This window comes from Haliotis cracherodii, unplaced genomic scaffold (genome assembly GCF_022045235.1).
Source record: "Haliotis cracherodii isolate W230 unplaced genomic scaffold, xgHalCrac1.p SCAF_10, whole genome shotgun sequence".
Lineage (NCBI taxonomy): Eukaryota > Metazoa > Mollusca > Gastropoda > Lepetellida > Haliotidae > Haliotis > Haliotis cracherodii.
This window is the reverse complement of record NW_027266265.1, coordinates 42,229,170-42,279,887: the sequence shown is the minus strand read 5'-3', so window position 1 is coordinate 42,279,887 and position 50,718 is coordinate 42,229,170. Positions and strand designations below refer to the sequence as shown.

Here is a 50,718-nt window from a genome sequence, read left to right as displayed (position 1 = left end):
AATTGGCTGATGTCGACTTCTTGTTAGTCATTTCAGTGAGAGACCAAGGTTCGCGAAAGGTTGTTCTGACGTGACCCTTATGTGATGTCCTCAGATCTTTGTTTAGCAATAGCGAGAACTTAGATCTGATTTTAATAAGATTGAAAGTAATTGGGTTTTGAACAGTTTTGGGGGTATTTTACGCAAGTATGCAGCTCATCTGTATCTCCGTAGTTACAGAAAGCAACCTCAGCTGCAGTTACCTTCCCCCTCATCCCTCCATCACTCATTAGCAGCTGTTCCTATACTGTCACTATGGGGGCTAGGGATCAATCACCCAGTGTGTGCTGTCAGACAGTATACCACTCCTTAAAACACATCTGTGACGTCATGCTATTGTTTGAACGCTCCATTATTTTTCAGGAATGGAGAGTTGCTTGTCAACTGTACATTATCTTGAAGCAGCATTTGAATTTTTCAAATATTTTCAACAACAGAATATTTTGTCAAAGTGTAAAAGTAGGGATGAGTTTTAAGTAGGGGAATATCCTCGTAACTCTCCATTCCTAAAAAAAAATGGGCCTCTGCTCCATTATTTTTAAGGAATGAAGAGTTACTCGGACATTCCCCTCTACTGAATAGCCTACTGGCTACAAATCACAAAATATTTTAAAATCTATACACCAATCTCTTCCGTAATGACTTCTCTCCAATTGTGTCCTTTTCCTTTTTCAAAGGAACTTTGAATAAGGATTCTAAATCGAAAAACAAAATATTCTTTAACATCATCACAACGTAACAGCATATTTATTCAATCTAATTAAAAGTGGATCTTAGTACGCAGAGCGGTAGGGAGCACTAAGATCTGATTTTAATGAGACGATTTTTACTGATCAACAATTGATTGTCGCCATGGTGACCACAAATGTCATAATCAGCCTGGGAAGACAGACAGGGGAGAGACGAGCAAAAGTAGCTGATTAATCACGTTAATAGAATTGTTACGACAGAATAACAACCAATAATTAGGATAAACAAACACATGACAAATATATTCCTGAGAACATTTATAGTATCATAACAAAGGTGTAAAAGCAAAACTTAACAGAGTCTGATTGCATTTTACAAATCACAAGAAAACATTAAGGTCAGAACCATGACTGCCATCAGGTAACTCAGAGTGCCAAAGGTCCAGAGGCTCACCGTTTACCATGTTTATTCATAATCTAAAATAGAATCTTTGAGCACTAAATGTTGTTCTCTTGTGATGATTTGAGCAAGTTGATGTGATGACTATTAACAACTTAAGGAAAGGCTACATAAGTCCTACTGTGGTCTGATACATCAAACTACACAGGGCCCCATTCCCCAAAGCAATCTTAGCGCTACGATGATCGTAAACCTATGTTAAAGTATGGGACTTACGATCACCTTAGTGCTAAGACTGTTTTGTGGAACGAGGCCAAGGGCAATACTCAGGATATTTCTTGTTGTTTTCCATGTGTGCGACAAAATCATGATGAGGCATTGAACACACATCTTGCAATATAATCCTGCATGGTAAAATTGATGATAATTTGAATACCTGCTTGGACAACAGATGACTTGTCAACCATGATTCGGTCCATCCAGAACAAATATTGCCAGTGTAAATGTATCGAGGAAAGATTTTCCCAGTAAAACTCATCTTCCCGAGGCAAGAGAGTTAACTGACTATAAAAGTCCAGTTTCCACCCTTGCCAAACTAGGCTGGAATTATGGAGTTATATTTTGGGATGACTAACAAAATAAATAGTCCAATCAAAATCGCGTAACGAAATCAACATCCGGGTCGTAAACTGCCGTGCAGATTTCAGTCAATGGCAGAATTTGCAAATTGCAATTGTACCATCAACTTAGCGTGAACAGATATTTTGCAAATCTTTTCATGTTTTTAATCAAGGTGCTCCAGAATTTGAGGCACTTCTCGATGTAAGACCCGTTTTGTTACAATATAGGCCTAGATATTGATTACTGATCCTATCGTCTTCACTGGGCGCCACCATTTTGTTTGAAGCAAATGCAAGTGATATGAGAAGTGGAATCTGACCGGTCAATAGGAAGGACATAGAAGGGACATAACTCTTAATGGCCACTGGTGGAAACTGGACTTTTAGAGTCAGTTAAATCCCTTTCGTCAGGAAGATGAGTAAAATTGTTCCATGGTAATAATTCTTCAGGAGAAATATAGTACAAGGGAATGCTTTCACTACAGGATACTCTTTGACACATTGACAGTCACAAGGAATGGTGTGAGTGACATGCCAATCAAAGACTACCACAAATTAACATTTTAAATGTCCACGTTTTAGAAGGATACCTATTACCGGTATGTAAAGGAAATATCTATGCTCCATCTTGACAATGAACACCCTTGGAGTAGAGTGCACTGTATGTTGAATATTGTAGACACTGCCATCACCCAGCTTGATTCCACAGTCTACTGAGTACTGTAAACAGCTTTATTTCTGCGCCGTTAAAATATTGCGAATACCACACCAAAGACAATACTGCGACGAGATATTTTTGCGAGTTGCCGTGTTGAGATGGCCCCTCGATTACCAAACAATAGACAGCTTCTCTCAGAAGCTAGTTAATCTGAGTTGGCCGGAAAGTTGACCGGAAGGGATTGCAAGGGGTAACAGTGACACTAATTGGTCTGTTTACACTGGCATTTGTGATGTATTGTGTGACCATTCTGCATTCATTTGTGTTTTTAACTTATTGAGTAACTTGTGGTTTTGGTTGATGATTTTAACATTTGATGACATGTTGCAATGAATAAAGTATGTATGTATTATTTATACTTATTTTTGCGTTTTTAATTTTTGCGATTGAGTCTCGTTCGCAAAACTCGCAATAATAAAACGGTCGCAAAAAATTCCCTGTTTACAGTATTTCTGAGTCGACTAAGGGGAGAGAACTCAGAAGGTACTTCCTACAGAAATACCACTTCCTGTCCCGATCTATATTGTGGTTTGGTAACTGGTATGTTGCTGTCTTGGAGGTCCCTGGCCAGGTGGTCCTGGTGGATAGGGTGCTCCTTGGCGGGGTGGTCCTTGTTGGTAGGATTGTGCTTGAGGGGGTGGTCCTCGTGGATAGGGCTGTCCTTGCTGATAGTGTTGGTAGTTTTGTCCTTGCTGGTACTGTTGTCCTTGATAGAATTGGCCTTGCTGGTACTGATGTCCCTGTGGGTAAGGTGGTACTCCTTGTTGATAGGGTGGTCCTTGTGAAGGGTACTGTCCTTGTTGAGAAGGTGGTCCTTGTTGAGAGGGTGGGCCTTGTTGATAGGGTGGGCCTTGTGAAGGGTACTGTCCTTGTTGAGAAGGTGGTCCTTGTTGAGAGGGTGGGCCTTGTGAAGGGTACTGTCCTTTTTGAGAAGGTGGGCCTTGTTGATAGGGTGGGCCTTGTGAAGGGTACTGTCCTTGTTGAGAAGGTGGGCCTTGTTGAGGGGGTGGGCCTTGTTGAGAGGGTGGGCTTTGATTATAAGGTGACCCTTGGGGATAGGTTGCCGGCATGCTCTGATGAGGGGGCGGGGCTGATTCTCTGTGAGTAGAGGGCGGGGCTGATCCCTTGTCCGACGGTTCTGTGTTGGCAGGTATTACAACAGGTCCCTTGACAGGAGGGGAAGGTTTGATCCCCCTCATCTTGTAGTACTGTGTCACTTGCAGGGGAACCTCGGCCAGGACATGTCTGGCAAGCTCCATCTTGGAACTCTGAAAGTTGACAAAATAAATTATTGTATGGCACATAAATCTCCTCATATCACAGATTTATGAAATTGAATAAAGATAAACAAAAATTCATTGGGCATAAAAGGCAAAATACCGTAATGGTGAAAATTACATCATCGGATCACTGAAAAGCACTAATGTTGATGATAATCTTGGTGACCTTGACCTTTCACAAAAGTCAACCAAAATCAGAGATCTTCTCTTGGAGATTATGTATGCCTAAAGTACTGTCAGAAATGCAAAAAAAATACTGATTCGGGTTTCATTTAATAAATAAGAATCATAGGGCTATGAAAATAGCATATGTCAAAATAGCGCAAATCTATCTAATCTAGCCTATCCTAACTGGCACTGTGATTAGCCTAAAAACATACAATTACAGGTAAAATGATGATAAACTTAGAAAATGTTCATGTGTTGTCATGCATGTATGAAACTGCATTCAGCCTGAGGTAATTTCCTAACACCTGTCCCGAGATGAAGACCTCACAGGTGCAAATTTCACCTCAGATGGGGGTGGTCTCAAAATATTGCTGTCATTGTACTTTACAAAGGTATGTGTTTGATGGAGTGGGTAGCAATTAGGATATGTACTGTATTATATTTGCTTCGAAAGATGATGGAATTGCCTAATCACACCTTTATCAAAGCTGTCTAATGTCATTTCATGTCCTGTTTTGTTATTGAGACGAACCCTACCTTCCTTGTGTTATTTGCCATACCGTAGACTTGGGAAGTTCTGTAATACACCCTATCTAAACTTATATCCCTCTATATCTCTCTCAAGTGTAAAGAACACTATCTGTCTCAAGTGTATACCGTACCTTTACTACATGGGAGCAGTGTTGACAAAACAAATTCAGCGTCATTTTGTTATTTTTTGAGATGCACATCTAGAATTTTCTCCAATTGACTTGTGTTTTTGTGGATTAGATGTTTTATGAAGACTGCATTATTATTATTATTGTTGTTATTCTTATTGTTATTCGTATTATTATAACAATTGAGTTGCATGTGCATATTTCTATAATCTGTTTCAGAATTCCCTCATCCAGGTCTTTAACCTTACTGTTTACGCTCTATTTTTACTCCTGTAAAATTGCCGATAGGACTCCTTGTGACTGAAATACTTCAAACCACAGGTAGGTAGATCGGTAGTTACACGATATTTCAAACGCAACAGTCTGCGGAACATACTATCTTGTTTTAATGCCCCAAAAGCATTTTTCTACCATTTCCAACAGTACTTTAGTTCAGTGACTTGACTTCAAAGTCAGCCAATCAAACGCCAGGTAGATCACTCATCATACACAGGGGCAGTTAAAGTATGAAGACTCTTACTTGTACATGTGGCTGACCAAAATTGGATGTCTACCTGATTTCTCACCTCCAGTTTCAGAAAACTTCCAAGGGGGTGATTTGGATGTTTTCAAACTTAAAGTATTACATCATTGTATTTAAAAGCAGCATCCAAACATTTGGGTATTGTGTATATTGTGCATATCTCCCACAACTGTGGGGACTCATTGGTAGAACATGCTTGTCGTAAAAGTCACTTGGTTCAACAAAGCAATTGGAGCAATATGAGTCCTATTTCAACTACTATTACATGTACTACTATTAATCAACCAACAGTTCGGTCATGTTACCTTACATATACAAGTCGACCCATGAAGATCCGGGGTAGAAGGTCTTCAGCAACCCATTCTTGCCGTAAAAGGCGACTATGCTTGTTGTAAGAGGCGACTAACAGGATAGGGTGGTCAGGCTCGCTGACTTGGTTGATGCATGTCATCGTATTCCAATTGCATGGATCAATGCTCATGATGTTAATCACTGAATTGTCAGGTTCAGACTCAATTATCTACAGACCGCCATCATATAGCTTGAATATTGCTGAGTGCGTCGTTAAACAAAAAAACATTAAAAAAAACAAAAAATCTTACTATACATGATCATTGTAATGAAATAGAATTTCAAATTACCAAACAAAGAAAATAATTCAGCTAGGGTAAGAGTATATCACTTGTCTGTGAACATAATGGTCAGTCGGTGGCGAGTTCAACTCTATGCATGGTTGTAGCCACCCATCACAGTGGGGAGCCATGACAGCTAAAGTATAGAGAGCTCCTCACATGGGCTATCGCTGTGAGGAGCCTGACAATATATACGCACTTACACATAATGTGAAAGTAGACAATAGTTTATTTCAAATATTAATAACATATAAAAAACAATTCATTAGGAGCATTAAGTGCCACAGAAAGACAAATTATGTAACAAAGACTTCACAAGTCAAATGAATCAATCTCATTAAAATCAGATCTTAGTTCTCGCTATCGCTAAACAAAGATCTGCGGACATCCCATTACGGGTCACGTCAGAACAATTTTTCATCCGACCAATCAAATCGTCGCTTACCAGATCATGAAGGTGACAGTAGGAATGTGTTTTCTATTTATTCAACCTCGAAAACATTAACACGGGCTATTCTGAACGACAGTTACATCCCGTACGACTGATTCCGTCAAAATTATCGTCTATCTCTCGCTTCCATGGGATAAACATTTGAACGGAGGAGTGTATACAAATACAATCGCAACCATAGAATTAGACATTCTGGAATGTTCGTTTGTTCAGTTTTCAAAATTCGAATTGAGAACTGTGTCAACATATTTTTCAAGCGTAGCCTGAAATGGAAGTTGCCAGGTTGAAACGAGTGCCGTAAAGCTCGAGAAAGCTGCTTTCTAATTGGCTGATGTCAACTTCTTGTTAGTCGTTTCATTCTGACCTGACCTGTAATGGGATGTCCTCAGATCTTTGTTTAGCAGGTGCGAGAAATTAGATCTGATTTTAATGAGATTGCAAATGAGTGAATACAGTTTTAAGCTGCACTTGTACATGTCAATGAACTATATGTATATATATACCGGTACACAAACTCATTACTGAAAAATATGTCAAACATGTATAATGAAGACAATAAGGACATAAATAAACTTATCCTACAACTACTAACACATTATCAAAGATACATTTGTCATGAATTAATATGTAATATCATGAAGGTTTAATCAAGATAGAAAAAATATCATGATACACTTTTTTAACATTTAATTGAATGAATATATTCCAATTTATATATTACTGGGGATACAAAAGTTCGTTTTCAGAAGCATGATATGGTGACCAGTGGAGTGGAATATATCAGTCAGAATCACGACCATCTGAAGACAGTGTATCCATGCAGAATAATTTGTTTGTTCGTTGTGCAATGTCACAATCGAGTCTGGACCACACAATCCAGTGATTGATATTATGAACAACGATCTACACTGTCGGGCTAAGAGGACACACAATCAACTAAGTCACGTCTTATGACCAGCATCGATTGCTGGCGACCAATTGTAATCCCCGCAGGGTCCCGCAGGGCCACACAGAATACAGTGTATCCAGTAGTGTGTATCTTTCATTGCAGTGTAACAATGAATCCTTTCAGCCTTACTGAAGATACATTTAATGTTAGCAGTTCCTGTGATGTGTTCTACAAGCCACAGTTCCTGAGCTTATCTCAAAATACATTTAATGTTAGCAGTTTCTGTGATGTGTCCTACAAGCCACGATTCCTGAGCTTATCTCAAAATACATTTAATGTTAGCAGTTTCTGTGATGTGTCCTACATCCCACGATTCCTGAGCTTATCTCAAGACACAGGTCATTTCCTCACGAACAAATCAACGAAGCAAATCCAGTTTATAAGAAAGCACAAAACTGCTGCATATATTCAGCTCTACAAAATATCTAGAACTGTCAAATCTACAAGCAAATCTAAGCAAAATCAGATCACTTACTGAGACCTTCAATGAAGGAAGGTCTGACTACAGACTCAGAGGACTTCACGTCCAGTGAGGGGCGGTCGGGTAGACTACTGGTTAAAGTGTTAGCTCGTCACGCCGAAGACCCGGGTTCGTTTCCCCAAATGGGTACAATATGTGAAGCCCATTTCTGGTGTCCCCTGCCATGATATTGCTGGAATATTGCTAAAAGCAGCGTAAAACCAAACTAACTCACTCACTCACTCACTCACGTCCAGTGAACTTTCTAAACAGCCAATGAATATCAAGGCTTTTGACTTCTCTGTCCGTGTAACAAAATATTCGACCATCGTCTCTGATTTCTACTTCTTGAAAACGAGCTGAAATGACTAGCTCCAATGGTAGACAGTTAAGACTGCATCATTCTATTGTGGATACGTTAAACACTCTGACATTTCTGAGTGCCATGGCATATCCATACGGGTGTACTATAAAGGACATATATGTATTCTGAGTAGTTTTGCTTTGGCTAAGATCGAAATTTCTGAATGAAGTTGGTCGGGAAATGAAGCTGAATTGTTTTAGAAAGCTGACATCTGATGTCACATCACACGACTTTCTCAGTCGTTCTATGGAGGTATTCCCAGGTCTTACCCAGACTCGAATCGTATCAGAGTAACACATATGACTTGAGTGAGATTGATCTTCCGGTAACATGGCTCTACACTGAACACCCAAGCATTTAATAAACATGACAATACCCGTGAATATCCAGGGTAGAATTGGTCTTCAGCAACCCATGCTTGCCGTAAAAGACGACTATGCTTGTCGTTTGAGATGACTTACGGGATCGAATGGTCAGGCTAGCTGACTTGGTTGATGTATGTCATCATATCCCAAATGTGTAGATTGTTGCGCATGATATCAATCACTGGATAATCTGGTCCGGAGTCATGTATCATTATACAGAAGAATGACAAGCTCATCATGAAAATTAAACATATACAAAAATGTATTTGGTCCATCGAGCCCAAAACATCCAAACAGTGTAACTGCTTTGATGCAATGAAAGATTAACTATAGTCTATCACTTAACTATCACTTTAAACATTCTGATGAAATCAACGGGCACAGGTTGGGTGCTAACAAATCACAGATCACAATCACGGGGAGTATCAAACCCCCCACCACCAGATCCTGGCCGAACCAAGCACTGAAGAAGCACCTAGCCCACATGGCCACCTCTGCTGAACACCAGCAGGGGGTGTTGAAGACGGACACATGAAGGATACATTATGGAAAGGCACATATATTTCACTGAACAACATTTAACAAGAATAAAGTATCAACAAGAACAGATCCTGACAAGAAACAATACTCCAATCACCATGATCAGTGGCCCACTGAAACCAGTCCCCACCATCAGGTCACAAGGTGTCACCGAAAAGGTCAAGGTGTCACCGTAAAGGTCAAGGTGTCACTGTAAAGGTCAAGGTGTCACCGTAAAGGTCAAGGTGTCACCAAAAAGGTCAAGGTGTCACCGTAAAGGTCAAGGTGTCACCGTAAAGGTCAAGGTGTCACCATAAAGGACACCAATGGTCCTACAACCTCAAACAATTGAGACACACATGGCCATTATCAGGGTTTGATATTCCTTGTATCAGTGTCAATGACATGGAACAAATGTATTTGTAAAAATGTAATGGTTAAAGTAAGTTCACAGCATGGTGCTTGAAGGGCATGGCACTCCCAGGAAATCAATTTCTTACCAAATATACTTTGGGATGCTATTTTAATCCACTGACAATCATATTTTTTCAAAAGAAAACTGGACAAGCACAAGGAAAATGACCACATGAACACATTCAATAAACAGTGTTATTTTGGAGATTCAGAAAAAAACAGTTTCCGTGAAAAGGACGTCAGCAAACTTTTTACCAACAGCTGCTTTCTACAGCTGTTCGTGACATGGCAATCACTGAATCATAATGACTGCCCTGTGGCACACTAGCAGTCTGTGATTTTAGCTCCTGGTCCGAAGCCCGAGTCTAGTAAAAATTTGTTCAGTCAAGAAAGCTCAGAATATGAGTCCTTAAATTAACACTAAAATTGAGTTAAAATTATGCAGAGAGATAGTAGCCTCAATGTTTTTTGGCGCAGACTGCACTTGGAGACATATTTGTCATTACCGAAAATCTAGCAATCTGCTCGTCATATTACAATTGACCTAGCTCCAACCCTGAGTAGCTGTACTGAGAGTCTGATGTTAGGCACAATGTAGATCTTAATGTCGAACAAACATATTTCACTGAACATTAGTATTTGGAAAGTGTGAACTTGTAAAGACAAAATCATTACATGTGTCAGAAATATATTTAACACAGGATCCTTAAGAGTGAGCGAGTACCGGTAAGGTTTTACGCTGCTTTTAGCAATATTCTAGCAATAACACGGCGGGGGACACCAGAAATGGGCTTAACACATTGTACCCATGTGGAGAATCGAACCTGGGTCTTCAGCATGACAAGCGAACGCTTTAACCACTAGGCTACCCAAGGATTGTTAAGACCAACCATATGATGGATGGTTAAATGATATGGTTGACTCTGTGCAGCAGTGTAACCCTGATACATGGCCGACGTTCTCTGTCTGGACTATCGATATGTGCAATAGTCCAATCATATTTAGCACAGGAAAGTGGGCTTGATGTGGCAAGGGTGGAACAAGACTTTGATGAAAAGGTAGTGGACACTCTTGCCTAGAGAAGATGTTATGACTGGGCAGTCAAAATTCTATGGAGGTGTTCTCAGATCTTGACGTCAACAAGTATCATACCAGACTAAAAGATCCGATCATAATGAGATTGCACTTCTATATGGGATAAGAAGGGACAGCCTAGCTTGGGCATATATTGCAGGCCTAAGCCTTGACTAGTTGCGTGTTATTTTGGTGTTGCCCAGTTTAGGATGAACATCTAGCTCTGTCACTGTATCAATGAAATGACTTTCTTGTCTTTTATTTGATCATAAAGAACAAGTCAGCTGCACAGAAATAATACAGTGCCCCTGATATATGTTGGGCCTAGAAACATACGTATTTATGAATGCCCCCCTTTCTTAACTATGCATGAAGAAATCTTAATTCTTCTTTAAATAATGATGGGACGCCATTAACATGATTAACACAGGGTCATCACAACTTCTGGAAAGCAGACGAAATGCTGACTATGCCATCTACAATCATATAAACTTATCCCAATATAAACTTTGAAAAACAAGGGGCACGGGTGGCCCAGTCATTTAAGTCACTGTGCAAAGTTGCGTCCCTTGGGCACGCCAGAAACCTATGATTGTGGGTTCAAATCCTGGTTCGCCCCGATTGTGTTTCTAGGTTTGTCAGCACAATACCAGTGCTTGTGGGTTTCACCGAAGTGGTAAATGTCTGAGACATGCATCACTTCAGGCTTTCCTCACACATTAAGCTGACACGCCGTGATATAACTGGAATACTGTTAAAAGCGGCGTTAAACGAGATGTCCATAAAGCATGTAAAGGGAAGTAACTGCGGGCTATTTTGGATCGCATTTTTTTTAAGTATTAGGATTTTTTTATATTGGGGGGAAAATGGAAATAAAAACGAAATGTGTGGCAGACTTTATGATGATGCGGGCGGTCCCTTAGAACCAAGCCTATTATCTTTTTAGCCAAGTATTTACCCATTATAAACACATAGACAAACTCGGCAGCACAGATACTTGCTTTAGTCATATATCACAAATCTCCACTCATGAGGACCGCCTCTGTGGTCTAGTGGTAGAGCGTCAGCCCAGAGAGCAGAAGGTTGGGGTCTAGATCCCTGGACGCGTCATACCAGAAGATGTTAAAAGATGGTACTTGTTGTTACCCTGTCTGGCGCTCGGCATTAAGGGGCTAAAAAAAGGACTGGGTGGCTCGAAGTCAGTATATTGTGTCTGAGTGGGGTATTCATGTTAAACTGCGGCATGGTATCTCAGTGGGCTAGCACTATAAATCGGCATCAGTCTGGACTGGTAAAAGCAGCCACACCCACATGTGCGTGCACGTCGCAAAATAAGTGCAATAATCTTTCATTACACTTCACCTTCTCCACCCATGGGGGTATATATCGTATTTGACGTAATAAGCGCCCATGGCGATATTTGCTAATATATTGGCTAGTGAACAATCCCGCTTACCACCCCTTCCAATTGATCAATGTACACAACAATTATTTATTCGTATATAATACGCACTCGTGTGTTATATGCACCCTTAATTATGGGCAATTAAATTCTGGAAAAATATATCTGTCGTGTATAATATGTACCGACTTTTCTTTTGTACCATTCCAGGCTGTCAGCATAAACAAGGAAATTCACGATCTTTCAACTCTGTTTTTTTTCATAATTTTTTTATTGTAAGAAGGGCCCCCTATTTCTAATTTTGAGAGCGCCATGGGCACTTATTAAGTCAAATACGGTAATAATGATAATGTAATGTATCATGTTTCTCCACCCACGGGACTATATAATCATGATAATGTAATGATAACCTTATTTACCCGTTATAAACACTGTGACAAGCTAGGTGGTAGCACAGCTACTGGCTTAAATCATATATCATGTTTCTCCACCCTTGGGGGGTATATAATCATGATAATTTAATGATAACCTTATTTACCCATCATAAACAGTGTAACAAACAAAGCAGCACAGCTACTGACTTAAATCATAAATCATGTTTCTCCACCCTTGGGGGTATATAATCATGATAATGTAACGATAACCTTATTTACCCATTTAAGGTCTTACATAATGAATCACAATAACATTCTAACCAAACATCATAAATTCTGAAGATATGAAATGTTTTTTGTTCAGACAGTTTGAGAAACAACTGTACAACATTTTTTAACAACATGACGTGATGATAAGTATTCATTTCTTTGACTCCAACTTGAAGGAAAAATGAACTTTACAGATGTAGCAGCATGAGTCACACCTTCCCATTTATAAATTAACATGTACGGTACTGTTGAGTTTATATCACAGTGTCAGTTGGTGAATACTTTCTGCCTTTACGTTCCCTAAATTTTTATCAGGGCTCCAGATATTTGTTTGTAGCCATTGAGTATTTACTCACATGTTATCATTCACATTGGGTGTTGAAATTTGTTTGGGGTGTTTCTTAGGTCTATGGGGTATATTCCACCGATGTGTAGACATTTTTTAAAAAATAATTCTGCACGAATTGCTGTTTGAGCATGTTGAGGTGACTTCTAATTTGTATGTTTGTGCGCTGCCTCTATGTGCAATAAGTCTCATGAACTCACGACAGCAATATACATGTCTAATTAACAATAAGTCAGTCCTGGGGCCCATTTTATGCATTATTCACTGAGTTAAACCTTCACTGTTATATATAAAAGTTAATATCCTAATGTTAATCACTTAACATTTACACAACAGGGCCCCGTTCCACAAAGCGATCTTAGCGCTACGATTGTCGTAAGTCAGTGTTAAAGAATGGGAGTTACGATCGACTTAGAGCTAAGATCACTTTGTGGAACGGGGCCCAGCTGGTCTGTGGATGCAACAAGTCCCAATGCACCTTCTTTGTTATATATTAGAGTTAATATCCCAGGTTTAATCAGGGAACATGTTCTGCCTCATCGCTTACACAACTGGTCTGTGAATGCAACAAATCCCAATGCATCTTCACTGTTATATATTAGAGTTGATATCCCAGGTTTAATCAGGGAACACAACTGGTCTGTTAATGTAACACAATGTGTGCATGGAACGCCAAAACTGGGCATCCTGTTCTGTGAAGCTGAGGTAGTGTCATCTCCAACACCTGTTTGACTAAGTTCACATATCCATAAGTCCATGGTACAAGGAATCAAGCAGTCATTTAGGAAGGAAATGGGTCCGTCTGCTGGCGTTTGATAGGGTGGATGCCTTGAAGCCGGTAGTACTCAACGACTTGTTTGGGCACTTCGGCTAACACATGACGAGCAAGTTCTTCTGGGGTACTCTGAAAAATGTCGAAGGGAACCTTTGAGTTATTCATATCTGTCTTACTGCATCAAGTATTGAAACATATTTTTAAATTGCAGGGTGACTCATTTGCTTAATATTCAGCCTTTTGAACTTTGACATTTTTTGCACATCACGCAAAAGTTTTATTAAAGTATATGTCTGAAGTCATTTCTAAATGTTCTTTGAGTGCTCAATGTACACGTACTAATGGTTCCCATCAACATTCTTCACATACCTGATCAGTAGACAAACTCTGCAACGATATTTCATCAGAAACTAGTTATCATGTAGGGCTGGGACCGGTAACTCGGGTACTCGGGTTGGGTGGGTACTGAGAACGACCCAGGTACCCACAGAACCCGAAGTTACTCATGTGATATATTGGTTAATGACAAAAATTATCTTAAACTCCATGTTTACACTACATGTCACTAATGTTCACATTTCTTTCTGACTGTCATATGTTTGAATAAAATATAACTTTCATCAACTTCAGTGTACGCATGACCAGATTGTGTTATAGTGTACCCGAATACTCTTTGCCCGGGCTAGTAGGGTAGGGTCGGGTAGTAGGGTGGGGTCGGGTAGTAGGGTAGGGTCGGGTAGTAGGGTGGGGTCGGGTAGTAGGGTCGGGTTGGGTAGTAGGGTCGGGTAGTAGGGTAGGGTTGGGTAGAAGGGGTGGGTGGGGTGGGGGTACCTGGGTAGTAAATTTGGACTCGTCCCAGACCTAGTATCATGGTCATATATGATATTCACTGGGGTGCAGAAAATGAATGCCGACCTATGATATCCATGTACCCTGACTGAGTGTAATAAAATTCTGTTCTGTTTTAAGTCATGGCAGGGAGAAATAGAAAATCGCAGGCAGTGAAAGACTGAGAATCTGAAAAGATAGTTGACTTTGTCTCCGGACAAGTGAATTTTTACTGTTAACTAGTTCACAATTCTTCAACTTCCACACCCTGCATTCGTACTGTTTGTGTACTGGTATATCATTAACGGTTAACATGTTGATTTCAGACTAATTTCCTATATAAAGGATTTTTTACGACAAAATAGGAAAAATGAAAAAAAGTACTGCTGTAAGGGTTCATTTATGATAATTTCCTGAAAAACAAACTTTGATTTAAAATTTCAACAAAAGCCGAAAAATGTCAAAAAGGCATAATTCAAAAAAGAAATCAATTATTGTCTTAATTATTATTTTTTCAGCACAAATTGGATACATTCATCTTTAAAACAAGGCAATAAATTGGTAGGGTCTGAAATATATACCAGCTCTACCATGGATAGATTATTATGTAGATAATGAACTGACCTGCTTGAATTCCCTGAAGGGCACAAACTGCACGATGTCCCGTTTGACAGGCTCCCCGCTCGGAGCTCTCAGTAGCCCATCATCCCCATCCAGCTCCTCCATCATAGTGAAATCAGCGCCACCTACACCCACGATGATCAACGACATGGGCAGCTTGGAGGCCTCCACGATGGCCTGCTTGGTGGCACTCATGTCACTCAGGACGCCATCAGTCAGCAGTAGCAGGATGTAATACGCCTGTATAATGGACAAACATCTCATTGTTATGGCTGTCTGTGTGAGGGACAGAGGGCATCATGCAATCATCTCACATGGGTATGGCACTGACAAAACCACAGGACTAGTCATGTGATATATTGTTTAATGACAATAATTATCAAGAATTCTATGGTTACACTACACTACAAGTCACTAATGTTTGCATTTCTTTCTGACTATGCACCCATTCCTTCTGACTTTTCATAAGGTTGAATAAAGATATAACTTAAGGTCTGTGGTAAAAAAATTCCCGATCAGACATTTTGTACGTTTCTCTTGAGACCTACAGTAGGTACCCAGGTAGGGTCAGGCAATAGGGGGGTGGGTACCAGGGAAGTAAATTTGGACTCGTCCGAGCCCTAGTTGATATGAGTGGAATTCAAAACCTACAATGAGGAGATCCTGACACAACAAAGGGAGACAACTCTGCAGACCACTAGGACACTCTTGCCCATCACATAAACATAGAACGTTATTGAGAGATATACATGTATAGCAACTGACATTTTTATAAATGTTTATTTTGATTCAAATTTTGGTGAAACAGTTCTTTAGTGTTTTTTCTGTACATAACAATCCATCTTTGAAGACTCACATGTGCCCCTTTAGCTCGCTCTTCTTGCTGAGCAGCAAACGCGAACCTAGCGACATGTCGAATGATGGGCGACACATTGGTAGGGCCGTACAGCTGGACTTGTCGGATACAGTTGGAGTAAGCTTGCAGCACACCATCAATTCCTGGACGTAACACACTTCATTATTAGGACAGACATTTCTGAGTGCTAGTTTTATGGATTTTATTATTTTATTCCTGGTCGGTTGGAAATAAAACAAAAAGACATTTCAGATTATTTTGTTTTAACGTAAAAATCACAATAAACATGATAAACACAAACCTTGTTGTGTACAAACATCTTGTATTGGACACAGGGATTTATCTAGCTCAGAAGAAAAAATTCAGCCCCAAATCTGCAGCAAATGTCACTAAAAATTCCCAATTTCTAATCATAAATTTCCCAATTCATGTAATAACTGATAACTAATTTTACTACATCTCACTACGGGTCACATCAGACCGACCTATTGCAAGCTTTGACCGATCAATGGAATGTCTGATATGAAGATTGGTCGACATTAGCCAATCAGAAGGCAGCTTTCTCGTGCTGTACAGCACTAGTTTCAAACTGGACACTACGATTCGAAACATATTTTGACAAATTCTCTATTAAAAATTTGAAAACTGAACAGAAGAACATTCTGGAATGGCTAAGAGATGGCCTTGAATGTATGGATTGAGTCATAAAGCGTGTAACTGTAGTTTGGAATACCTTGTATTAAATTTTCCAAGGTTGCATGATTAGAAAACACATTCCGACTGTCACTTTCTTGTTCTTGTAAGCGATGCTATGACTGGTTGGAAAAAGGTCGTTCTGACCGGACGTAATGATGTCCTCAGATCTTTGTTTAGCAGTAGCGAGATCTGAGATCTGATTTTGATGAATTTGAGTAATGTCAAAATTGCAAAGTGCGCTTTTCAAAAAATGTCCATTTTCTTAGTGATAAACATCATTATTGTATAATTATAATAATCATTATTCAGAAGTTAAAGTACACATGTTATCATATGACTAATGTTAACTATAGCCATATGAAAAATTGGTTTGTCCAATAACTTCTTTTATACATAGAACATAGAACCAAGTAATTGGTAATCAAAACCTGGAGTATGAAGCAGATGTTCTTCCTGATGAATGTTGTAAGTCCCGGTATCTGGGTTCAATGCAGAATACCACACAATGGCAACAATATTCTGTAAATTCAGCGAAGGTAAAACAGTCAAGAACTTTACACAAAACACCTCACCTGGACAGAAGGGATTCTGCATGTTGAAGTTGATGGCGAACTCGTGAGAGACGTCCATTGTCGGTGGAATCTTGGCTCCAAACCCAAGGGCAGGGAACATCTTGTCACTGAAAAAAATATATATAAAATTGAAAGTAAGAAAACTAAAACTTCAATTCTCTTTATTCAAGTGTATGTAGGCCACATTACACATTACATTGTTGCAGCAATTACAGCCATTTGTCTGCAAGAGTAAAGATGACTAGCATGAAAGATAAACATTGCAAAGTTTCTTATCACAACAGGATTGGTGATAGACATTAATGTGTTAAATTTATACAGGGATGGATATGTAAAATATTTATCAGGAGTATAAATTTTACGTAGGGTATCATAGGCGATGACAAGTAAACTATTTATCAGGAATATAAATTTTATGTAGGCTATCATAGGCCGTACATGTCAATAAGGAAATGGTATTTGTTTTCTATGTATCCACAGGAACAAAATTTCGCATACCGTAGATTGCTGTGTATGAGGCGAGTTTTTCGTACCTAGAATGAGGGGGTTAAGAAGGGGGGTCGTCTTATACACGGAGTCGAAGATCTCACGTTTTTTCCAGTTGTTTCACTTTCAGTTTTAGCTGGCGATGTCAACCGGCGTTCGATAGCCAGCCCAGCATTTGACATTAAAACTTCGCATTTCGTCCTAAATAACTGTTCCAATAACGATTTCCATACATAAACATGATTTGTATCTGTTTTCCTGGTCTGAGGCTTACATAAACAGTACAGATACAAAACATGGAGATGATAATCTTGGTTGTCAGGGGTACCCAGGGTAAGGAGATATTATACCTAAAGTTCTCTTTTCATGGGAAACAACTGAATTTTTGCCAGAATGTCATTTCAAATCTGTTTCAGTGACAACCAATTTGCGTCTTGTGCTGAACTGCTCAATCTCACGAACAATGCTCTTCTTCATCTCTCACGGTGGTCAACTAGCCATGAGAGAGTACAACAACTTGTTCAAACAATGGAGGCAAGTTGCAAAGTTGTCTCCCTTGGAGTAAGGCAAACTGCATGAAAATCATGAAAATAATCATCTTCATGGCACAGAGCTAGAGATAAGCTGCGTCTTGGCATGATTGGCGTAAAATACGCATTATATACACTGAAATAAGCCCACAAATCAAATCCTAGCAAATCATATACACAGCAAAATCTATAAATACGCCATTGAAATAAAATTAAAGCATATATTACCACTATTAGATAAAACGATCGCGAATATTACAACATGATTGTGTAGTAGCCGATCACGAAATTCACTTACCAACAGTTACATTTGGAACAAGCTTGTGTGACAACCATACTGATAGATGCCAATTAAAAAGCACATCGTGCCTAGTCATTGTACATGTTGTTTCTTTAACAGTCGCTGATTGCTGATTGGTGATTAAAAAATAGCACCTAAAAACAAAAAGGCTTCCCGGAGAGGGAGCCACAAGCAGACGCAGACGGGTATACTACTACCGGTATTCACATAGTTTTAAATGTTTTAAGGGGATTGTTAAAAATCAGGTTTTAAGTTGAAATACCCTAATGTCAAGAAACAGGTGGGTAAAAAACATTTGAATACCCTCTAAAAATTATGGATACCCAATCAAAATCAAACCCTTTGGTAAAATACCCAAATAACCAAAAGCTTATCTAGAGCTCTGTTGACAGTAGGTACTCAAAAGCAATTTCAATACTGGGAAGAAACAACTTTAAGCTTTCAAGTACTTAACTATAATTCAGACACCAGTGCACTAAGAATACTGCCATTGTTAGCACAATCGTGAACACAGACTTTTCAACAATATAAAAAATTTGTACCCACGTGGGGAATCGAACCTGGGTTTTTAGCGTGATGAACGATAGCTTTAAGCACTAGGCTACCCCACCCTCCCCCATATGTAACGGGAGATGTAACTACTGGTACCACTACTGGTGCTACAGGGATTACTAACTGTAAGTGTAACTTCAAAATAACAACATATGCAAGGCTTAAAGAAAAAAAGATTTGGTTCTCAGGCAATGACTTTTGGACTTATAGTGCTGTGTTTTTAGGTTTTTTTTGGCTTGTTCAAACTAGTATGGAACCAAATAAACAATTGTGTACCATCAACCTGGGAAAGAGCCTCAATACATTAAGAAGCACACAAACTCCTATTGCCGCCATGACCATAACACGAGATGTGCAATAAAGCAGTGTGCATGGAAAGGGAAGTAACTGCATGCTATATATCGCATTGTTTTTATTAGTTTTACGATTTTAATTATTTTTCTAAATGGAAATAAAGACGAAACGTGCGGCAGACTTTATGATGATGCGGGCGGAGCATGAGAACCAAGACTATTATTTTTTTAAGCCTAACTGGAGGTGTAACTGTAGGAACTACTCACGAGTCATAATCCTGGCACACATCGCCGACGGCTCGTGTTGCCTGCATATACTCGTTCGGCTGGTAGGGGTTGATGTAGTGCAGTGATGTGGGGTTACTGGGGTTACCATTGGAGGCTGTGAAATCTATACCCACCTGAAATCAAATTGTATGACATCAACATCAATAGCTGTCCAGTTTTTATAATGACATTTGTGATTTGAAAGCTGTACCAAGACCAATGCTACAAATCATATCAATTTAATAAAAAAGTACACAGTTGGCACAATGGTGTCCGGACAACAAGGTCTGGGCTTACATAGGGTGTCAGTCTCACTGTATACATCTGTAACCATGGTAACAGTATCTCATGATTAAAGTTTAGTATTGTACTCACTGTAAAATTGATCTGCATGCCCCCGAATATGAATTCTAAGAATGTGTGTTCCTTCATAATCTGGAATAGTAAATGAATGAGTAATGTCACAATAAGCAGTATTTCAGATGCATCAACAAGTCTCAGCTTGTTGGGGGAAGTGGTACAACCCACAAGCCGATCCATACTGCTGGAGGTCGTGACGAACAAACGCTATAACAACAAGGTTACCCTAACACCACTTCTGATTACCGTATTTTCTTGAGCATAGTGCGCACTTTAATCATGTAATTACACTGTCTGGCTATAAAAAGTGTTCTTTGTATATCTGGACTAATGTTTGTAACTTATTTCGTTAATTTTATTCAAAATTCCTTATAATATTGTTTTTATTAATTTCGGCGAAATCGTGTGTGAAGCATTCGGAAGATCGCACAACTCACCGTTATTAACAGCAACCACGGGCAGATTACCGCTATTGACGCCTTGAAACGAACTTTAGTTGACAGAGAATGGATACATATATCATAAATGACATACTTTGACTCGTTAAAAGTCATATTTGTTTTTGTTTGACGATTCTATTCTTTTTTCTGCGCATAATATTCAAATTTCTTTTTTTCCAAAATATTGAACCTACTAGAGGGGTGTGCGCATTATACATGGGTGCGCACTATACTCAAGAAAATACGGTAAAGTGGCCGCCTCCGTGGTCTAGTGGGGGAGTGCCCGCCTAGAGAGCGGAAGGTCTTGGGTTCTATCCCCAGCCACGTTGTATCAAAAGACGTTAAAAGATGGTACTTGTTGTTACCCTGTCTGGCGCTCGGCAGTAAGGGTCTAAAACAAGGACTGGTAGGCTCGGAGTCAGTATACTGTGTATGAGTGGGGTATTCATGTGAAACTGCAGCATGGTATTTCAGTGGGCTAGCACTATAACCGGACTAGTACAAGCAGCCACACAAACACACACACGTGCATGCACGTCGCTACATAAGTGCAATAATCTTGAAAGCGACGTTAAACCCAATTTCACCTCAACATCTGATTAAAGTAGACACACCACAGAAATCGCAGAATATCACAACAAAAGTAATAAAAACATTCAGTGCAAGACACATGAAACAGCCCTGTACATACCTTCACAGAAGTAAGCAGACATATGCCTGAATTGGTATAGTTTTTCTTCTTGGATTTTTTCTTTGGGTTGATGAGCGGCCAGGAATACTGAAACAAGATGCGATTGTGACATGTGAGTGAGCGAGCATTAGAGGTTGATGACTTCTATGTATTTGCAGCAGATGCTGTCACAACATTGTGCATTCTATTGACTCAAACCCATTATCGCCAGATTCTGGTATGGCAAAGGGACACAACTTTGTACACAGACAAGTAAGTCTGAACAGGAGGATGGCTTGTAGTATAGAGACAGACACTTTGAGTTAAATTTAACTAGTCCACAGCTCTATTTGGACAAGTGGTTTATGTGACTCAGTAGATCTGGGCAGAACACGCTAGTCTTCAACTAGTCGCTCGTGTGGGGGCAATTATTTTCACCTGCAGCACCTACCTCCTGGCTACTGGCTTTCATCATCTCATCGACGGTGGTGGTGAAGCCGCCGATGTAGTCGTGGCTACCGTCACTGTCCCAGTCGTACACATCAAACTGAAGGTACATAAACATGGATCAGGAAGAACTAATATTCGGGGCCCCATTTTACAACGTGATCTTAGCACTTCATTTGTCTTAGCCTGTGTTAAAAGTAAGGGCAGTATGACTATCTTAGCTCCACGATTGTCTTAGTCTATGTTAAAGTAAGGGAGGTACGACCAACTTAGCCTTACAATTGTCTTAGACTATGTTAAAAGTAAGGGAGGTACGACCAACTTAGCACTAGGATTGTCTTTGCCTATGTAAAAAGAGAGGGAGGTACGATCAACTTAGCACTACGATTGTCTTAGTCTATGTTAAAAGTAAGGGAGGTACGACCAACTTAGCACTACAACTGTCTTAGTCTATGTTAAAAGTAAGGGAGGTACGACCAACTTAGCACTACGATTGTCTGAGTCTATGTTAAAAGTAAGGGAGGTACGATCAACTTCGCACTACGATTGTCTTAAGTCTATGTTAAAAGTAAGGGAGGTACGACCAACTTAACACTAGGATTGTCTTAGTCTTTGTAAAAAGTAAGGGAGGTACGATCAACTTAGCACTAGGATTGTCTTTGCCTATGTAAAAAGTAAGGGAGGTACAATCAACTTAGCACTAGGATTGTCTTAGTCTATGTAAAAAGTAAGGGAGGTACGATCAACTTAGCACTACGATTGTCTTAGTCTATGTTAAAAGTAAGGGAGGTACGACCATCTTAGTGCTAAGATTCCTTTCTGAAGGACAATTGTGATGCATCAATACTTTCATCAATTATTACACCCCTAACACAGCAGATAATGCAGACTATGCAACTACATGATGTCATAGCACTGAGAGAGGGAGACAGGCCTCACCCGAATCTCCTGGGCCCTGTTGCCAGCACACAACGTCGACAGAGGAACCTGGAACGGCCGCCAGCTCGGGTTGAGAGTGTTCTTGATGACCTGGAACAGAATCAGTGTTATAACAACCACAGAGACAGGATCCAGACTGCAACCACTTGCAGACGTCTGACACTTGTTAGCCTCAAAACGGAAGGAATTATGTCTTAAAACTTAAGAAATTAAGTTTTTTATCCTACATTGAACTTTTTAACAAGTTAAGGCTAAAAAAATAATTGTCTTGGTTCTCAGGCACCGCATTCATCATCATAAAGTCTGCCGCACGTTTTGTTTTTATTTTCATTTCTAAAAAAAAAATACAAAATTATAAATCCTTAGATATTCCAAGTCCAACAGTAGTCAAATACTGTATTCCAGTATTTCACTCATTAAGGAATATATTTATGTAGGGAGGCCCTTTCCCAGGTTGATTGTACACAACTGTTTATTGGTTACACAACTGTTTATTTGGCTACATACTAGTTTGAACAAAAAAACGACACTACCCGAGCGCACTATATTTTCAAAAACGATTGCCTGAGAACCAATTCTTTTATTTTATTAAGCCTGACATATGTGAACCCTGTGACACAACAGTATCCTGGGTAACAAGCTTTTCAGTGACAAGCATCATTCTGGTGAGGGACATGTACAAGTTCCCCCCTCAAACCTGTAGACCTTCAGCCATCTTGCTATATTTAGAGGGGGATTCCACTCCACACAGATCGGGTTGTAATGAATTCTTTTGTAAGTTTGTTTGTTTGTTGTTTAACGCCGCACTCAGTAATATTCAAGCTATATGATGGCAGTCTGTAAGAAATCGAGTCTGGACCAGACAATCCACTGATTGACAGCATGAGCATCGATCCACACAATTGGGATATGATGACATGCATCAATCAAGTCAGCAAGCCTGACCAACCATTCTCGTTAGTCGCCTCTTACGACAAGCATAGTCGCCTTTTACAGGTAGCGGATGGGTTTAAGTAACAATGTCAAAATCAGAAGAAAATTGAGAAAAAAGATAAATGCAATAAGCATGATAAGTGGGAGTGGGATATCATTAATTATTTTATCAGGGAAATATATCAACAGACTTGTTTTCATAATAACGATAACATTTATTTGTTTCCTCATTCATAAAATTTAGCATCAGTGGATCTGTAAACCAAGTACTAATCATGTTAAAGTGGACTTGCCTCTGTTCTGTGGATCACTTGCCAGCTTCGGTCCAGGGTAGAGCGAAGAATCTCCAAATATGGATCAGACTTGCCAAAAAAGTCCTGCAAAATTAAAATCCCTTATTTAGTCTTATACATATTCAGCTCTGACAACGGCCAAGTCCAAGATTAATTAAGCTTTTCTAGATTCAACATATTTCTGTTTATTAAGAATGGGAAAATAACATCTGTATTTCTGCATAGATATAGAAAATTTAAGTAAGAATTAACAATTTCATTGAGAGTTAGTCAAGGAGGATCAACACATATCTAACTCAAGCAAACATAGAAAGGGACTAATGAAACTATTGTCTATAATTCAACTCAAAAGAAAGAAAGGACCACTGATTCTTTCATTTTACTATATTATTGATGGTTGTTTAATGCCACACTAAGCAATATTCCAGCTATATGACAGCGGTCTGTAAAATAATCGAGTCTGGACCAGATCATCAAGAGATTGACAGCATGAGCATCGATCCACGCAACTGGAATCGATGACAGTATCAACCAAGTCAGCGAGCCTGACCACCCGATCCCATTAGTCGCCTTTTACGACAAGCATAGTCGCCTTTTACGGCAAGTGTGGGTTGATGAAGACCTATTCTACCCCGGATCTTCATGGTTCTTTATTTTTCTTTTTTTTTTTACTATATTAAGCATGACAGATCAACTATCGCAATATTGAAATGATCTGGTGGTCCTTAACTTCTTTTGAATTGCATATATCTAAAATACTGAGGGACTTCAATTACGGTCGCTCCTGTCAAATATCTAATACCTGTCTGAAGTTGTCTTAATCCTTGCTAATCACAACATGGAAGGTTGGAAATTTGACTGTAAAAACTGAGTATTCTGAAGCATAATTTATGTTTTATCTATTACAAATTGTGACTATCAAACTGGCAATTGTTATGTATACTATCAACAATAGTATTGACATTTTTAAATTCCTAACGATATAGTACAATCGTAGGGTGGAAAATGGCAATACATCGACAGTTTGCTATATTGTTACCCTCCTACCTTTTTGTCCAGGTTTTTCCCCCTGAATGTCAGGTAAGCTATCTCGCCACCCTCCTTCACCTCCTCGGCTCGAACCTGTAGGCAAAACATGCATCGAGTTGACATCATTGACACATATACAAACAGTGTATTTCTTTATTTTATCAGGCTTATCATTCCAAGTGAAGCTGTAGGAAATCTTATTCAACATTTTGTTATTGAAATCTTCCAGTGAAAATAAGAATTGTCACTGTAGGTCCATAAATATTTATTTAAGTCATCTTTATTCCTTCAACAACCAATCGACATCATTAATGAAAAACATTTTTCCTCCAAGTAATCAGAATCTCTCAGAAACAATATACACAATGATGACTTTGTTACCTCTCCTGGTGCTTGGCATATAACCTCAATACTAACGAGCCATGCTATTGCGAAGTCTCCATTTACGACTACGAAGTAACTATTTGGACTCCATTTCCTGCTACAAACTTCCATTTTAGATTCAATTTCCCCGTCCAAACTTCCTATAAAGATTCAATTTCCCCCTACAAACTTACTACTATGACGCCATTTCAGGCAATCTTATTAAAATCAGATCTTAGTTCTCGCTTCCCATAAGCAAAGATCTGAGGACATCCCATTACAGGTCACTTCAGATTGACCTTTCGCGAAATTTGATCACCAAATGTTTTGACCAACGAGCAGTAGACACTAGCCAATCAGAAAGTAGATTTCTCGAGCGTTACGGCACTAGTTTCAAACTGGCAACTTGGAAAACTAAACAAAAATGTTTAATATATGGTCGAGATTGTATGGCAGTACTTCCCACGTATTATGCAACGTCTCTTCCATTCAAAAGTTTATCCCATTGAAGCGAGAGATAGATCATAAGTTTGACGGATTCAGTCGTTCAGGCTGTAATTGAGGTTCGGAATATCCCGTGTTATCCTTTCGAGGTTGCGTGATGAGAAAACACATTCAGGCTGTCACTTTGCTGATCTGGTAGGCGACCCTCTGAGTGGTCGGATAAAACGTTGTTCTGACATGATCCTTAATGGGATGTCCTCAGATCTTTGATAAGCGGTGGCAAGGTCGTTCTGACGTGATCCTTAATGGGATGTCCTCAGATCTTTGATAAGCGGTGGCAAGGTCGTTCTGACGTGATCCTTAATGGGATGTCCTCAGATCTTTGATAAGCAGTAGCAAGAACTAAGATCTGATTTTAATGCGATTGCCATTTCCATTGCCAAACTTACTATTATGACTCCATTTCCAGCCTTGCGTCGTCCATCAGGCATCATCAAGGGCTTTGTAAAGGGGTTGCTGGACACCAACTGAAAGAGGCAGCAGACAAAGGCTGAGACACATGTGGACATGATTAGAACATACAAGACTCAATGTTACAACTGTGATTATGTATGGCCATAAAACGATAAGATACTGACCTGTCCCAGAGTACAATCCAGCTGGCCAAGGAAGTCATCATCGGACAATTCTGGTGTTGTGTTGTCCAGATCGTACACACATACCCGGCATTTCTGTACTTCTTCAAAATAGTAGTTCACTTTAAAGCATCGAGAGAACTTGGGATCCAAGCAGTTTTTAATGTTTTCCGTTCTTCCAATCTGAAAAAGATTACGCAAGAATGAAATGAAAATGTTAGTAATCTTTACTCACGAGATTTATCCAGGATTTTAAACTTAGTTCCCCTATTATTTTGTTCTAAATTGGAATATTTCCTAAGTTCCTTTTTTCAAAAATTCAGCGATATTTTAACATTGTATTTTGAAATTGCATTCCATGCAAAAATATAAAACTAATGATAAAAACATCTTCCTCTTTATTGGTCTTGTTATCAGTGTAATACAGTTTAGTTCTACAAAACCATAAAAGTAATTAGTAGTATAGGTAATGGGTATTCTGGACCACTTCCACTGGAGCCAGATTTATATACCTATACCAGTACTACAGGGGTATATATTAGTCATATAGTAGTCATACATATTAACATTAATCTAATTTCACTTTGAAAATTTTTAATAACATGTGCTGAAGACTTGGGGTCGAATGTAGGCCTCTAAGCAGGTCGACACAAATCCATGGTTCATGTACATATGGTACAGATTATTCCTACTTCCTAAATGTGTCCCCCCACCGCCCCGCCCCCCCAGCTTAAACACAATGGGGATTATCCCTGGCCAGTAGCTGGACAAGTAGGAAGTCACAAACAACTGAGTACCATTCATTCAATGGGCTCTTTAATGCCTGACAAGTATGATTACTCACATTCCCTGCCAAAACACCTTGGTGAACATGGTAATAAATGAAAAAACAGGCAAAATAAATCCTATTCTATTTTTTAACATAACCATAACAGAGCAAAATTCCTGGTTTAATACCTTTACCATGTTTAATATTACTAGTATACAATCAGTCAGGTCATATGAAACTTTAAAACAGTTAAAAGACAACTATAAATTAAATATAAGATTTTGAACCAAGATTTCTGTCAAAAAGTGAGGCAGGAAGTATTTAATTTTTTTGGAATTTTTAAACAACTGTTCAACAATGTTCAAGGCATCAGCATGATCAAAGTGAACATGAACAGACATTTTTCACATTAGTGAGTTCGGTTTAACGTCGCTTTGAACAGTATTCAAGTCATATCACGGCATGTCAGCTTACCATGCTTGATATGTGAGGAAAGCTAAAAGCGTTGCAGGTCTCAAACGTTTTGGAGAAACCCACAAGCATAGATATGCTGATAAACCTAGAACTATAATTGGGGCAAACCGCGATTCGAACTCACGATCATAGGTTTTTGGCATGCATATGTGACACAACTCTGCACAGAGAAAAGCAGCACCTTAGACGACTAGGACACCTATGCCCCCATTATTCATGTGAAAAAATGAATAAATGCATAAATGTTTGGTTGGACTGAAACTATGCCCCTCTGCCCCTTCTGGTATTGAAGGGGGCACGGACAGAAACAAAATAATTACTTTATTATACCCTTAGACAAGCATACTACTACTTGATAGAAAGAAAATTTACAAGAGTTGAGCTTCGTACTAGGGAGTATGGTTTTACGCCACATTTAGCAATATTCCAGCAATATCACGACGGAGACACCAGAAATGGGCTTCACACATTGTACCCATGTTGGGAATCGAACCCGGGTCTTCAGCGTGACGAGCAAAAGCTTTAACCACTAGGGTAGCCGACCGTCCCCTTTGTACTAGGGACTAAAGTAGTGGACTGGAGTGACAGATGATAAGTCTGAAAAATTGACGAGACAGGATTAAGAATTGATTGAGTTGGGCTCTGAGAAATTCTTTAATGTTACCTCATCCCAGTGGCCACCTCGTCGACTCATATAGAGCACTGCACATGGATCTGACTTGGACATCACATCCAGGTCCAGTAGATTACGACACTCAATCCGGAGTTCCACTTTCGACACACACTGATCTCCTCCGGGTGGGGGGCGTGGAACATTTGGGTACATTTGTGGTTGTGCCATTCTTTAATCTAATAAGAAAATGAAAATATTGTACCCTTGTAACCATGGTGACAAATAACTCAGTGACCATGGTGACAGCCGCAAAGGTTCTTGAACATGTTGAAAAGTTTGAAAATCATTTTTGAATTTTTTTAATAATTAGCAGGACAATACAGACCAAATGTCTATCCTACTGTATAAAAGTAATCTTTGTCACATATTTGTACTATGTGACATTTGGGGAAGTCTGGAAGGCTGCTTGTCCTAGTTGCCATGGTTACGGAGTTACTCTGTACTCAGGAAGCTACGTACGGCAAGGTGATCACAATGTTTCTTTCGTGGCACCATAATTCATTCATGGTACCATATAATTGACACCTGGAATTCATGGTATAATTGGCTACAAGGATTCATACATTTTGCAGATCGGTGTTTTCATTCATACCTCAATGAACTGGAAAAAATACACACTCAAACCTTAGATGAAATATTTATCCCCTTAAATTAAACATATCTTGCAAAAATGGTTCTTTGTACACATCATTTTTGTGCTACCTAGAAAAATCTGTGGTCTATGTTCAGGAAGTCATGTGTACGAATGACCCCCTCTCAGGTTTGTTTATTTGTTGTTTAACGCCGCACTCAGTAATATTCAAGCTATATGATGGCGGTCTGTAAATAATCAAGTCTGAACCAGACAATGCAGTGATTGACATCGTGAGCATTGGTTCACACAATTGGCATTTGATGACATGCATCAACCAAGTCAGCGAGCCTGACCTTCGTTAGTCGCCTTTCACGACAAGCATAGTCACCTGTTACAGCAAGCATGGGTTGCTGAAGACCTATTCTACCAAGGATCTTCACGGGTTCCCTCTCATGTAGTCACTTGTACTCATAATAGGGGGCCTGTATCACGCACGTCTACTGATGGATATTTGAATTCTGACACATGACAATTGATTATCATAAGCTACCATGGTTACTGACTGCACTTGCACGGGGAACCCAGGTTCACATTGCTATATCTATGACAGATTGTCAACCGCCTTGTAGTAAAGCTGCTAATGAGCGAGCTAGCATTTGCCCAAACCTGTAGCCGAGAACTGAGGGTAACCAACCATCAGGACAAGACCCCGGCCCACTTGCACAAAACAAGGGCTCAGACTATTGCAGTCTGTGTTAAAGTATGGGAGTTATGGGTCATGGTGCTAAGGTGGCTTTGTGCAAGCGGGCCCTGGTCCTGGCAACAAAACCTGGTACCTGCAGCTGCCCTGATCCAACTCAGTGATCAACAATGACAAGAGTGGGAAGCATTATCTCTGAGCACATTAATATAATTGCCTATAACAGTCAGTGTCGCTTGGTATAGTTTGTTTGTTTGTTTGTTGTTTAACACCACACTCAGCAATATTCCAGCTTTATGACAGCGGTCTATAAATAATTGAGTCTGGACCAGAGAATCCAGTGATTGACATCATGAACATCGATCCACCAATGACTGTTATTTATTATTAATTATAAGTGTCAGCGTTGCTTGTAAAGTCATAAAAAGCACAAGATCTTATACCATGTTCAAAATACCTATAGGCCATACTCTGGCCATATTTTCCTTGACTTGTACTGTGATAGCCGAGAGCCTAGATGGAATCCTACGGTCAAGACAGGACCCTGTACGTGAGCCTACTCTTGACTGTAGGACCGCTACGAGGCTCTGGGGTGGTACTGTAAATAATGTGTCAGACCAAAGGTCATGTAACTAATATTCTGTACCAACAAAATGGCAGACGAGTCCGAAGTGGTCAGAGCCATGCAAGTTTGAGCATCAGATTTCATTTGCCATGTTAGATGAATATTTGACCATGGTTCGTACAGGTCATGACATATTCTTAGAACGTTAGGAGTAGGTTAGTGAGCGTTTTCTAAATTAAACATTTATAAAGAGAAAGCTTACTTTATGTGTCAGTCCGCTAGTCCGTCAGAGTAACTGGTGATGCTAGTGACTTCAGCTATTATATATACTTTCCTACGTCACTTGTTACATTGCGACACAAAACCTATTGTACAGCAGACGCTTGGTGCAAGTGCAAAAATTCTACTTCCTGCTTCCGTTTTTAATCACGTTAGAGTTGTCTGCCCATAGATCCTCCCCGGTCTGACGTCATTGCATTGCTTTGGGATGAGGTGTTAGCAGGACGCGTGTTTTATCGGACAAATGTTGGGAAATAAGACTGACAACTCTTATCTTGCATCATATCTATTGACGTCAATGGTACAACTAAAACATTGGTGAATACACAAACATACGCACTTGTTGATAATTCGGTGTAAATAGAAAGCACTTAACTTAAAATAGGTTTTGTCAGATAAAAATAAAGATCAACTAATAAATCAATCCAACAGCTCATGAAGGCCTGTGAATAATCTAACCCTTGGTAGTCCGGGTAAGAATATATGGGATTGGTTATTTTTTTATCCCATGTTCCTTTTTCACAATCGGTAAACTCAGCCTTCCCTTGGCAGATGATGTGGGGGTTCCTATGGCAAGCCGTTTTCACATATATTACGGAATTACAGATATCTTCAATTGTTTTAAAGATATCTGTATTTTATTTAAAGATATCAATAATGTTTATAAGATATCAATAAATGATTAAAGATATCTTAAATTCATTTCTGATATCCATAATACAATTACCGATATCTTGGGTTAGGGTGATATCAACAAAATAGTTTGTGATATCGCTTAGTGTATTGAAGATATCATTAAACAATTACCATCCTACGGTACATAAATATATTAGAAATAAATTCAAGATATCTTATATTCAATTCAAGATATCTTGAAATATCTACAAATGTATTACAGATATCTTTAATTCAATTTGATATATCTTTAATCCAATTTAAGATATCATTAATTCTGACCGTTACTGATATCAAAAATCCAATTAAAGATATTAATAATTTTGATGATATCTTTATATCAATTATTGATATCAGTTATCTAATTTAAGTAACATTATTAATGTAGCATCTTTAATAATTGCAACAATTGACGATATCAATAATTAATTATTGATATCTGTATTTAGTTTCAAGATATCAGGAATTGAATTAATGACATCATAACAAAACATGACATTTTGATATCTTTAAATCATATTTTGATATCAATAATCGAATTTAAGATATCAGCAATTCTTTTCAAGATATCAGTAATACGCTTCATCATATCCTTAATTCATTTCGTGATATCTTAAATTTTATTGCAGATATCTACAATTGTCTGCATTTGAGATATCTTTAATTCCATTCAAGGTATCTTCAATTCGATTCAAGATATCTGTGATTCCGTAATCAATGGTAATCATAGGTTCCTCAAAGTTTCAAGCCATACATCTTTCCAAGGGACAGAAGAGGCAAACATGATGATCGTCTCACAAGACCCTCTTGGTGCCACAGGACCATATATGGACCATCACTTTTCACATCCTCTTAGTTAGATCTAGGACATGCATAAGAAGTACCACCCATAAATAATGTTTCTTCTGCTTGCATCACGTTTAACATCTCATCTGAGGTGAAAACTAGAAGTCACCAGCACCGCCATTAATGGCCAGGAAGAGAGTGATGTCCTTGGTTGTTGTCCGCTGTCCTTTAAGGACTACTTTAGCCAGTTTTGTGGGTAATGTTGATTGTGTGTGTGCTCGTTTAGATTATCTATACTAGTTACCAGAACGCGAACACTGGAGATGTAGGGATGGGTGAAATTAATTGTCTAAGGACTATATCATATTTTGATATAGCGTTACAATCCTAGTCTGTTCAGTCTCTATCTTTATCATGTTTATAGCACAGATTTTCTCCTTCATATATACGAGTATTTTGATTGAACGACTTATCTCAGCACCATACTCGGATTTTAAACCATGCCATGGTAGTAATGGCTCCATGGTATTTATGATAAAATAACAGGGGATAGTCGATGACGATGAAATGTTTTTAACCGATCGATATAAGCAGCTACAATACATGCAGCTTCAAATGATTGTTTTCTTTGGGTCGGGTTTACCATAACAGTACATGGTACAGTCATGTTTTGGAGTTGTTTTTTGTTTCTTTCATTTTAAGAGGGTGAGATATTTATTTACTTCATAGCAGAAAGCTGAGATTTGTTTTATTTTAATGTCGCATTTCAAATTGAACATATGGACACAACGTTCAAACCTTCTCACTGTTCACTAAAACAGAACAGATGTAAGTGATTTTAAAACAGAACAATGAAAATATCAGTATTATAAAGCATTTTTATATAATAAGACCATGTTTTGCAACTCCATGTGTAGGAAAACCCAGTGTGTAGTTTTATTCATCTAACTACTCACAACCGTTGGAGGAATGTACTTTTCACTTACTAAGATTGTGGATTGGGGATATGAAGAGCATAACTTTGGACACGTTGTATCCAAACAAACAAGCAAAGAAACAAGCAGCACCAGGTTAAACTATCGATGACCATCCTCATCTCACCACACTGTCTTACATTATTCAGCATAAGCTCACACGTCTGTAATGTCAACGTTCAGGTAAAACGTTATTACGGGGCTAGTTCTGATAATTGTCTGATATACTATTATGTATTAACAATATCTACTTCTATGTGTAATTTTATTGAGTGAGTAAATTATTATAAGTATTTGTTTTATTACGTCTACCAATACCGTCGATACTGAAGGGTCGTAACGATATTAACTTTGGCTATTTCAGCTTGTCAAGGATGTATAACTATTGGCTCATGGACGGGTGTTCGGCATCAATACTTCAACCGATTTACACCCAGACGCGGATCCAGACGCACACGCACACACACATATACACAGGGGCGCGCGCGCGTCGTACGAGGCGACTTAATTAGGTTTGGTAGCGTGTAAACGCACCCTGTCTTATAATATCATTCACTGGATTGCCTGGTCCAGACTCGATTATGTACAGGGCGCAGTCATGTATCTGTTTTATGAGAGAGGCGTAAAACATTCAAAAACATCAGATGAAAAAAAATCTAAATAACGGGTCCGTTCAGCAAAGGGGCACAACTCTGCACACTATATCGAACAACACACCAACCGCCTTCTTGAAGTGCACAGCATCGGTATATTTATGGGGCTCTTCCATCAACATGCTCAGAACACAGCATTAACCATATTTACGTGCTGTTTCAATCTGGTCACACCATAAACCATACCTACACACGTGCTTAACGATTCTGACTTCACCATAAGCAGCACACACGTGCTCTTGAAACTAATCCACAATGATCAACATGCACGTGCCTTATGAATGTATGATGACAAAGTAGACACACATTTATGGATAACAACTTCTTTTTTGACTGAAAAGGCGACGTGTGGGTATAGATACTTATACCGTTGTCAAGCAAGGCTGAATAATGAACATGGCACAGAATATATATGGTAGGTGGAGGGTTAACTATAACAACAATTGCATACATGACAAACCTGAACATGAGTAGGTTAACAACAGAGGACAATACCGTGACATCATGATGAACAGAGAACACATGATGAGGAGTGAATGAGTTTGATTTTACGCCGCTTTTAGCAATATTCCAGCAATATCACGGCGGGGGACACCAGAAATGGGCTTCACACATGGTACCCATGTCGGGAATCGAACCCGGGTCTTCGGTGAGACGAGCGAACGCTTTAACCACTAGGCTACCCGACCGCCCCTCACATGATGAGGAAGCCGATAAATAGGAAGCCAGTTAAACAGGATTAAGTATACATGTATATGTAGGATGGCCCTTGCAAGGAATAGAGGATGTGGAAGATATGCAAAATATCGTTCAAATTGAAATATATTTTGAACCAAACTTTAAATGCACCTTAACAACTGCGAGTATGCACAGTTAGCATTTGCAATATGATCACGACATCAATTGATAAAACTGGTCCGTTGAAATAACAAATAGTGAGCATATATTGGGGTGCTAACAGCTCACAATATTTATGACATGATCCATACCATGAAAGACAGATGGTGTTCGGCCCAACGATACGCCCTGGTTAACTGGGAACTGAGGAGAGGCAAGCGGAGGTGAGATCATCTTCCTGAGTCAAGGGAGTTATTAGACTATTGACTAGATTTTATTGTGATAGTGACATGACGAATCATCCTTGGAAACTTTACACGGGGAGTAATTCAAGCTACATTCTCTCTCAAATTAGGACTTGGCGTCTCGACTAAATGTTTCCTGTAGATGCGGGCACGTGTGGCCCAGTCGTCGAAGGCGCCGCAATTAGCTGTGCACAGTTGCGTCTCTTGGGAATGCCAGAATCTTATGATCAAGGGTTCGAATAACGATTAGCCCTGATTATGTTTCTGGGTTTGTCAGCACCATACTCGAGCTCGTGGGCTTCACCTTAGTGGTAAACGTCTGAGACCTGCATCACATCGGGCTTTCCTCACACAATAAGCGACCTGTGAAGATCTGGGATAGAATAGGTCTTCAGGGATCCATGTAAAAGGCGACAGTGCTTGTCGTCAGAGGCGACTAACGGGATCGGGTGGTCAGGCTCACTGACATAATTGATGCATGTCATCGTATCCCAATTGTGTGGATCGATGCTCATGATGTCAATCACTGGATTGTCTGGTCCAGATTCGATTACTTACAGACCGCCGTCATGTAACTTGAATATTCCTGAGTGCGGCGTTCAACAACAAACAAACAAAATCACACATTAAGCTGGCACGCCGTGATATAACTGGAATACTGTTAAAGACGGCGTAAACCCAACTCACTCACTCTCTTGTAGATGATATCAGCTGCGATCTTCATTAAAGAGGCATGTTATTCACACCGAACCCGTGCGATGTAACTCAATCAGCCGAATGTATTACGCACTCAAAGACACAGAGCAATCGCGACCAGGAAAAGTGAATTATCTCTGGAAGGGTAATCTCAATAATGGCCTATCAATGCTCGGCGTCTTTGAATATTCAGCACCATCAGGGTTATAGGTGGATCATTAAATTGCCTTTATGAAATCAATAAATGTCAAAGTGGGGAAGAATGCCTGGATTCAATTCCACCACCGTCTGTGCGTAGTGATCTAATAACCCGCTATTGCCGTACATTGGTTGTCAATTTCACCCCTGGCTGGTACGGGAGATTGTGTCCTGAATGTGGCTACCAACCCCCTTTTGGTACGCGGGATTCGGAGTCTGTTTAGAGGGTATTTGGGACTCTTCAGTGGGGTAGGCGGGACGAAAAAATAATCGTATTTGGTACGCCGATTCAGCAATTAAATAATCTAATATAAATTATTTCTTATATATTTTTTACTAATTAACTTCAAATTCTGTAGATTGAATTTTGATATGCTTTTGAGATTTGTGTTAAGTAGTATTAGGGATTCAGGGGCGAACAAATGAGACTCTGGGTGAAAATTATTAAAAGGGTAACGCTATTTTTCAGGGAATTATCATTAATTTTGCAGAAGCCCAAGGTCTTCCATTATCTGCCCGACGAAGGCAAATGATAATGCCCTGAAAAATAGTGTTACCGTTATTAAAGCTAAAATTGATGGAATTTGTTATCAAATAAAAAGAAACAACAACATCGGTTTTGAAACATTTACTGCAATCGTCACCAATGTCACTGTCACCTTTACAAATATGGAAACGTCATAGAACAAACCAGATGACGTCACGATTGAACGTGACGTCACCTATCCCTATCCTATGATGTCACCTAACAACGGGCGTGATAATATAAGGGTAACGCTCTGTTTCAGGGCATTATCATTTGTAGAAGCCCGAGGTTTTCCATTAACTGCCTGACGAAGGAGGGCAGTTGAAAAGACCGAGGGCTTCTGCAAATGATAATGCCCTGAAAAAGGGCGTTACCGTTATTATAGCTAAAATGGATGGAATTTGTTATCAAATAAAAAGAAACAACAACATCGATTTTGAAACATTTACTGCAATCAACACGAATGTCACTGACCCACTTTTACAAATATGGAAACGTCATAGAACAAACCAGATGACGTCACTATTGAACGTGACGTCACCTAACAACGGGCGTGATAATGGCCCGTCGTCAAGTAATATGAGGGCATTATCAAGTTTCAGTGGCCCGCTCATTTCTGATAACATGCGGGCGTTTTTATGATAATTCTATCCATTTTAGCTATGATATAAGGGTAACGCTATTTTTCAGGGCATTATGATTTGCAGAAGCCCGATGTCTTTCATTAACTGCCCGATGAAGGAGGGCAGTTGAAAAGACCGAGGGCTTCTGCAAATGATAATGCCCTGAAAAATAGCGTTACCGTTATTATAGCTAAAATGGATGGAATTCGTTATCAAATAAAAAGAAACAACAATGTCGATTTTGAAACATTTACTGCAATCAATACGAATGTCACTGACCCACTTTTACAAATATGGAAACGTCATAGAACAAACCAGATGACGTCACTATTGAACGTGACGTCACCTATCCCTATCCTATGATGTCACCTAACAACGGGCGTGATAATGGCCCGTCGTCAAGCAATATGAGGGCATTATCAAGTTACAGTGGCCCGCCCATTTTTGATAACATGCGGGCGGTTTAATGATAATTCTATCCATTTTAGCTATAAATTCGCTTAGCTCCGGTTATTTGGCCACATCTTTCGCTTTTCAAAAGGACGCGTAAAATTCCTAAACCAATCTTGTTTAATTTAACGCCCTCCGTTTGTTAAATGGCGTGTCAATTGAATCCGGTTCAGACCGTGTCCCAATTAAACATGTGAATCGGCGATTGACAGGAGGACTGCTTTGTTTCGTATGTCACACGGAATACATCGATTCCCAACTTGATCAACCAGTCTTGATATAGATGGAAAAGCGGGCGAGACCTCGCTATCCAATGACGGGTCGCCGGGTTATTTTGTATGTTTACAGTGAAGTGTAACAGTTCATATGTATTGGAAACTGATTCATCCACCCATGTTGTGTGTACATGTTTCATACTTCATACTTCCACAATGTCGGTCGACATTCTGTGTGTATTAAACCACTCTTCAATACAGAAATAACTTTACGCCGTCAAAGGCCATTTCCAAACTCTGTATTGGCAAATAATGAGCGACACGTGGTCACAGATGTGTCTTACATTATTCTTTCATGCGCCTGTATGCCACGCACCAACACGTGCTACGGTGACGTCAATAGGCTTATATGCGGAAGCTAGAACTTGTTTTCCCACAAACGAGCATACAATGGTTCTGCAATCAAACTAGACAAGGCTGCAGAAAGATTAGTTCTGTTTCTGATTTACGGTTTCGAATAATACTACACTCCGTGCTTCTCCGCCCGCCCCAATCACGAGTAGACCGGCAACCCATGCTTGCCGTAAAAAGCGACTATGCTTGTCGTAAGAGGCGACTAACGGGATCGGGTGGTCAGGCTCGCTGACTTGATTGATGCATGTCATCGTATCCCAATTGCGTGGATCGATGCTCATGATTTCAATCACTGGATTGTCTGGTCCAGACTCGATTATTTACAAACTGCCGTCATATATATGTGGAATATTGCTGAGTGCGACATTAAACAACAAACAACAACAACGAATGGACCGAATTGGCTTCTATTTCCGGATGACACATCCGGGTAGACTGCATGGTCAGGCGGATTTCAGTGGTTTGCTCCCTTCCAGTCTGTGCGGATCCTGGTCCACGTCGCCCTTACCCCCAGAACACCTAATACCAGTGAGTGAGGAAAACTTTTAGCACTATTACAGCACTATTGTTTAGTGCCGCAGCAGCACTATTGCATATAAGCAAGAAAACGACGGGGAGAGGTTACGAATTGGTTTCACACAATGTATGATGGGAATCGAACCGTCCAATCAAATTACTCTCACCAGCGAAAACAAATCTGTGCTTACAGAGACAGGGCCGCTGGAGCCGGTGACCTAATTTCCGTAATGAAGAGGGGCGGTCGGGTAGCCTAGGGGATAAAGCGTTCGCTCGTCACGCCGAAGACCCGGGTTCAATTCCCGACATGGGTACAATGTGTGAAGCCCATTTCTGGTGTTTCCCGCAGTGATATTGCTGGAATATTGCTAAAAGCGGCGTAAACTCACTCACGACCAAACTCACTCGCTCACTCACTCACTTCGTGATGAAGACATACTTTCGAATGGTTCAAGGGTTTTTATCATGAGAGAATCGGGATAGAATACCCTGGATAATCGAGGATGTAATAAGGAGTATGAAACTGCGGAACGTTCAATCCACAGGGCATATCAGAGGGACCCGTGAAGATCCGGGGTAGAATAGGCCTTCAGCAACCCATGCTTGCTGTACAAGTCGACTATGCCTGTTGTAAGAGGCGACTTACAGAATCGGGTGGTCAGGATCGCTGACTTGATTGATGCATGTCATCGTATCCCATTTGCGTAGATCGATGCTCATGATGTCAATCACTCGAGTATCTGGTACAGACCGCCGTCATCTAGCTGAAATATTGTTGAGTGAGACGTTAAACAACAAACAAACAAACAAACAAAAGCATATGAGAGACCCGCGACATGTCAGAGACTCGGGACATGGATTAAGTCTTAATTAACTTGCAATGTACTTATTGCTGTTTCCTGGTGTTTTCGTTTAACCGCAGCATACTTCGTGCCGATCGTCGCGTTGTTACTGCGTAACTGGAACCCGTCAGCCTCTTAATGAAACCGAAAACTGAAAGTTTGCTAACTATTTCCGTCAAATACCACATATAATCGCTTCAATGGTATTCACTTAGTCGGTCATACAGACCCGGAACCAAATATATCTAGTGCAGCCCATGCAAGTGTGTAATGTTTGGCAATTCTAGATTACTGCAATATCAAGAAAATGAAGAAAGTCTCTGGGCTCCTTATTTTAATACATTTTGTAACAAGAATTTAACAACCGTTTTTTCTGAAAAATATTTTCATTTCATAGACTAGATGTTAGTCTAGTATTTACTCTATTGTACTTTTGTATTGTATTTTTTCTTTAAGTATTCTTTATTTTAATTGGTAAAGTCTGCACCTATTCCCTGACACAATGACTTACAACTGTCTTTTACATGTACTTACAAATGTTTAATCCAAATATTCATAATTTTATATTGCGAAATCCCGTTTGTCAGAAAAGCTCGGAGAGTTACTGTTAGGGATGTCGCTACATACTCATTATATACTCGGAAATAACTAACAATTTCTAAATAGTGGTCCACATACATTAATCGACCTTCCTTGAAAGTGTCAAAATCAGGAATGACCTTTCGCACGTGTGTGTGTGCTACTGCGTGAGGCACGTGCAAACTATTGGTGTGTTTTTGTGTGTTAACTTTTACAGACATACGATGTATGTCGTCAACACTTATCTTTTGCTCTTATACGTGGTATTAACATTTATATTTCATGATCCCCTACTTTTTTTAAAGAGTATATATTGGACGTACGTTAGTATTATCGATAATGTACCTGTGCCGAGTTAATCGCTCATTACCCAAGAGGTGAGGTGAGGTGAGGTGAGGTGAGGTGAAATGGGGTTTAACGTCGCACTTATTGCACTTATATAGCGACGTGCATGCACGTGTGTGTGTGTAGCTGCTTGTACTAGTCCGGACTGATGCCGATTCAGTGGGCTACACTGAGATACCATGCTGCAGTTTAACATGAATACCCCACTCAGACACAGTATACTGACTCCGAGCTCACCAGTCCTTGTTTTAGCCCCTTAATGCCGAGCGCCAGACAGGGTAACAAGAAGTACCATCTTTTAACGTCTTTTGGGATGACGCGACCGGGTATCGAACCTCGGATCTTCCGCTCTCTGGGCGGACGCTCTACCTCTAGGCCACGGAGGCGGTCACCCAAGAGGTACGCCATGACTTGGTGAGGGCGTAATAGTGGAGATTGTGGGGCCTAGTATTGAGGATTTAATTAGGAGCCACATGGATTCCATTGTTCTGAATCTGATGCATGTGCCCATTAATGTTTGTTTGTTGTTTAGCGTCCGAAAGCCCATAACACGGGGATATGCTCTCCCGGCCGTTTCAACAAATAACTGCTGCTTTTTTCATATGAAATGAGTAAGAGTCATGTTTGATTGCTCAAACTACCCGAACGCGTGAAGGAATTGCCCTAACCGTTTGACATTTTGTCGCAAAAGGTTATTTGGCAAGGACAGCTAACGTGAGTCGACGCCATATTGTTAACAAATTGTGTCAAGGTCAGTTTGACATGTGGTAGCTCGGCCCCTGTTTCTGTCGATGGTATACGCCATACAAATATAATACAACTATTGAAAACATCAACATAACTTCAGCAATACTTTTTTTTGCATTTGGATTAACTGTTTATGGATACGATGTGCTGTTAAGTTCGATTTCGACTTGTCTTTCCTTTCTTTGAAACTGTGATAATGGCGCTATGATTGGTTTACTGAAATAGTACTTTCCGAGTAATATTAGACTTACAAATTATTGATGTAGACTACTTTCGATTAACGTATGATAATCTATTCCGAGTCTTCAACTCTCATTTGATATATTATCTGAAATGTCAGACGGTAGACGGTCGGTGATTTCCCGCCGCTGTGAATTTGTCGTCTGGACAGGGTGCGCGTGATTTGACCTCGCTTGTTGTGACGTGCTTGGCGTCATGTTAAACAGCTGATCTAATGTTGTGGTAGTCTAATGGATACACGTGTTTTCAGTTTCAAAATAATAATATTTGACTGAAAAAGAAAGATCAATGTAACAAATGTTATATTTGGGATAAATCTTTCTTTGTAAAGTTCAGATTCTCGTACTTTTTGGGTTGAGGTGAGGTGAAATGGGGTTAACGTCGCGTCCAAGATTATTGCACTTATATAGCGACGTACATGCACGTGTATGTGTGTGTGTGTGGCTGCTTGTACTAGTCCGGTTATAGTGCTAGCTCACTCAAATACCATGCCGCAGTTTAACATGAATACCCCACTCAGACACAGTATACTGACTCCGAGCTCACCAGTCCTTGTTTCAGCCCCTTAATGCCGAGCGCCAGACAGGGTAACAAGAAGTACCATCTTTTAACGTCTTTTGGGATGACGCGTCCGGGTATCGAACCCCGGACCTTCCGCTCTCTGGGCGGACGCTCTACCACTAGACCACGGAGGCGGTCGTTCAGGGGTTGAGTCCCGTCGGGGATTCAAACCCACACTGCCAGAGTGAGGCACCTAATCTCAAGCACACAAAGTCAGTGATCTAACCAACTCAGCCACCGAGGCTACCACAAAGTGAAAGTTCGACAACTGATAGTCTAGATCACGTACTTTGTGTACCCCTCTGATAAGTGTTGAATCCTCGAAGGGACTCAACACCAAAAAGTGCGATAATCTGTACTTTACGAAGAAAGCGTTACATTTGACCACTTTCTAAATGGCATTGTGTATTCATAGCTTTCGGCAATGGGAGCCGTGCCAATTTATTTTTCAGAGCAGTTAATGGAATACCTCGGGCTTCTGCAAATGATGATGCCCAGAAAAATAGCGTTGCCCTTATAGTAAGTAGCAAGTTTTCATTTTGACATGACGTGTGCGACAAAGATGTAAACACATGATCTGCGTCAAATTTATCTTCACCAAAAATACTATGTACATCCCACTTTACAGAAATATAATATACTAGTGTCTGTTGACAACATTGAAATTATTAGACATTTGGCAATGTGTGTATTTCACGCAACGCTATTAAGAAACAATAGTTTGTGATTCAAAGACTAAGTTGACTTCAGTTGTAACTGAAGCAGTATGGGCCTCCATCCATGATGAATAAAGATGAAGGTTTCTGGCATGCCCAAGGGACGCAACTCTACACAGCGAATCGCGTCGCCTTAGACGACTGGGCCACTCGTATTCCCTACATTTATAAAGAACAGTAAGAGATTTGTGACTAATTAGGACTGTAATAGACACTCAACTAGTGTTGACATTTGTGTGTGCTAACATATGTGTTATATTTCAAAGGAAGAGGTGTTTAGATAGATAATTTATTGTGTGTTCGCAAATCCCTTTCATGTAATTATATTTTCCTGAATATCATTTTGTTTGGATGAAAATTAAAAGAAGTTTTTCACCTTAGTAGCAATATACTGGCTGAGTATTATAGATCCGTAGAAATACGATTGCATAAACGATTAATTAAGAATACAACAGGTGTATGCGATGAATAATTCCATCGCATGATTCGTTCGCAGGTAATAATCAATATGAAAAGTGACAAATGTACATAATAATGTGTAACGTGTAGGATTAACAACAGCTGAGTGGATTCTATTTTAACGAAAAAGTCGGGGACAGATGTTTGTGTTTGCAGTGAACGCCCATGGCGTCTGTGGATGAAACTACATTAGACGATGTTGTAAGTGATGTCTGGTTTTTTCTTCATTCCGGATTCCTCAGCCTGTATCTAGGAGCATTTTCAGAGTTATGTTAAATGCTAATTTGTACGGAAGCATTTTAGGTCCATTTGTTATTTTATTGAAATTTCAAGATAATATAAGTTGAAATTTCAAGATACATACTAAGTAGAAATTTCAAGATAATATGTTGAAATTTCAAGTTCATATCTTGAAATTTCAACAAATTATCTTGAAATGTCAACTTATCATCTTGAAATTTCTAGATCATTATCTTGAAATTTCAACTTAGCATCTTGAAATTTCAAGAAAAAACAAAAACAGAAGAAATGGCCCTTAAAGGCTTCCGGATTTAACCTTCTCCAAACCTCTAATGTGGCAAATGCCAACTTCGAGATAAAGGTACACAGTGTTAGTAAAGTCGAAGTTTGGACCGGGTTTAAGGTTCGAGATAGTTCTATGTATTGTTATCTCAAATTCGAGATTATAAAAGTGATCAGATTTATGTGTATGTACACGGTGAGGCGGTCGGGACCTGAGGATAGGTTCGAGATTTCGGTACATTCGAGATAAAGGGGTCCGACTGTATGTGTAACTGAAACATTAAGTAGTAGGCTGACAAAACAGACGGTTTATTCATCGATTCATGGAACAAACACTTTTGCAACAAATGCTATTTCATCTTTACCTGGGGGGAACGAGTGGCCCAGTCGTCTAAGGCGCCACGATTCGCTGTGCAGAGTTGCGTCCCTTGGACACGCCAGAAACCTATGATTGTGGGTTGGAATCCCGGTTCATCCTGGTTATGTTTCTAGGTTTGTCAGCACCAAACCCGTGCTCGTGGGTTTCACCTAAGTGGTAAACGTCTAAGACCTGCATCACTTCGGGCTTTCCTCCCACATTAAGCTGACACGCCGTGATATAACTGGAATAATGTAAAAAGCGGCGTTAAACCCAACTCATTCACTCACTCATCTTTACCTGGTACTATTAATGACATAAACTAGGTAAATGTAACAGAAAAATGGCACAAAACTTATTCCAATTCAAATTATCTATGTATGAGATGTCTTTGCTTTGCTAGTTTTGTATTCAATTATTTACAACTTCAGGATGTAAGAGACAATAATGGGCACAAAATATTTATTTTTTAAACCCAGTCGTAGTTGAAATCCCGACCAATTTCCTGCACACACGCATTCAAGGTAACTAAAGACACGCCATTTGTTTTATTGTTTAATGATTTAATGCTCCCAAGAAAGTGTCCCTTGATATTGAACAAACAGTGATGGAAAGTTGATGTGATGTAAACAAGAAACTCCGCCCTCCAACATAGCCATGTTACATGCTCAATAACACAGGATATTATTCAGTAGAGCGTCATAAACGTGGGTTTTCTTAATATTCAAATCACAAGTCCCTGTGAATGGGACATATTGGATAGAGGCGTCCATTTGTATAGCAGGTATCTATTCCAATTTAACACCTGGGGCATATCAGAATATTTGATATATGTTGATTACAAACTAACTATATATTCCATACCTGTACTATATTTAAAACCGCCACACCTAATAAGAAAACGTGCGGGCTATAAATACCCACTGTCCTCTCGTCCCGTTATAATCTGTTTTACCAAATCTCAAACGGCTCTGCAGTTGCGTCCCTAAGGGATGCCAGAAACCTATGATCGTGGGTTCGAATCACGGTTGGACCTGATTATGTTTCCAGATTTATCCGCACCATGCCCGTTATCCCGGTTTTTCACCAACAGGTAGACGTTCCAACCAGATCTTTTGTTTGTTTGTTTGTTTGTTGTTTAACGCCCCACTCTACAATATTCCAGCTATATGAAGGCGGTCTGTAAGTAATCGAGTCTGGATCAGACAATCCTGTGATTGACATCATGAGCATCGATCCACGCAATTGGGACACGATGACATGCATCAATCAAGTCAGCGAGCCTGACCACCCGCCTCTTACGACAAGCATAGTCGCTTTTTACGACAAGCATAGTCGCTTTTTACGGCAAGCATAGGTTGCCGGTCTACTCGTGATTGGGGCGAGCGGAGAAGCACGGAGTGGAGTGTTATTCGAAACCAGAAACCAGAAACAGAACTAATCTTTTTGCTGCCTTGTCTAGTTTGATTGCAGAACCATTGTATGCTCGTTAGCGGGAATATAAGTTCTAGCTTCCGCATATAATATATACGATGACATGCATCAACAAAGTCAGGAAGCCCGATCCCGTTAGTCGCCTCTTACGACAAGCATAGTCGCTTTTTACAGCAAGTAATCGACTCTCGACCAGACGACCCAGTGATTGACATCATGAGCATCGATCCATGCAATTGGTATACGATGACATGCATCAACCAAGTCAGCGAGCCTGACCACCCGACCCCGTTAGTCGCCTTTTACGGCAGGCATATGGGTTGCTGAAGACAGAACTATTCTCCCCGGACCTTCACGGGTTATCAAAATCAAAGCTATAGACTACAGGTGAACACAGTTCAAGACTATTAACTGTGAGCCATAGGATAACACAGTTCAGGATCAAACGATAACACACACACACACACACACACACACACACACACACACACACACACACACACACACACACTGCCTTAATTCCCTCATCCCTTAATCCGGGACCTATATTTCATTTTTGAGCTGAATGTGAGTACACTCCCTCAGACAGGTGGTGAGTGGCCACGCCTTCCATTCTCTGCCCGACTTATTGTTTACTTCTCGACTCAAGCTAACGTTGGTGGTCGGCGTATGTACAAAAAAGATATTTATATAGCATTAATATTTGACATATTACTGACCCATCGATATTGTGTGATGAATGCGTGGTACGTGGCAGTTTATACTACCCAAAATAAGTAGAAGAACATCCGATTCACGTGACAATAGTTAACATACTCTGCCACTCTATGTTAGATACATATCTACTATATAATATATATAATCAGCAGATGGTTATCGAATGTTAGCACGCATATTGATTGACCCAGGTCCTAAATGACATACATGGAACAGTACATTTTCAAGGTGAAGGTCATCTCTTCTCAATATCTTGTATGGCCACTATTAGAGTCCAAACCTGACTGGCATCGTCGTCCCATGGAAGCAATTAGATCCCGATTTGTGGCCTTGGGAAATGTTCACCCACTTTGTCTACAGTGCTTGTGCCAACTGTCGGAGGTTCTGTGGTTGTTGCTGGTCCAGTGCATCCCATAGATGTTCGATTGGAGAGACCTGGAGGCCGAGGGCCACGGCAAGACCTGGATGTTTGGATTCCTGAAAAGGGCTGTTATCAGTCTTGACGTGTGACGTCGGGCGTTGTCTTGTTGGAAAATAACGTTCGCTTGTTTCTTACATTGGGAAGGACGTGTCGCCGAAGAGTCTCATCCTGTAACGTTGTGTCGTTAAATCCCCAAGAACGTGACTAAGTCTGTTCTACCAGTGTAGGAGATGGCTGCCCACATCATCACACTACCACCACCAAATCTGTTCACTCCCTGTATGCAGTTTCGTGCATAACATTGCCCGCATCCGCACGGCGAAGCAAAAAACGTGACTCGTCACTAAACCAAAAATATCTCCATCGCACTACTACTACTACTACTACTACTACTACTACTATTGGAATAGTGCTAAAAGCGACCTAATACCACATTACTCACTTACTCCTTCGGGGGCACGGGTGGCCCAGTCGTTTAAGGCGCCGCGATTCGCTGTGTAGAGTTGCGTCCCTTGAGTAAGCCAGAAACCTATGATTGTGGGTTCGAATCCCGGTTCGCCCCGATTATGTCCACTCACTTACTCCATCAAACATCTGGTAGGACGATTGGGGCGGAGCCTGTTGATGTGGATTTAACAGTATGCGACATTTCTACGCGCATATAATATAGTCATTATTGATATTGTCAGGAGAAATCGACAATCGCCAGCTGGTAGAACGACACACATTGTGTTAGACGATATAGTCATTACAGTGTTATTTGGAGACATCTGTTCATGTTTGTACCAATTTGCAAAGAGCAAATCAAAGATTTCTTTGAAGCATGCATCCATTCAAGTAATATGGTCAGGCGTACAATGTCCACTCAGCTTGTATAATCAGAGAGTCTATATAGACTTACACGGTCTGTCGGGTATAAGCTGTCACAGGTTTCAAAAGAGGAAATCTTCACTTGTACCGTATGTTCCCGTGGTGAACACTTGATTTGCCTTTGCATGTGTTTGTGGCGGGTGTCACAAGTAGGGCAGGATACTAGATTTGTCAGCATCACACTCGTGCTCTTGGCCTTCATCAAAGTGGAAAACGTCTAAGACCTGCGTTATTTCAGGTTTTCCCCAATCAGGATATCACTGGAATACTGTTCAACGAAGCGTTAGGCTAAACTAAAAACTCACTAACTTATTCAATATTTGATGTATACTGTCATATATAGACCAAATAACAATAATAATAAAAATGTCTTTGTGTATTGTCCTGACCGACACGCAGTTTCGACAAATGTCTTTCTGTAGATGGTGGATGAATGTTGGTTAATGCCGCCGTTAATTCAGCTCACACTGGTATTTGAAACAAAGAAACCAGTGGTTGATAGCATGGGCATGATCCTCAGTCCGCCCACTCCTGATTGTCATTAAAGTCGGTTCTTGTGACTGGAGATCTATTCTACACCATGACCCTGCAGGGTTCTGCACGGATCATCACTTAACCACCAACTGACATGCACGGACTTGCAAACGTAGCATTTATGTAGATAACTCATGTAACTCATGATTTGTGACACCAACTCCATGGTCAGATGGATAGAGCGTCTTCGAGGAGAGAATAAAGCCGGGTTTCCGATTACCGTCTGTGTCATACCAAAAGAGGTTAAAAGACGCATGGTACCTGTTGTTACCCTGCCTGGCGCTCGGCATTGAGTAAGGGAGTGAGTGAGAGAGTCGGGTTTTTAACGCCGCTTTTAGCAGTATTCCAGTTATATCACGGCGTGTCAGCTTAATGTGGGAGGAAAGCCCGAAGTGGTCTCAGACGTTTACCACATCGGTGAAACCCACGAGCACGGGTATGGTGCTGACAAACCTAGAAACATAATAGAGGCGAATCGGGATTCCAACCCACAATCATAGGTTTCTGGCGTGCCCAAGGGGCCCAACTTTGCACAGCGAATCGCGGCGCCATAGACGACTGGGCAAACCCCAACATGTATGTATGTATGTATGTATGTATGTATGTATGTATGTATGTAATGTATGTATGTATGTATGTATGTATGTATGTATGTATGTAAGAACGATGATTTCCAATCATCAATGATGCCAACTAACAATCCAACATTCCTTTCCACATAAGAAGTCCCATGCATATGTAGATGAGCCAGATGTTCAGTTGGCTGATGGACGTTATCAATATTCAATACATGTTACATGTGGTCGTTTCTCTCTCTGTTAGTATTTTGCTTACATCCGCAATCCATCTGCTATGTATTTTACGTTTAGCCCCTAAATAACACGTCAATGCAGGTATGTTAACATGCCACACAGAACGGAAGTGATAGTGTAACCTACACTGTATTTAGAGTAGTGGCATTTGTTTGAACTCTTAATGGAAAGATTTCACTGAAAATCGTTTCCTCGGAATAGATTATATTTTCGGTCGTTATATATTTACATAAATAACGTGTTTAAAGACTTCACGTGTGTTGCGAGCATTCGAAAATAATTATTTTGGTAATGTCGATGTATGCCACAAGAATCGGATCTGAATAGATTATATTTCTGATTATATTCATTTCAAGTTGGATTTTTTTTTTTTAAATTTATAGATATTGATATCCTTACATATTACAATAGTGTGTGTTATCCTAAATGTCTCCTGAAGCATTATCGGATGTATCTTATACAGGGTAAAGAATAGTTCCACAAGCTCTCTGGTAAGTTTGTAATATCAGATTATAACGACCATGCTGTTTGGACGTTTAACAAGGCACAGTATCAGATGCCTGGGGATTCTGTTTCTGTGGTCATTTGTTTGGCTAGTCTGATATAGGAAATAATATATATGCTGGCCTCTGTTGCAAGGCCTGGCACATCCTTGATACTGATAAAGCTGTCTAGATTTTTGCCGATGCCTGAACGGTGAGGTGAGGTGAGGTGAGGTGAGATGGGGTTAACGTCGCGTCCAAGATTATTGCACTTATAACGCAGACGTGCATGTACGTGTGTGGCTGCTTGTACTAGTCCAGACTGCTGCCGATTCATAGTGCTAGCCATGCCGCAGTTTAACATGAATACCCCACTCAGACACAGTATACGGACTCCGATGCGACCAGTCCTTGTTTTAGCTCCTTAATTCCGAGCGCTTAACAGGGTAACAACAAGTGCCATCTTGTAACGTCTTTTGGTATGACGTGGCCTGGGATCGAAGCCCGGACCTTCCACTCTCCGGGCGGACGTTCTTCCACAAGACCACGGAGGCTGTCGATGCAGGAAGGACTGGGGATGTTTCTGATGAGACGTAATACTTTCAGTGATTATAAAATGTATTAATATTTCCTATCTCAGACTACCCAAATAACTGGCCATAGAAATAGAAGTCTGTTTTCCGTTTTTCTTTATGCTGCATGTAGAGCCAGTTCCCAAGTCCGATCTTTTCCAGTGTATGTTTGTTTAGCCGATTATGTTTGCTGGGAATGTCATCATGACTATAGTTGGATATCATCCTACAGTGTCTGGTACACAGTAGCAACTTTTAGCTTCTGTATCAATGAGGTTGGGTAGCCTAGTGGTTAAAGCGTTCGCTCGTCAAGCAGAAGACCCGGGTTCGATTCCCGACATTGGTACAATGTGTGAAGCCCATTTCTGGTGTCACCCGCTGTGATATTGATATGGAACAGTGCTAAAAGCAGCATAAAATCAAACTCACTCACTCACTCACTAGTATCTGTATCAAACATACTACTCAACTTTTGAAAGGGATAGTCAGATATGTCATTCTATTTAAATATACACTTGACATATTATGAAAGTCAGTTTTGTGTATCATGGAGAGCTAAAATACCCCTATCAAAAGTGGAGGAGTGTCAGATTAACGTGACTGATTAATGAGTAATTTCGGTGATTTGTTGCAAATTAGTAGTGTTGGAGAGTGAGACTGTCGGATTAACAGTTCGAAATAGCACTGTTTTAATTGATTCCTATTATTAGTGTCGGATAAAGCCGATTGTCGGATTAACGAGTGTCGGATTAACGAGACTTGACTGTATACGAACTTAGCTAAATTAAACGAGCAATTACCTGAAACTCATTTGCTGCATTATTAAGGAAAGTACCATCCATGATCATAGGATTGTTTACATGTTGAAACCTGTGTTCAACGTTTCTAAGCTCCTAAAGGTTTAAACAAGTGGTGAAATATTCACTACTTTCAGATATACTCTGGAAGCTTGGATAAAAAAAATGAAAATTGTTCAGAGTCGCCAGACGAAAACCCACACGAGACAGGTAAATAAATATGTAATTAAACCTGTAAAAATTGTACAAGGAGCATGTAAGTGAGCACACAGAAAAAACAACATTACTTGATCAGACTAGGTACATAAGGGTGGGTCAGGACTGGGTTTTGTTACAGGTGTTCACAGCTTACTTCCTCCTGATATACCTGATTTGTTTTACGTTGAATCATTAACGAAAATGAAAATGTTCGTCTATTACAAAATATATTGCACTAAAATAATAGAATCAATAAATTCAGAAGCACTTGAATTATATATGGATATTTCATTAGTAAGCAGTGAACTTGAAACATCAACCTGAATGAAATCTTAAAATTGTAATCACATGAAGAAAAGCTGGTGAACTAAAATGAACAAGAATGTTTTTTTACTGCCCCTTCTTATTTTTGAATACATTAGTTCAAGCTGTTATCATAAATGTGTTTGGAAATCAGAAAAACAATAATAGCAAAAACATCCTAGTACAACTTCTGATTAATGCTTTACTGAAACAGCATTACAGTTGATGTCATGTTGACTCTTTCTGGCACATAAGACTATTGAACTTGTAACAGCAGTTTGGACAATAGATTGTATTGTTGTATTGTTGTATTACTCCTAC

General features: G+C 39.9%; 1 protein-coding gene across 2 annotated transcripts; it reads right to left on the bottom strand.

Moving 5' to 3' along the window:
• Positions 1-1,434: 1,434 nt before the first annotated feature.
• LOC139454396 (copine-3-like) lies at positions 1,435-30,195 on the bottom strand. 2 transcript variants are annotated; one of them, XM_071236070.1, is made up of 15 exons: positions 30,064-30,195; positions 27,954-28,138; positions 26,050-26,229; positions 25,861-25,938; positions 24,623-24,697; positions 23,576-23,659; positions 22,350-22,439; positions 21,415-21,510; positions 20,985-21,071; positions 19,869-19,928; positions 19,494-19,627; positions 17,065-17,171; positions 15,797-15,939; positions 14,944-15,180; positions 1,435-3,734 (listed from the first exon to the last, which is right to left on the bottom strand). In XM_071236070.1, the coding sequence occupies exons 2-15, from the start codon at positions 28,128-28,130 to the stop codon at positions 2,985-2,987; spliced, it is 2,298 nt and encodes a 765-aa protein (XP_071092171.1). In that variant the 5' UTR covers positions 28,131-28,138; positions 30,064-30,195; the 3' UTR covers positions 1,435-2,984. The 2 variants fall into 2 exon arrangements, with proteins under 2 accessions (XP_071092171.1, XP_071092172.1); XM_071236071.1 differs by lacking the exon at positions 1,435-3,734 and adding an exon at positions 5,974-13,620.
• Positions 30,196-50,718: the final 20,523 nt, after the last annotated feature.

Excerpts from the sequence above, each read along its gene's own strand:
- LOC139454396 (XM_071236070.1), bottom strand. The coding sequence starts at position 28,130 with ATGGCACAACCACAAATGTACCCAAATGTTCCACGCCCCCCACCCGGA. Across the intron at positions 22,440-23,575 it reads AAGTGATCCACAGAACAGAG|GTCATCAAGAACACTCTCAA; the intron begins GCAAGTCCACTT and ends ATTCTGTTCCAG. Across the intron at positions 21,072-21,414 it reads TGAAAGCCAGTAGCCAGGAG|TATTCCTGGCCGCTCATCAA; the intron begins GTAGGTGCTGCA and ends ATCTTGTTTCAG.